The 72,089-nt window shown below is 33.6% G+C and overlaps 6 protein-coding genes across 6 annotated transcripts; 4 read left to right on the top strand and 2 right to left on the bottom strand.

Annotated features, from left to right (window-relative positions):
- Nucleotides 1–17,376: 17,376 nt before the first annotated feature.
- Nucleotides 17,377–19,616, top strand: LOC143575814 (uncharacterized). The gene is made up of 5 exons (XM_077060086.1): nucleotides 17,377–17,602; nucleotides 17,679–17,764; nucleotides 17,859–18,503; nucleotides 18,588–18,717; nucleotides 18,984–19,616. Exons 1-5 carry the CDS (start codon nucleotides 17,518–17,520, stop codon nucleotides 19,562–19,564), a joined length of 1,527 nt encoding a protein of 508 aa, XP_076916201.1. The 5' UTR covers nucleotides 17,377–17,517; the 3' UTR covers nucleotides 19,565–19,616.
- A 1,612-nt stretch (nucleotides 19,617–21,228) lies between these two features.
- Nucleotides 21,229–31,572, top strand: LOC143576058 (DNA-directed RNA polymerase III subunit 1-like). The gene is made up of 23 exons (XM_077060254.1): nucleotides 21,229–21,446; nucleotides 22,594–22,743; nucleotides 23,836–24,013; nucleotides 24,101–24,285; nucleotides 24,470–24,582; nucleotides 24,765–24,864; nucleotides 24,965–25,189; nucleotides 25,564–25,712; nucleotides 25,786–25,927; nucleotides 26,011–26,151; nucleotides 26,487–26,675; nucleotides 26,762–26,978; nucleotides 27,156–27,249; nucleotides 27,932–28,166; nucleotides 28,254–28,445; nucleotides 28,535–28,633; nucleotides 28,717–29,347; nucleotides 29,436–29,587; nucleotides 29,682–29,837; nucleotides 29,909–30,022; nucleotides 30,843–30,916; nucleotides 31,022–31,429; nucleotides 31,500–31,572. Exons 1-23 carry the CDS (start codon nucleotides 21,231–21,233, stop codon nucleotides 31,546–31,548), a joined length of 4,209 nt encoding a protein of 1,402 aa, XP_076916369.1. The 5' UTR covers nucleotides 21,229–21,230; the 3' UTR covers nucleotides 31,549–31,572.
- Nucleotides 31,573–32,331: 759 nt separating this feature from the next.
- Nucleotides 32,332–34,055, bottom strand: LOC143575992 (uncharacterized). The gene is made up of 3 exons (XM_077060213.1): nucleotides 33,590–34,055; nucleotides 32,820–32,890; nucleotides 32,332–32,731 (listed from the first exon to the last, which is right to left on the bottom strand). Exons 1-3 carry the CDS (start codon nucleotides 33,665–33,667, stop codon nucleotides 32,332–32,334), a joined length of 549 nt encoding a protein of 182 aa, XP_076916328.1. The 5' UTR covers nucleotides 33,668–34,055.
- Nucleotides 33,709–37,446, bottom strand: LOC143575981 (putative F-box protein PP2-B12). The gene is made up of 4 exons (XM_077060208.1): nucleotides 36,423–37,446; nucleotides 34,430–34,579; nucleotides 34,188–34,294; nucleotides 33,709–34,105 (listed from the first exon to the last, which is right to left on the bottom strand). The coding sequence occupies exons 1-4, from the start codon at nucleotides 36,897–36,899 to the stop codon at nucleotides 33,709–33,711; spliced, it is 1,131 nt and encodes a 376-aa protein (XP_076916323.1). The 5' UTR covers nucleotides 36,900–37,446.
- Nucleotides 37,447–65,030: 27,584 nt separating this feature from the next.
- Nucleotides 65,031–66,233, top strand: LOC143575803 (metallothionein-like protein type 2). The gene is made up of 3 exons (XM_077060080.1): nucleotides 65,031–65,118; nucleotides 65,208–65,282; nucleotides 65,979–66,233. The coding sequence occupies exons 1-3, from the start codon at nucleotides 65,054–65,056 to the stop codon at nucleotides 66,067–66,069; spliced, it is 231 nt and encodes a 76-aa protein (XP_076916195.1). The 5' UTR covers nucleotides 65,031–65,053; the 3' UTR covers nucleotides 66,070–66,233.
- A 2,783-nt stretch (nucleotides 66,234–69,016) lies between these two features.
- On the top strand, nucleotides 69,017–71,680 carry LOC143575793 (pentatricopeptide repeat-containing protein At1g07590, mitochondrial-like). The gene is made up of 2 exons (XM_077060072.1): nucleotides 69,017–69,376; nucleotides 70,282–71,680. The coding sequence occupies exons 1-2, from the start codon at nucleotides 69,017–69,019 to the stop codon at nucleotides 71,527–71,529; spliced, it is 1,608 nt and encodes a 535-aa protein (XP_076916187.1). The 3' UTR covers nucleotides 71,530–71,680.
- The last annotated feature ends 409 nt before the right edge of the window (nucleotides 71,681–72,089 follow it).

Raw genomic sequence — 72,089 nt, 5'->3', positions numbered from 1 at the left:
ACCCTCCAATTGTTCCTCTCGGCAACCTGCGCCAATTAAAAACCAATTTGAATTAATATAGTGATCCGAAATAAAGCACCCTTTATCCAATTCCTAGTTGTAGATTTTAGGAGATTTGTTCTTTAAGGGAACACTTCCCAACCTTCCAAAATTTAGTTTTGTTCCCATTCCCAACTTCTTTCTTCAACAAATCAACAGAAATAATCTCATTTTCATCAAGAAATTTGGCAGAATTGACAATTCTAGCACAAGTCCCACTAGCGTTACCCAATTGAGAACCAGTGATGACTCCCGCCCCTTTCCCATGGATAGCCGAAGTAACCCTCACCCACAACGCATTGGGATTTTTAACAAATCTCTACCTCCATTTCTGTAACAACGCAAGGTTAAAACCTTGAAGACAGCCATGACCTTTCTCTTCAATAACCAACTCCCATTCAACCCGACGGATTTCGAAATTAATGGAATGAAATATAAGCAAGATTATTATCTTGTGATGAGATATATTCAAACGAGGCTATTTTTGTGATTTTTTTTCCTATCCGAAAAACCCTGAATGGAAAATGTTCAACGTAGCGTAAGAATTAGCAAGGAATGATGTTAAATGACTTTTGGTATCCTGGAACGCCATTGGGCTATAGTTCAAAATCAACGACTAGTTAGCCCAATAAATTTTGGAAAATAGTGTACATTTGCGACAACAATATAATTTAAAAGGCGAAGATCAGATGTTATATCCTTCTCACGAAAACGAACTTCCAATCGTCCATGAAGATCTACAAGTGAATGAAAAAAGCATAAATGGAATTGCGTAGCCTACAAACACACTACAATATATGAGTGTATCTCATGGAGCATGTTGCACAAATCCATATACAGAATCTTGACAATCAATTTTAGTTTCGTGTTATTTTTTAGCTTTATTCATATTATCTTTTTATTACTTCTATGGACTCATATTTTATTATTTTTAATTTTAGTAATAATATCTGTTTTTCTTAATTATAATGAATCATTATCTATGAAATTAAGCTTTTATAATTTAAATACCTTTTTTTAAAGAAAGTTTGGGATCGAAGGAGGGGATGACAATGACGGGTATCGTAAGGATTAAAGATCGGTTGGGGATGGAACGAGAAGAAAGTGAAAAACACTTATATGTTAATGTAAATGAAAGCACAAGTCAAAGATAAGAATGATTTAATTCGTTTAAATGACACTTGTTCTTTATTGAATTACAAAGTATGAAGCGTGTTTCATGTGAATAAAGGATGTTCGATACATACTTTTGAGACATTTAGTGAGAAACGATTCAATAGAAAGCAAAACAATATATTAGGATTAAAGATGTTATTTATATAATTTCCTATTTAATATCATAATTGATAGTTATTATTAATATTATTTTGTTAGTCAATTATTATTAATATTAATTTAATATCAATTAATATTATTAATTGATAGTTATTATTTTGTTAGTCAAAATATTCCACATATCCAATCATAATATATCAGAGGATAATGTCAAAGCCAATATCATTTAAATATTTGTAAGTGGAGACCTTCTAGGCCCACCCTCTCCACAAACCTAACCACACATAGCACCTTCGTTCAAGTCTTCAACACCTTCATGTTCACCTTCTCTTATGCATTATTTTATTTAACAAATGGTTCAATCCAATTAAAGAAACATTCGGATTTGTTTTAGTGCTTAAATCCAATTTAAAACTTATCAAAATATGATTGAGCTTGACAAAAGCTTCTAGATCATATACAATGACAGCCAACTCATATCATATTATTATATTATATGTTGTTTTGCTAATTGAGAGTTTTTCTTAGTGTAGTTGTTTAACTTTAATAACTACATTAATATTAGAGTTAATTACAACGATGGCCTTATCATTAAAAACATGATATTTAGATGTTAACATTAGAGTTAACTACACCAATGGCATTATCATGTTATTTGACAAAAATAACAATTTTCTTTTGTATAACTTTGAAAAGTGATGAGTTTGGGGTATATAGGATTGGTTTATACCCATAGTCTTCTAAAAATAGGAAGCCGTATGAATGGTGTTAAACGAACTTCAATTGAGCTCAAGCTAGCGGCATTGAAACCCTCTCATCAAACTTTGCGATATTAGATTTTAGGTTTTCGCTTTCTACCTTGTAGATTTTAGAATTTTTGTTCAGATTATTGTGTTTTTTTATTTATCATCATGTTTTTTGTTTAATTTCGTCATTGTGTCTTCCTCAACATTGTATCTTTTTTCTCGACATTGCGTTATATCGCTCAGCATTGTGTTATATTTTGTTTATCATTTTTGTGACCAACTGTGTCTGTGTACTCTTTCTAGATTCAGGAATTTGTGAAGAATAACTTAACCCTATAGCTATAATACAACATATTTTGGTGTTGCACTTTTAAAAGTTATGTATGCTCTTATAAAATGATTATTTCGTATTTACAAACCAAATTGACCATTTACATAATTTAATCCTTACATACAGGCAATGACGAACCCATGAAATTTTATCACAGAGGATAGGTCCGCCTCTGCATACTGAACCCAAGCTCCCAATTCCGGCAATCTCCTCATGCAGTCCTGCAAATCACCAATTGCCCTCTTTTCATGCATCAACCACGTAACCAAAAGGTTCATAATTCCCATAATGATTAAACGACTTACTTACGTTCATTTACGAGAATGGGATTATCACCCATGGAAATCACAAAATCGCGTACCCGTGATTTCCCATGGAAATTGAGTTACACGCATCGGTTGGTTGGGAGTAGTGGCGAAGTTTGGACAAAAAGGCCAGCCGATTTCCCATGGAAATTGAGTTACACGCATCGGTTGGTTGGGAGTAGTGGCGAAGCTTGGACAAAAAGGCCAGCCGCGCCCGCGGGGGGGGGGGGGGGGATCACACATAAAAAAATTCATAAACAGAGGAGGTCTGACTCAAATTTTCATGCGGAAACGGGTAAATTTACACTACGGAGCAAAAAACGAAGGGGGTCGTGGACCATCTGGCCCTAAAGAAGCCTCGTCCCTTGTTAAGATATGCATAAATAGGGTCCTCGCTTGTTCAACCTATCAAATCTGGTTAGTGGGAAGATTCGTCATAAGAGATGCATAAGAGAGGCAAAGTTTCGTCATGGTCAACTATAGCAGACTGTTAGATCGAGCACTCGATGGATTGCAAATTGTTGCATAAGGAGATGGCCATAGAAATGTGAAGGTGACCAATTCTTATTTATTTTATATATATAACATTATTAGGCTCAAGTTAAATGTAAATAAATATTTGATTTTATGGTGTAACTTAAAAAAAATAATTCTCCCATTATACCTCCATAAACAATAAAATATAATATATAAGTAATTAGAAATTCAATGGTATTGGTCCGTACGAGTTCTTAGTATTTACAATTAAGTTGATCATTTCGAAGGAAAATTGCACATTTGCACGTGTGCGAATACTTAACTGTGACCTTTTCATCAAACATTTTAACTAGCTTTGCCCTTTAACAAAAGAAAATGTTATTTCTTAACTATGTTTGAAAAAATAGTTAGTTAGAGTAGTTATATGTATATGGGTTGTGGTATAATTTTATTGAAGCTATATTAGATTTTTGTCGTGCAAAGGTCAATGTTGAGAAGCTTTCATAGGCCAACATTGAGAAGCTTTCATGTGGATAAAATGGGTCGGATTTCCTTGACTCGTGTTATTATCGACTCCTTGGGTGAATCTGGGCCGGGTTATAACCGGTGTACTTATATTTTAGTTTCACTACGCATTGTCTGTTGGGCCAACTTCAATTTCGCATTGGGCTGCAGAATAATTGAATCGAGGCTTGAGTTTAGAATATAAATTTAGTCATTTGGTTAGTTGTATACTTTCTTGTTTTCAATAAGTAAAAATGCTTGGGTAGATGTGTTCTGCCAACTTGCAAGTTATAAGCATAATTTCTTACACAAAGGTATACTCCTTAAAAAGAGGAGTATACTGATTTAATACTGATTTCTTACACAAAGGCTTGAGTTTAGAATATCAACTTAACAAACCAACCATAATGCTTCTATTTAATACTGATTGATTCAATTGCTTCAATTTATCAATTTGGACATCCTTTTTGATGATTCGAGGACGTGTTACCATGTAGGTAGGGGTGAGCATTTCACGGGTCCAAACCGCCGGAACCGGGGAACAAAAACCAAGTCGCTAGATCCGAACCAAATTAGTGCATTGTACTTAAAACCCTATCTATATAGTGGACTTTCTAGCTTCAAAGGTTATATATAGTCCCACTGCAATATCCACTACAAGAAATTTGAGTTTTAGCGGCGACTAGAAGCATTAGCGGCGACACACGACGATGTCGTCGCTAATGCTCCAAATCGCCGCTAAAACCCACGATCCATGAGAAATTTAGAAATCAATTCCTAACCCTTGATAAGATCAAAATCCAATGGTTATGGCCGAAAGACAACCATTTCACATCCCATCTTTATAACCTTACTCTTCATCCTTCACACTCTTCACCTTTACAATTTTATCCATCTTCAAATCAAGTTGAAATCTTTTTCCACCGCCTTCATCCGCTGAAACTCCGCCACCATCGAAGCCGCAAACCGCTGAACCTCCACCACCGTCGACTCCGTCAACCACCTTCTTGAAGATTTGAGACCGTCATCGTCAACCCCATCTTCGATCTACTTCGACACCGTTACCGTCAACAACCCACTTGAAGCTCCAAGACCTTCAAGATCCAAGACTGCCAAGACCTTCAAGAATCAAGATACAAACTTCGTCAAGGACTGTAGTCTGTAACAACAAGCACCATTGTCACCATTAACCACCACTGAAATTTTATGTAACACAACTGGAAGTTAGAACCTCAAATATGTATGTTACACGTCACATCATCAAAACTTTACTATTATACTGAGCTTGTTATTGATAACACAACTGCAAGTTACAACTGACTGACAGTTATCAAATTAATAGTAGAAATTAATGTTGGTCATTGCCCGTAATTAGTTTAAATTAATAAAATGTATTTCTTTTATTATTTTGTGCTATATTTGGTGATAAAAACGAGGCCCAAACATACCTACAAAATAACTAAACTATCTAGTGACTGGTACTGCACCAATCTCTGGTACTAGTAAAGCTAATTTAGTTAGGCTGAGGGTTGTGGGGGCTTTAATGGGGGCTCCAACCAATAATATTATGACGTGTGGCATAGAGAGAAACTGGATAAGGGGGGTGTTGGAGCCCCCGTTGGAGCCCCTGGCCCTGGTGTGGAGGGGCTCCAGCAGGGGCTCTAGCGAATTTTTTTTTTATTTTTTTATAAATATATTTAAACAACGTATTATTAAAAAAACTCATAAATTATTAAAAAAAAACACACATTAATAAAAAAAACACATTAATATCTAAAAATAAAATAAAAATTAAAGTACTAAAAAAAAACATTATTCTTATTCTTCGGCTTGGTCTTCTTCGATCAACCTCTTTCGGATACGTTCCTTTTGCTTTTCCATTAGCATTTGATCGACCGGATTTAGGTTACTGAAGTCTCTAGTAAGAAAGTCCAAATCTCTCATTCGGCTTTTTTCCTTTTTTTCATAAGAGACCACCTCCATGGTTTTGTTGAATTTATTGAGGGATTCAACAAGATTGGCGATGTTTACGGCTTCCCCCTCAACCGGTTTTTTCCCCTTGGCGTCCCTTCCCAATGGCCGCCTCCTCGGCGGTGAAGACGTTTCCTCCTCCGCAATGTTTAGGTCGAATCCAACGCGGCAATCCAACCCGGTTGAAGTGCTATACGCTCCAGACGAACTAGTTTTAGTCCGTTTCGGCCCTACTTCCGCATCAACGTCCGGCGCCACCAGCTCAACCCACTTGGAACACCTTTTCAACCTATCCCACAACTTTAAATCGTCCCACGTCTTCACCATCTCATACCTCCGCAAACACTCCTGCTTCCACTCTTCGACCGTGAAATTGTAAACCGCCAAATCATCACTGTCACTTGGTCTCATACGACCGATGTTCCTGTTGAAAAGATTAGTAAACAAGCCGACAAATTTTCTGATTTCGGACCACCGACCCGAAATCATATCGGCGTTCCGCTCTGTACTCCCAACGAGCATGTAGAACGTCTCCCTAACCTTTGTCCAAAAAATCTTGCTCTTTTGGTAGTAGGCTGCAAAATGACTAAATAAATTAGATTTCCATTTAACTTTTTTATTTAACTTTTTTATTAAAAATCATTTTTAAAAACGTTAAAACAATTACCGCAACGCCGATCCTCAGAAATGACTATCCAAGCTCGACACAAGGCTTCCTTCTCATCCGATGACCACAGAGTGGCTTTCCGTTTCGTCCTCGGAGTCGAAGCCGGTCCTGACCCGTCCGTTGCAAGTTGTTTTTTCCGGTGGACGCGTCTTTTTGGTCCCGTAGCTTCACCGTGTGATTCTTGTGTCTCCGGAACAACAAAGTTAGGAGACGGTTGTGTGTTGGATGGTTAAAAGCCGGATGATTCTTGCGGCTCCGAATAAAACATCGGTTGGTGCGGTGACGACCATAAATCGTCGTCAATATAATCTGAATCAAGGTTTGGGTACCAATTTCCAGCCATTTTTTTAAAAAAAAGTTGAGAAGATGAATTGATTTTGGGTGAAGGTTTGAAGTTGTGGTATAAAAATGGGTGAAATGGAGTATTATACAGGAAAAAATTTTTTTTTTTTAATTTAATAAGAGCCCAACGGCTCTTTTTCTAAAACCAAGACAAGCTTTTCTCTCTCTTCTCCCGCTAACAGGCTCACGCCTGCATGGTTTTTCGCGTTAGCGCCCCGGTGGTGTGGTGTTAGCGCCTGGGGGCGCGAGCGGAGGGGCTCTAGCGCCCCCGTTAAGAAACCTGCGTATCTAGATTCATGGACCACTTCAACGTCGTTTTCATTTATTATTTATATTTTACATAAATTATGTTTTTATACTTATATAATACATATCACGCGTATTTTATATATATATAAACCAAACTTTTAAAATTTTTCTGGTTGCTCTTTAAATTCTCTCAAGCCACCAGATTGCTTTATTTGTAAATTGAGGCTTCTCATGCATTTGACCCGAATTTGCGGTATAGGTCTCACCAAACCTATATCTCTTAAACGGGTTATAGCATCTCATTATATTAAAAATTAAACTTACCAAATATTTAATATGAAAATCATATAAAATAAGGATATACTAAAATTAATATCCAATTAAAAAAATGATATTATTTATAATTAAGAAACAATTTCATAACAAAAAAATAAGCAGGTTATGGGCCACTAAATCCAGATATCTTTTAAACGGGTTATAACATATCTTTTTATTTGTGAAACCATTTTATCATCAAACTCTAAGTATAATGTTAACTTTCTTACAATAAAGAAAATTAAAATCCAAATAATAAATATTAACAAACGAAAACTATAAAACAAACCCCGTAATATGGGGGGATAAAACCTAGTTATCGGTATAGTTTGAAAATACTTGGTTAAATACATTATTTACAATTTACAATTTTTATTACATCCAGACTTAAAGTCTCATATATTAGAAAGACAACATCATCCAACATTTGTTTATTAATAAATTGGGCACGTTAACCAGTTTAAGTTATATGTTTTATTGTTTTAAAAAAGTGTTTTTAATATCTGATATTATTATATTTTTTTAACTCGTGTGTATAAATTTGATTTTATTACGTAACTTTTAAGCGTTCATTTTTTATTTTTCATTTTTTATATTTTAAATTTCTATGGGTTAAAAACTTGAAAACTATTTGACAGAGATTAACGTTAAAGAATATATTTATCATTTTGAGCATATAATCCACAAAAGTTCTTGCACGTCTTTTGATTATAAATAATTCTTAATTTGTATTAGAATATAATTATGCAATAAGACAAGGGGCTTGGTATTTATAAAATAACTTTATGAAACCGATATATAAAAGAAACGGAATTCAAAACATGAAGTTGAATTCACTGTTTGGTTTAGTTTCTATGTACTTTTTAAGGAGTCATGTCATTTTAAATATAACCAAATGTATAAAATATCGATATAAAAAATAATGTGTTTGAAATGTAACTTGAAAGAAGAAATACGTGAAAAGTTATATCATATGCGTGTTCGAACGAATTCTTTTACTCCCATACCTATGTATAAGCGAAGCTACGAATTTTAGTATCAATTGCTTAGAAAATTCAAACTTATGCATGTCTGTGACATAAAAACACACGCGTTGGATCTTAACTGTTGGGATCATGCAAGTTGGTCTTTTGCTCCATCCCGTAGTTTTTTTCTAATTACACTTCTCATAACTTTTATTAAATAGTTACTCATACTTGCTAGCTAGCTAATATTCTCAATTGTGTCTATGTTGTTCAAACAGGGAACTTTCATGGAGACAACCCCCCCCCCCCAAAAAAAAAAAAAAAAAAAAAACAAACAAACAAAAACATCATTTTTGTTTAATTTACCCGAGTTACGTAAACCGTGATGTTGTTAAGCAGCTTACTTACACACTAAAATAGCATCCAACTTATACTTATTTTGAATGATTGATAAACCCATTTCGTCAGTAGCAAATAATAATGACTAGAAAAGATCAAATGTGACGTTTTTGGAATATAGAATGTTAAAATTTTAAACTCGTTAACGAGGCCACGTTTCACATACATAAATTAACTTTGCTCTTTACGGGAAAAATGCAACTTTTTTAAACAAACACGTGTTCGTCCCACACTCAGTATAAATAAATTATTTAATATTGCCAAAAAGGCGAAAATAGTGGTCACACTAATATAAATGACAAATCTTACAATACTATTAAAGCAATACAAGGTTTCTATATGGCATTTAACTACCATATTCACATAGGCTTCCAACTTATTAATTTTCCATTTATATGATTTTCACATGCTAATTTGAACACTAATTTTAAACATTAACTCCTAAGTGGAAGAAAGTTTTAAAATAAATTGTTATAATCATTATTTATTAATTAATAAAGACAATTAATTATTTTCATTGTTATTTTTTGAAAATTTGAGACTTTGTTATTTTATTTTATTATTATTATTTTTTTTGGATTTTGGGAAATTATTTATGAACGTTTAGACTGGATGTTTGGATTGAAATGGTGGTTTAAGGCACGAGGTTTTGGATTATATTGTTACTTTATTAAAGGTGCGGTTTAATAAAAATTATAATTATACTCATTGTTATATTAATATTTTTAGTATTTTTTATGTTGAGTACTTAAATTTTTTATAATTTCAATAAAAGTAGTTTTTATAATGCACAACTTATGTTACAACATCTACATGTTTACGTTTCATAGTTTACAACATATGACTTAAGTATATTATGAAGTTTTAAGTGTATGTGTTTTGTGTTTCTTGGTATAAGTTAGAAATATATGGCATAACTTAAACTTATGTTTTAAATTGTTATTTTTCTCTATTTGTTTTTGTATGTTAGCAGGTTCTTTTAATTAAAGTAACAATGCGATACTTTATAATAATAATAATGCTAGATTACATGACGTTTACAATTCGTTAAAATGTATGTAACACACACACACACACATATATATATGAAGTTTTATATATTTTTCGTCCGTGTATAACATGGGATGTAAACTAGTACTATATTATAATTTTATATAGATATAAAATTACAATGCCTAATCAGTTGATTTTAGTGAATCTTCGAATTGGACCCCAAAAATAAATTACAGATCTATATATATGAGGTTGATACTTGATGAACGTCACTATGTTCATTTATGTTAATTCATACGTTTGATTATAGCGTTGTTATTTTGAAATAGTCATAGAGTTTAATGCATTAACATGTTGTGTCTTTAATCTTAGAATACTCATATCATTTTGTATTTAAAAAGAGTAAAGTGCCAAAATCGTCTTTGAGGTTTAGTCAATTATGCGACTTTCGTCCAAAAAATTTATTTTTTGCAACTGGACCATTGAGGTTTCATATTTCTTACCAATTACGTCCAAATCACTAACTCCGTTAGTTTGCATTGTTAAGTTAGGGGTGAAATGAACATTTACCTATTTATTTATTTGTAATAATAATAATAATAATCTATCTATTCTAATAAAGTAAAATAAATGAGGACACTTGTCATATTTTGGTTAATTCCCACAAATTTTTTCCCTCAAAAACTAATATACCATAATATATATAATAAATCAATAATTATTCACCTTCTTTTTACACTATATTTATATAATATCTATATATTTTTATAAATATTAACATATTATTTTACTATATATTTCAAAATACTTGGTGAATTTCAAAAATCAATAACAAATCATGTTTCTCAAATGAAAATTGTTTCGGGTTTTTTGTGGAAGTTAAATTTGATTTTACGGGTCAAAAGTTGGTAAATAGATTGTTTGGTACAAGTTAACTACATTTAGGTTAAAATTTGTTACGTGTCAAAAATAAAAATCTTGAATATTTTTAAAAGTTTGAGAATGCAAAATAGATTTATCTTTAAATGTGTTAGAAGTTCAAAGTGTTGACTTTAAAATGTCAAAAATATGAAAGTTAGAATTTTAAACATGATTCAGGCAAGTTTGTTTTTAAGGGCACTTTTGAAAGTGTCAAAAGTTTCAGTATTTGACAAATTGACTATTTTTCCTTCAACTATTAAAATTTAAGAAAAGATTGTGAACACATTCGACATGTCACCCCCATGCCTATCAATGCTTCTAACTTTTATCAAATTTGAAATATTTATGTCAACATTAATTTTTCCTTAAATAGTGATCAAAACGTTGTATGGGAAGCATGTCATGCAATACTATGCTCAAATGAAAAAAAATATTCACAAAATTGAATTGGTTAACATGCTATTTTTTATGTTGTCAAGAAGCCCTCTGAAATTATCAAAATCTTTTTTATGGTGTGGCTCAGAAAAGCATAGTTCTTGAAGAACATTCATTGCTACAATTTAATATCCTACTTTCCTTTGACGAGTGGTAAATTGATAAATATATCAATAAAGATGACGTCTCTTTTGTATTTAGACTAAGTGGTTAGAATTACAATCATATGAGAAGTCTATATTCGAAATTGGTTCATAAGCAAAATTTTTTCAATTATACATATATGACACCGAGAATGATTTTTTCAATAGAAAGAAGCATTCTCGGGTATGATTTTGCACGGACATTTTTTATTAAGTTCATTTAAAAAAATCACTTTGTGATATAAATAAAATCAATTTATGTACACATTGTACATATATAAGCATATATGTAAACATTTTTTTTTTCATATACGTCATGTAATTATTTGTTTTACTTATAATTTTATAATTTGAATTATCTCGTACGTTACACGGACTCTGAAACTATTAATAATATATTGTAAAGAATAAACCCAATTTTACCATAGCAACCATTGGTCTTCATCCCCCCACTCACCACCACCACTTCTCCGGCAGCCATCTACCGTCGCCTCCACCTCTCCACCCAAACCATCTTCCATCCGGCCATATAAACAAAAGATCCCCACCATCACACCACCACAAACCATGTCTCTCTCCCTCTCCACCGTCCGCCGCATTCTAATGGTTGCCGGGAAAAGGGCTTTTACCTTAATCACTGCTGCTGTTTGGCTTCTTCGTCACCGCCGCTACGACCCTATCAATTCCCCACAACTGCAATTGTTCAAGACCCAAATCGATCCAGCAACACTACCACAAATTGTTATTTTCTGGGTTCACACAACCCGCCACGATCAAACGATTCAGTGAACCCTAAAATCGAAATGCAAATGATAATAAGTCACCTGTAACTCCATTCGTAAGTTCAATGGCGACATTGTCGCCTCGTTCAGTGACTGGAAATGCGTCGGAGTTCTGGAAGCAGCCGAACGGAGTTGTTTTGCGATCGGGTTTGAAGTATCGAAGGAGAGCTGTTAAGAAGGTGTTCTTAGTGGTTTTGGTTTTTAGAGTACTATTTCAAATTAGGGCTCAAATTGTTGTGCTGCTACTTGGGTTTGCAGGTATTAAAGCAGGAAGAAATGTTTTATATTATCTGTTATTTATTATCTTTATATAACAAATAGGTTAAATACCCCTGAAAACTAACTAACGGGGTTAGTAATTTGGATGTAAATGACAATAAATAGCAGACCTCGATGGCCCAGTTGCAAAAAACAAACTTTTTAGACGAAAATCGTATAATTGATCAAACCTCATGGACGATTTTGGCACTTTACTCAATAAAAAATGTTAAGTTATTACACATCAAAATCCGTCTAAAATGCATATTATCTTTTATTTAAGTTAATTTAATTTAAATTGCATATGACATGAAGACAATATTCCTTTTGTTATAAAGTACCTTATCTTTCAGTTTTTATGTATGTATAGTATGCTATAAAAGTTACGTGGTTAAAAATAAAAGAAATTCACAAAAATCATCCTCTTTAAACTCGACGAGAGAAATATAACTGACCTACCACGATCGCTACCGCGAGCTAGCTATAACGTCATTATATGTCATCTCCTATTGAGAGAAATCTATAATCATAAAAAGCAAGTCTAGTATTTCTATTTTGAACGACTATTAACAATTTAGCAAGACATATGTAATATATAGAACAGTTATAATTTGTATAAATATACCCCGTTTATGGGGAACATTCTAATTGCTAATCCAACAATCTGTTGGTAATTCCGGAACGTATTCACAAGTCGGTGAATATTGAAGAACCTAAGTTGACAAGTCGATAAGTTGGTTTAGTTTTCCTAATTGTAATATGATTATTATGAAAATGTCTTGGTCACTAAATTATGGTTAGATTATAAATATAGGGCTTGGTTAAAGGCTTAATATATGGGATCAACAGAGAATTACTGTAACAAGTTTTTGAGTCGGTTTTCTGTTACAATAATAAAGTGTCTATTGATAATGTGCCTTGAAGTGACATCAGAGCTTGGTGTAATCGTGGTCCAAGCTCAAGGTACCCGGGGTTGATATCAAGATCTAGTCGTCGCATGGCAGCCTGTCACCGTCGTGAAGAGATCTAGGGCTGATCATTTTTGCCATTGAGAGATCTACATAATGGGGTCTAGGGTCAACTGATCAAAGATGCCAAGGAAGATCTACGGACTGCTAACCGATTGCTTCAAGAAGCCATGCCATATTTTGTTTATTAATTATGAGAACCACGAAACCAAAGTCGGATCATGCTTGCTACCCAAGTTAGTGACAAGAAAACCGTTTGATTTTCTTGGTTAATCGATTCAGATTTTGATTTCAAGTTGGAAATCAGATCTGAACCGTGTTACGAAGGACTGGATCAAGAACTGAAGATGATCAACGCTGATGAACAAGAAAAATCGAGTTATGGTTAGGGTTTTGAAATTGCGAGGATGATTATTCGTAGTTTTGAACTATATTCACAAGTCGGTGAATATGAAAGAACCTAAGCTGACAAGCAGGTCAATTTGGTTTAGTTTTCTAATTGTAATATGATTATTATGATAATGTATTGGTCACCAAGTTATGGTTAGTTTATAAACATTGGCTTGAGGCATCAGACGTGCGATAAACAAAGAATTATTATAATAAGTTTTTGAGTCGGTTTTCTCTTGCAATAATAAAGTTGATATTGATTCTGTGCCTGACAATCAAAATAACACTTCATGACCTCTTAGGTTGAAATGGAACTTTATTTCTAAATTAACGTAACGACCACAAAGAGCTTTGTTGAATAGCATTGTCGTTACTTTCCACTTGTATTCATTAAAATGCCCAATACTCCAGTACTTAGTATCTCCCACTACATTTCTGCACCACAAAATATGATCTTCTGGGTGGAAATCGAGTTAATCGACACAAAATATACAAGCTAACACAAGTAGACGTATTTCCATTTTGCTAATTGTGATGAGTTGACGTTAGTTTGCCTGCCTTTTTCATCTAATATAATCTTTGGCATGATTAAGAGTCCTAATTAAGATACTTTGTCTTTATAATGCAGAATAACATAACCTCACTTTCCGTTGGATGTCTAATTTAATCACTTTCCTGTTAATATATTTACATTTGACAATGATGTAGATATAGTTTAAACTAGCCTACTAAAATGAAAAAGAAGAGAACCTTCTGAGATGTATAATTGTATATCATTTTAAACTAGCCTACTAAAATGAAAAAGAAGAGAACCTTCTGAGATGTATAATTGTATATCATTTTTAGTTTTTGAAATAGATAAATGAATCACTGGAATTTTTATACTTAATTAAGTTGTAAATTGTAATCAATATACCAATTCTTACACTACCTTCTCACTGTACATTCTTCCCATAATTTGTTTTTAAGTTTGTTTCACAAACAAGTTATAAGCACGAGCTTTTTCAAATTTATTTTCATGAAGCGACAACGATCATGGCTCTCGGAAATGATTTGTATTTGATTTATCAAGTAATTACATAAACTAAGGTTTATTTGATCTAGATACTTACGTGATTGTAACTGTAAATATAGCATATCAATCATGTGTATAATTTTATATCACATTCACAACCAAAAACAATGTTAGTCCAAGTTTGTTATAAGGAAAAATAAAAGGTGAAGACAATTATCAAATTTTTTTTTAAAGTTTTATGGTCGTCCATATTATAACTTACTTTATGTTACCACTAAATATAATTAATAATTTAGTGGTCCTAGCATCAGGGCTGGCTACATTATGGTATGCACCGGTGCTAAGCCTACTCCGATGTTTCGCACCAAATACCAACTTTATCCCCCTACCTTTGCCTCTGTAAAACAATTCTTTCTTTTTGACAATTTCTCCTCTATTATTAAGTTGCTTTTGCAAAGTATTACCATAGCAAACAAACATATTGTTTCAAATACAATTACTTTTTGAATGAAATTTTAAACTAAAAGAATCTGAAATAGAATCATCCAAATTGTTTGGGAAAGCAATCGAGGTAAAAAGAAAATAAGCCACGTAAGGGGAAAAAAAGAACACATAAGAAAAACGATCGAAAGTAATGATTTCAAGTTATTTAAAATTCTATTTTTTTCTCAGTTTTGTTCAAAATTAATATGTTGAGAGACATTATGCGCGTAAAAACCTTTTGAGTGACTTTTTATAACAAAAAAAAAAAAAAGAAAGAAAGAAATTACGTTGAAGTTTTATGTTATTTACCATAATGTGTAATATTTTTAGGTTAAAAAGTTGATAAACCGTTCCACACTCTGTATGATCAACTAAAATCATGACCGTTAAATATTCTCCTAATTATAAAACAAATTTTAATATTGGGAGTCTTTTCATAGAATTCTAACACGTTGTTTTTAAACAGTTTCTAGAGAAAAAGTAGTCACATTTGCTACCTTTTCAGAATTAAAGTGACTTTTCAGTCAGAATAAAACCATTCTAAATATACTGATTTTTTTTGTTTTTCTTATGAAAATAAAATTAAACATAAAGCTAGTCATAATTAAAACTCCGTTCAAAAAGAAAAAATCTAGCCGCAACTAATAAAAGCTTTGCATATAATATTAGAAATTACTTTGTAAATATGTAATATTTTGGTGGATTAATGTATTTGTATATTTGTTTGTATTTCATTTGAACTCTTTGTATCTTATTATTAATTGAGATTTTGTATAAAAATTAAGTCAATATTATCCGTACTATCAAAAAGAGATCCTCGTTAGATGAATGATAAAAATTTCAGCAAAAGAAAACAATTATATATAAAAAAAATTCATCATGTTCTAGATGTGGTAATTTGCAAAATTTCTAAAATTTACGCATTGAATTGTATTTTAACATTTTTCATTCCCGTTTGACGTTTTCATAAAGTACTGTAGCATATGTATTAAATAGTATTAAGTTATTTTAATATCTTTGTACCATGTGTTACCAAATAATTATATTATAAGTGTTTGTAAATTCAAATTATTTTTTATACATAGATAAACTCATAAAAGATACAGTATAATAATAGCTTTTTATGTATTACGTATGCGACTTAAATAAACCGTTGATTTCAACTCAATTTAAAAACACGCGATGACAAAATTGTAAATTATATCAATTCCGTTTTCGTCGAATTAACCGTTTGCAATCACGTTAGTTGCATAATTGATTGTTGCAGACCAAACTCAGACCATTCGCCTTTCTAAATCGTCAACCAAAATCGAACATAAGCTCCATAATTGCTAACCAAAATAAAAAACAAAATCAAACTGAAATTCAAAATCGAGCGTATTGGGTAGTGAAATAGCGAACCTATTAAAGATTGAATCTGATAAAAGAGCTACGAGGATGAAGAAGAACGGAGCGTACTTGATTTGAGCGTTAATTTTGAGCGTAATCTTTAGAACCCTAATAAGAGCTTAATTGAGCGTATTCAAACAACTAATCTTAAGAATTGCACGAACGTTAATTCCTGAGTTCAATTCATAAAACAATTACGATGTAAATTAATTTATTCGTGGTTGGTGTACTTTTATAACACACAGTCTGCTTTCTAATATCATCGCAGCTCCATTTAAATTACATGCAGATGTTTCATCCTCAAAGCCCATCATATCACTTAAAAATAAAATGGTTTCCTCATTTAACTAATATGAATGTTTCAATCTAATAACCTGTGATATTTTTATGTGGGTAGAAATACGATATCTTTATTTTCGTCTTAGCAAATAGTTCTTTTTTTTTTTCATAAGAAATTGTGATGTGTTTCTATGGGTTTCGTGTATAGTTCTTTTTTTTTTCATAAGGAATTATGATGTGATTCTATGGGTTTCGTGCACACCCGTAGTCACATTAGTACCAAGCGACATGAGTAAAATGCTTATTATATGATCACCGTTTGTATGTGTAAATTTTTTATGATTAAAATTTGTGCAATTATTATTAAATCACGCACAAGTATAGTTTTTAATTATGAAAAATAATGGTAAGAAAATCAAACTGGTGGACCACAAATCATTCTTATTAATTCCCTCCATTTTTAGTTAATATTAATCCCTGGTTCCCGTGCGAATGCAACCATGGTGGAGTTGTTACTCATTTGAGATAGTAAATTAAACAACACAACACTCTCAGTTTCTTGTTAATTCACACATGGGTATCCTAAATTAATCAACATGTTATTATGTTAATAATAATAATATCCCACCTACACTCTCCTTTTGCCGTTTGTTGTTATCATTATTATTTAAGTGGCTGGAAACCAAGTGTTTATAATTATGGGTTGTCTTTTCTCTTGTTGGGTACTCACTGTCTCACCTATCTTTACTTTTCCTTTTGATTTCATCATTTGTTTGTAATTAATTAATGTTCAATTCAAAAGCTTATACTTTGGGCTCATGCAGGTACTTGGTTTTTGGAATAATAGCAATCAAGTTTGGTAATTGAACGGTTCGAATGGCGAAAGTGATGTGGGTTGAAGATGAACACGGTCGTCCACGGTGCATGTCTGGCTTATTTTGTGCTCTGAAACATGCCAAGTGTAAGCAAAACAAATGGTGGATTCATAATGTTTTGTTTTAAGTGTATGAAATAACTTAATGTTTGATTTTCTTTAGGTAACAAAAAGTACAAGAGGGTGTTGGATGATCAAGATCATTTTGAAGTTTTGAAACTATTTGATGCCAAAACAAGTCATATACTGGTATGCTATTATGTTATTGGATAAATTTTTTATAAAGTTTACTGATTCGATACAGAAAACAAAATGGTAAATGTTTTTGGATGATGTTTTTTAGGTGGATCATAGTAATAGGAAAAGGTCGTTAAAAGCGCGAATAAAGGCGTTAATTTCTGAAGATCAAGATTTTGTTTCGAGTCCAAAGTTGCAAAGGACTTATTCAATTCATCATTTGGAAACCAATGAATGGGTTCATCCAATTATTTTCTTTCCTGAAAATGTTATAGAAAGAACAGTGAGTTCTAATTGTTCTAAAACACATGCTAAGATTACAAATCCTGAGGTAAACGATTCTCGGGATATTTTGGACATGCTAGAAGTTGATAAAGAGTTATTCATCAGCACATTACGAGACGGTTCGTTATCTTCTGACACGAAACCAAAATTGATGCCTATGAAGCTCAAAGATAAACTGAATGAAAGTTGCACCATTTCGAAAGCCGGAAAGACAAAGAACTCAAATGACGATGTTAATGGTAAGAATATTATTTGTCTTAGAAGAATATCTTCACACAAAGAGTCTGCTACCGGGTTTCTTGATTTTAGTGTCAGTAAGGCCACTCTGCGTGCTTCTAGAAGCTTGAAGTTAACAGACAGAAGCGAAAATCAAGGTTCTTGTGACGTTTATTTGTTTAGAAGTTGTAGCCAAAATGAAAGAAATCTAGTTTCTTTATATACACAAAATTGCGAGTCCTTGAATGAAGTGATGGATAAAAGTGATACTTTTTTAGAAAACGAGCATTCGTCTAAGGCTAAATCTTCTGCATTTTGTGACAATGCACACGAGTTTAAAGTCGAGCAAATTAATTATCAGATTTCACGGGAAATTACTCAAGAAAGGCCTGCTTTAGTTTCTGAGCATTGTCCACAAGACGAAAAAGTTCAAATCACAAAAGGTAACTTAGTGTTGTGTGTGTGTGTAACCAAAAAATGGTTAATGGGTAATTCTGTAGCAGTGAAAATGGGTCGAAGCAGACAGACCCGAAACACATTTTCTTCAAAAATGTTGGTAAATAGTTAAGTGTGATAAATATGACCAAAAATTACATTATTTCTGTAGTAATCTGAATTTTTAAATAAAAGGAACTATGAGGTTTTATGCAATAAAGATAACATTATTCATCGATTTTTGACCTTTTTTATTTTGAGATAATCCTAAATTAAAGGTTTTAATGAATTTCAGGTTTTCAAAAATATGTTGAGAAGGAGATCAAGACTGTCAACAATAAGAAACAAATCGGATCGTCAGTTAAAGACGATGATTTCACTTATGTGAAGAAGATTCTCGAACGTTCAGGCTTCATCAAGATCGGTTTGCACCAAACATGGTATTCCTCGAATCAGCCATTAGACCCGTTTGTGTTTCAAGAAATAGAATCTCACTATTTCCATGATCCAGAACGGTTTGCAGAGGAGGTTAATGAATTATCTCACCGTTTACTAATCTTTGATTTGGTTGATGATGTTTTGCTTACTATGTATGAAAGATCATTTACATGCTACCCGAAAAAACCGTCATCTAGCTGCCACATTAGTCCTGTCCCAACTAGATCACTTGTTCTTGATCAAGTTTGGAACAATGTTAGCCGAATGCTCAACTTTAAACATGATACTAATGAATCTTTAAACGATATTGTGTCTCGAGATTTGAGAAGTGATGACGGTTGGATGAATTTGCAGTTGGATTATGAAAGTGTTGGACTTGATTTGGAAGATTTGATTCTTGATGAAGTTTTGGATGAAATAGTATATGAATTGCTTTGAGAAGGGAATATAGGAAAACAGGCTGATGGAAGGGGTAGATTGGTCATTTTTCTTATTTAGTTTAGGTTCATTGAGTTAGCTTCCATTTAGAATAAGATGATGCATGGAAGTGTATAGTTTGATGGCAGTAGAAGTTTTGGAGAAAAATGTCAAATAGGGTGTCCTTGTGGGTGTACTTTGTAAATGTTAGTTTTGGATGTATCATAAACTGTTATTTTTTTTGTATTATATTGTGATACCGCTCACTGCTTATTCGAAGAATAATCACATGTCATCGTCGATCATCATAACTGTAAACCTCCGATCAATAAATTTTGCAAGTATGCCTCTATCAGCCGCCAACACATGCCCCCGTGCCATGTTTGATTCTGAAGCCACACATCACCCGACCCGAAATCAATGTATTAATTATAGCTTACATGATGCTTTCCATTCACCGATTCGACTTGTTAAGTGTTCCCGTTTGTGTCACCGGATCCGTTAGTAACTCAACAAACCTAAGTTGTCTTGTGTCATGCTTGTTTCTATATTATAAAAAAAAGAAGGTTACGTATATTATTTTTGTTATTTTATCAGGCATTTGGCAATCAAAGGAATGTCCAAGCATACCTACAAAGAGAACGCTAGCGGGCTTATAGCCTAGCGCTATCAAGGTGTGTGAGAAGATGTTTCCGCATAAATGGTTAGCGTTCTAGTCTTATGTAAACAAATGTATAGATTTAGAAGTAGTTTAGAGAGTGTGTAAGTTAACAGGGAAAAAATAAAAGTTAAATTATTCTAGTGAATGATAGTTCACTCGAGCACTAAACAATCACTATGAAACTTAAAATAATAAATTATAAAGTATATCTTTAGTTGATGTATGTTTAACATAAATTCTGTTTATACTGTGTTTATATATATTCATGAGATATTATATTGTAGTATTATATACAATGGAATGCGACACAATACCAAAACAATTAGGTTTAATTAACCAGCATGGCTCTTTAAATAAACAAGTGGTATTAGGGTTAATATGTTTAATAAATAAATTGATTTGTTAACCAGTTTAATTTATACACAAATTAGATTTTAATAAAATAAAATTATAGATAACATCATTTATGTTTATATAAAACTGCATGTTTCATTATTTATCTTTAAAAATCACGCTTAATATCATTCATATTAATGATAACAGTTTATGTCTTTTACACTAACAGCTGTTAAAAGTTTTAGTTACTTTTTGAAGATGACAATTCTACCCTCATCTATACATACCAACTATTTAATTTTCATAATTATAATTATCTTTGCTATGCTTAATATCAATTTTGCTTACTATTTTGATCAAATTTACGTAAAACAACATAGAACACACGTCAAATAACATTCATTTATTTATTTAACATTTCGACGTCTTAGTCTAGTTTTTCCTTATTTCATGTTTTAACATATCGTAAATCAATCCGTGATGTGCGAGTTAACGCCCTCAACACGTGTGTACGTTCCAACGTTTTCACGGTCTGTTTTGGTACGGTTTAACATATATTACATAGGCCAAGCCCGGCAACCTCCAAAACCCTGGGCCACACTCACGAACAAAACCGCATATGCCATCTTCATTCGATCTCATTCATTCCCACTGTTCTCAAAACCCTAAACCCTAACCACCACCACAATGATGAACAAAGGTCTAGTACAGGACACCTCGATCTCATTCACCAAGCAACCGTACATCGAAGATACTGGTCCACGAAAAATCAAGCGAATCGATTTCTCGTTGTTTTCTGAAGCGGATATACTGAAAATGGGGGAAGCTCAAGTGTACCGTGCCCAATGTTACGGCAGTGAGGATGGCAGAAGCACTGTTGCTAGTGGCTTGTTGGATTCACGCATGGTAATGTTGCTCTACTTTATTATTATTATTATTATTGTTGTTGTTGTTGCTTGTGAGGTCATGTTATTGTATTGTTGCTGTGGATTATTAGGGTTTAGGCAGTGTTTGGGATTAATTTTGCAAACTGGTTATCTTATTATTGGCGGTTTTGAGTCTCCGGATCAGTGTTGTAGGACTCGTTAGTCGTACCCTGACTAGTGATTAATCGGATTGGAATTTTATATGTAATTTTTCAAAATTATACCGACTAGTGATTGTTCTGGAGACACTGGGGTCTCGCTGGAAGCAGCCTCTCTATCCCTAGGGATAGAGGTAAGGTTTGCGTATTAATAGCTTTTGCTATTTGTGCAATTTACTAGGTATGATTGTTGTTGTTGTTGTTGTGTGTGTGTATATTTATTTTGCGAAAGCACATATATTTAACTCGAAACGACATATATTTACCTTGTATGAAATACATTTAGGTAACTTCGCAAGATACATATATGTACATCAGGAATGTAAATATTTTTTTATTTATTTTTTTTGGTTTTGGCAAAGACTAATAACGAGGTTTTAAGTTAAAGGTGGTTTTTGTTGGACCAATTTTGGCCAGTTTTAACTGGTGCCGATTAGGTGAAATCTTATCGGTAGCCCCCTGATTTATCTTTTACAACATTGTTTTGGATGGAGCTGATCAATTTAAAGTAGATTATCTAAATGGTTTTCAACATTCTCAATCTTTTCAATCCAAAGCATAATCAATCTGTCTAAACACTTTTAATAGTGTTATGACTCATGAAACATGCTTAAGCAATAATTTGGTGTTTTACACACCAATTTATCAAAGTTTTGTTTTAGATTGTTCTTGACTCATTTCAATTTCTCAACCACATTCATGAGTTATTCATGTTAAATTTTGAAATTAAACACTTGTAACAAGTGCTATACATAATTTGCATCCTTGTTTTTTTTGAGTCATATGACTATATCAGTGCTTTTGGTTGAAAATTGAGCTGGATAATAAGTTGTACAATATCTCTTTGCTTTCTAAATTATGCTACATTTTTTTTGTTTTGCTTGGTTGAATGCATTAACTAATTTCTTATTTTCATTAAGTAGTTTTTTTAGTTAATTGAGTTTGAAAGGCATGTATTTGGTATTTCAGGGTCCTCCAAACAAGTCTGCCATATGTGAGACATGCCATGGTGATTTTGCTAACTGTCCTGGTCACTTTGGTTACCTGAAACTCACGTTGCCAGTGTTTAACGTTGGGTATTTATCTTATATTGTGGAAATTTTGAAGTGCATATGCAAGGTATGTACCTTTGGTTTATGTTCACTGGAAATTGTTGTTTGATATTGATCTTGATCAGTTTTGTAAACATCCCAACGAAAACGAACGAGACATGCTCGTGCTCGTTAACTTCGACTGAGCAAACTATCGAATACAAACAGTTAAGCGAAGGGGGTCTTGTTGTTTGTGTTCTTCGTTAAGATAGTTGGTGTGTTTGTGCTCATTTATATTTGTTTGTTAATAGTATTAACGAACGGTTCACGAGTATAAACGGATGGACATAATTGAACATAGATGAACGAACATAACGAGTGGACACCAACTAATTAAATGTGAACATCAATCTGTTGGGCTTAAAATTTAAAAAGCTAAACCAAATCAGTGGGTCTAAAAACTTACTGAATATATAAACAAATGAACTTTAATGAATGCAAAAGAACGAAGGTAAGAGAATTCACAGCCCATCCACCATTCATAACCTCATTCTTACATTTTAAGAAAAATGACTGAAAAACATGAAAAACACCTCTACATCCCATCCCACATATCCATCATCATCCCCCATATTTTTATGGGAAAACAAACTAATCCCCCAAATTTGCTTTTAACTATTCTTCCCCATATATATTTTTTAATGCTTTTTATTGGTGGATGAGTGGATGAAAGAGAGAGTATAATAAAAATAATTATTAAAAAGGTATTATTTAATTGCATGGAGATAATATTGGGAATGGAATGTAGGATGTAGGAGTTTTCTAAATAGTGATAAACAAATATAGAAAAATGTGATTTTTGGTTAAATTATAGGGTTAGAGATGGGGGATGGGATCTGAATGCTCTAAACGAGTGTAAATGAACGAATGAGTATTCATGTTTGTTTGTTTAACTAAATGATATTTAATAAACGAACTTCCTGCTAAGCAGTTCCCGAACGGTTCATTGAACTCTCGGTTCATTTACAGGCCAAATCTTGATAAACAAACATTATTTGGTTGGATTTCTGCGTTTCCAAACTATTGTATTACACATATATATATATATATCAAAGTTGTAGTTTTTACATTTTACATGTGACTTTTGTTTTTATAATTCTCATGTGTTTTTCTTTTTCAGTTTTGTTCTCGTATATTGTTGTCTGAGGAAGAACGTTTAGGATTTTTAAAGAAAATGAGAAATCCAACAACGAATCATTTGATGAAGAATGAAACTTATAAAAAGGTAGTTAAAAGGTGCACCGCAATGGCAAGTAGCAAGAAGGCGGTAACATGCTCCAGATGTGGTTATATAAATGGTTAAAAGCTTACCCTATTTTTTGTAATTTTTTTAAATTTTCTGTCACTTTATTGTTTCACTAATTGTTTTTAATGAAAAATTACAGGTATAGTCAAAAGAGCTGTTGGAACAGTGGGAGTCATACATGATCGTACCAAGGTTCAAGATAATACCTCAAAGGAATCAGATGATACTATATCTAACATGAAGGAGAAGAAGACACCTGCCCATTTATTTTCAATGTTAAACCCTGACAAAGTTCTTAAACTTTTTAAGAAGATGCTCGATGTGGTATAGTTAACTTCCGCTTCATTGTAGAGTTAACTTTATCATGTCATGAACTTTATAAATCAACTAAAACTAGTGTTTGAATATAAGTTAGTACATGATATTGTAACATTATATATCATTAACTTTTGACATATTTTCGTTGGCCATTACTTGTGAATAATTTAATTTTCTCATTGTCTTACAGGATTGTGATTTGCTTTATCTTGCTGATAGACCTGAGAAACTCATTATATCGGCCATTCCTGTTCCTCCACTACCTATTCGTCCATCTGTCAAAATTGATGGCACATCAACAAGGTTAACTTCAGTTCCAAATTTCTTATTTTGTTCTCTTGCTAATTGCTAATGCATATTATACTAAAAGAACTATATACTAAAATGAAACGGTTAACGTATTAATTACCATGTCTTATTGCTGATACATGATCATGAAAACTAAGGGTTCAAATGTCTTACAAGTTGTATATTCTATCTTGCAGCAATGAAAATGATGTTACCCTGAAATTGGGAGATATTATAAGATTTAATGCTGCAGCTAATAGTGTGTTAACTGACCCAAATTGTTCTATCAAACAGCTGGTATGGTTTTCTTGTAATTCTATATGGTTTTTTCAACTTAAAAATAACAAAACCCTTGTAATTTTATACTCTGATGTATTTTATAATGATGATCTTATAGGTTTCTTGGGAGCATCTGCAATTTTCAGTTGCACAGTATATAAACAGTGACATTCGTTTACCACCATCATTTACCATGATCCAAAACTCTTCCAAGCCAACTGCTGGTCTATTTCAACGTTTGAAAGGAAAACAAGGACGTATACGTGGGAATCTATCCGGGAAACGTGTCGAGTATACCGGCCGGACTGTTATTTCTCCCGACCCGAATCTAAAGATTACAGAGGTATGTAAATTTCACACCTTTATATGAGAACGGGTCGGTTCGGGTCACATAGGTTTGATAATGGTCAAACTGGTATGCTATAAAAAAGGTCTCTTAATATGGAACGGGACGTCAATGTGGTAAATAGGTCAGAAGTAATATTATATTTAACGGGTGTATGTCAATTCATACGTCCCATATGACCTGTTTTGACTGCCATAGATATGATGAGTGAATTGTGACCACTGACGAGTCATATGGCCATCATACGACCAGTAGTCCAGTATGATGTGGCAGACATGGTGTGATACGGACCCATATAACATGCTAGTCACTTGTGATCTTGAATGCTTTTATGAGACTTGATTTCTTGTGATGAGATATTATTGATCCAGGTGGCGATTCCTATCTTAATGGCTCGGGTTTTGACTTACCCTGAGCGTGTTTCACATCACAATATAGAGAGACTCAGGCATGCGGTGCGTAATGGTGCCTCAAAATACCCTGGTGCAAAGTTTATCAGAAAGCCAGATGACACCTTGCTGTAAGTGCTTTGACCCGTTTTACCTGTTCCTTTTTAGATTTGACACATTTGACCTGTTAGTGTACTGGGACAGGTCGTTGAGTATTAATGCTAGAAAGCGTTTGGCTGATGAGATGAAATTTGGTGACGTAGTTCACCGACACTTAATAGATGGCGATGTTGTCCTTTTCAACAGACAACCAAGTTTGCATCGCATGTCGATCATGAGTCACAGAGTGAGTTCGATGAATCTTATATTTATTAAAAGCTGTGATTTTTTTTAACTGTCATTAATCTTTTTGTTATTTGGTGTATGTAGGCAAGAATTATGCCTTGGAGGACATTGAGATTCAATGAATCTGTTTGTAATCCATACAATGCTGACTTTGATGGTGATGAGATGAATATGCATGTTCCACAAACCGAAGAGGCCCGAACAGAAGCTCTAATGCTAATGGGGGTAATCATCTACAAACTTTTTAAATTACCTATTTGCCCTTTGATTTTCTTAATATCATATTAAATCTTGCGAATACCAATTAACACTTCATATCTGTGAACTATGTTCAAAGCATAGTTGTCTTCATATCTGATTTTGTTTTGTTTACTATGAGGTGTAAAGTGGGAATCTGTTGCTGTACTTTTGGCTTTTGAAACATTAAGTATGATAAAATTAGATTTGTAGCGTAATTTTAAACTTTTAGAAGGATATATATGAATTTTGATACGACGCATTATTATTAATGTTATTGTTATATATATTGCCACTTGATTTTTCTTTGTTAAATTCTGCAGGTGCAAAACAATTTATGCACACCAAAAAACGGGGAGATTTTGGTTGCATCCACCCAAGATTTTTTGACATCTTCATTCCTTATAACAAGAAAAGACACATTTTATGATCGTGCTTCATTTTCACTCATGTGTTGTTATATGGGTGATGCAATGGATACACTTGATTTACCAACTCCTGCTGTTATTAAGGCAAGATTTAATAGAAACCATTCTAAATTTCATTTGCACCTATGTTGTTTAATTCATAACTGTTTATTTTACTATTTGTTTTTCAGCCAATTGAGCTTTGGACTGGCAAACAGTTATTTAGTGTATTGTTGAGACCACATGCAGATATGAAAGTTTATTTGAATCTGACTCTTACTGAAAAGAGTTACAGAAAACCGAGTGGAAAAGGAGTCAAACCTTATGAGACAATGTGCCCGAATGATGGATATGTCTGCATTTACAACAGTGAACTTATAAGTGGCCAGCTTGGAAAGGCTACTTTAGGTTTGTTTTCAGTCTTTTTCAATGTTGTAACGGTTCAAAACAGACTTTTTGGTACATCTTAAAATGGGTTGGGTTTTTTTAGCATCAACATTGAGCGGATCAAGTATATGATTACAGAAAAAACATTACTTAAACAAAAAGAGAGTACTTTACTCACATTTTATTTGGCTGCTATAGGGAATGGAAACAAGGATGGACTTTACTCGGTTCTTCTTAGGGACTACAATTCACATGCTGCAGCTTCTTGTATGAACCGCTTAGCAAAACTAAGGTATGCTTTTATACACACACACACATGCAATAGATTAGAAACCCGTGTATTATACATGTTGAGTAAAGGAAGTGATAAAATAGTTAGTAATGAAGATTAGGAATTATAAGACGATATTTTGAGATATTTAGGTATGAAGATTATATTTGGGTCATAGAATTGTGCCACGTGGCACTGCATTTACGTATTTATAAAGTATATAGATACAGAAAAATGTTATGTTATTTTATACGTTTTAAAGTTTTTATATAAAAGTTAATTGATTATCTTAAACCTTGAATTGTCCTAAGACAATTATTTTACTCCGCTCATAAAGTCATATGAATTATATTATGTTTTCTAGATGTTTAAAAACAATTAGATACCATGCATATACCAAAGTTAGAAATTATATGATAGGAGAATAGTAGAGGGCTTAATGTTAATTACTTTATTTAATTTAGTTATTAAAGTCTAATACCTATAAGCAAAAATCCATGCATTTAGGAAGAAAACGAAAAAAAAGCGGTAAAAAACAATGTTGGGGTCACAAATTTGTGCCAAGTGGCACTACGCTTATTTATTTATCAAGTATAAAGATAAAGATATGTAATACATATACATTTATATATTTGTTTGTATATATATGTATGTAAATTACTGATGGAGTGATATATGGATGGATGATATTATTTTGACGCAGTGCTCGATGGATAGGAAATCATGGATTCTCAATTGGAATTGATGATGTTCAACCTGGAGATAACTTGAATGAGAATACACTTAGAATTATTTCTGAAGGAAATAATAAATGTGAAAATTTCATAGTTGATTTTAATAAAGGGAAGCTCAAGTTGCAACCTGGTTGTAATGCTGCTCAGACCCTTGAAGCTGAGATAACAGGTGTTCTAAATAAAATCAGAGATGAAACTGGGAAGGTGATACATCGTTTTCCTGCTTAATAATTTATTAACGTTTAAAGACTTTATCTAGAAGTGATGGAAATGATTATTCGTTTTTATAAGGTTTGTATGGATAAACTGCATTGGAGGAACAGCCCCTTGATTATGTCTCAGTGTGGGTCGAAGGGATCTCCTATCAATATTAGTCAAATGGTTGCATGTGTTGGTCAACAGTCAGTTGGAGGTCAACGTGCTCCAAATGGATTTATTGACCGAAGTCTTCCACATTTTCCAAGACAGTCAAAAACTCCTGCTGTATGTTTTTGCTCTCATGGTCAGGGGTCATGTATTAACTATTAACTGTAAATTTATCTAATAGTTTCTTTCTTTTTTTCTGAATGCAGGCGAAAGGGTTTGTAGCGAATTCGTTTTATAGCGGTTTAAGGGCTACCGAGTTTTTCTTCCACACAATGGGAGGACGAGAAGGGCTTGTGGATACAGCGGTAAACTTCTAGTCTTTAAACAAATAATTATTGTTCAGAAATCATGTAGTTTTCTAAAGGTTTGTCTATTTATATGATGACAGGTTAAGACAGCTGACACTGGTTATATGTCGCGAAGACTGATAAAGGGATTGGAAGACTTATCTGTTTACTATGACAACACAGTACGGGATTCCAGTGCTTGTATTGTTCAGTTTACATACGGTGGTGACGGGCGGGACCCGTCTCAGATGGAAGGAAAAGCTGGATTTCCTCTCAATTTTGACCGCTTATTAATGAAAGTCAAGGCTACATGTCCAGCTGGCCAACATAGAGGCATTTCCGCTTCAGAGATTCGTGAAGCGGTTGATGAACGTCTTTCAATGCATGATATGACTCCAGAAGGTGGTTGCTCTGAGGACTTCAGGAAGAACTTAAAACAGTTTATTTACAAATATGCTACAAACTTAGAAATGACTAAACGAGCACTTCTACCGCATGGTGATGAACAGTTAGATGATGAAGAATCTGGTATTATTGAAAAGGTTGCTCAAAGTATATGCGGCATAACTTCTCAGCAGCTGCAGGTATTCTTAAATATGTGCATATATCGTTATCATCAAAAAAAGGTTGATGCTGGAACAAATATTGGTGCAATTGGTGCTCAAAGTATTGGTGAACCGGGGACACAAATGACCTTAAAAACCTTTCATTTTGCTGGAGTTGCAAGCATGAGTATCCTTTTGTTATTATTGTTATCATTATTGTTGTTTTTCGTTTAATCATAATATCTAGAGTTATGTACTACTTAACTCTTTGCCAGATGTCACACTTGGTGTTCCTCGTATCAAGGAAATTATAAACGCAGCCAAGAAAATTAGCACACCTGTCATTACAGCAAAACTCAGAACTAATGATAACATAGCATTTGCTAAGTTGGTCAAAGGTCAAATGGAGAGAACTCTTTTGGGCCAGGTTTGATATATTTTTTATAATTTAAAGATGCTTTTATCAAGGTTTTAGTATAAAAGGTTTTAATAACAATTTGAGTTGGATTATTTTAATGTAGGTTGCAAAGAGTATAAAGCTTATACTGGGATCAAGATCTGCTTCTATTGTTATTAGCCTTGACAATTCAACAATTCAAGCTTTACAACTCTCTATAGATGCATATACTGTGAAGGAATCAATACTAAAAACTCCTAAAATGAAACTGAAAGAACATGTAAGAATTATTTATATATTTACCATGAAATTGTTTTATATACTTACAGAAATGACTGGTTTTGTGTGCAGCATATTAGGGTTTTGAAGGCTAGGAAACTTGAAATTAGTCCCGCGTCTGATAGGGATAAACTATATTTTGAACTTCATTCGCTCAGAAAAAAGCTTCCAACAGTTGTTGTTAAGGTAAGAGGTTCGAAAAGGATTTAAGGTTTTAGTCCGGTAGCTGTAAACGAGTTGAACCGAGTCTAGCCTGCGTGAACTCGAAATTAAACGAGGAAGCTCGCCTCAGCTCGGGCATGAGCTCGAAATTAAACGAGCCAACGGGCCTAGCGGAGCTGCTCGGTTTAAAAAATGAGCCGGCTCGGTTTAGGTCGTTTGAAATCAAGTTTTTTAGCTAGCTTTATTCGAGTGGGGTACGAGCTAATAACCATTTTAGTTCAAATGTTTAAATTACTTCTTTTAATCCATTACTTTCATTTTCGTATCAAATTTAATACAGTACTAAGTCCGTCATATAAAAGGGCATTTTGGTCTTTTGTTATGGGATACAACCATTAATGGACATGGTACAAGTTTTTATTCAAAAATACAAATAACAAAAATATATATAAAAACTATAAACAACCCCTGGCCAACTTCATCGTCCCCAAACCTTGTTTGTCACCACCTTCTGGCTAGGTAGGTAACATATAAGAGAGAGAAAGTAGAGAGAGAGAGAGAGAGAGAGAGAGTATAGTGGGTTACACTAGGGTATATTTGTATCATCTGCATTAATATGTGTACTTGGGATAAAAAGACTAGAATGCCCCTTTATTTATCTGCGTTAAATGTGGAGTGGATGTACACAAATAAAATTAATTGGCTAAAAAAGCCAAAAAAAGACTATTGAACTTAAATGGTTGTTCGGGTCAAACAACAGGGACTAAAATCGTATATAAAGTGTTTTTATACTCGGTGTGTCAAATATGATTACAAATATCTAACGGGTTCATATGATTGACAGGGCATTGGTACTATTGAACGAGCTGTAATAAACAAAAAGAAAGAGCAGGACAAGTTTAATTTGCTTGTTGAAGGGTATGCTTGTCTTTAGTTACACAATAATAATAATAATAATAATAATAATAATAATAATAATAATGATAATGATAATGATAATGATAATAAAACTCTTATTTTCAGAACGGGTCTGCAAGCAGTTATGGGGATTGAAGGAATTAATGGACATGAAACGACAACTAATCATATATTCGAAGTAAACAGTACACTCGGGATTGAAGCTGCAAGAAGGTCGATTATTAAAGAGATCCAATACACTATGGAAAGTCACGGAATGAGTATAGATATCAGACATATGATGCTTTTAGCTGATGTCATGACGTATAAGGGTGAAGTTTTGGGGATGACTCGATTTGGGGTTCAGAAAATGAAAGACAGCGTGCTGATGTTGGCTTCGTTTGAGAAAACAACGGATCATCTTTTTAATGCTTCGGTGAATGGTCGAGTAGATAAGATTGAAGGTGTTAGTGAACGTATTATCATGGGTGTACCCATGTCGACAGGCACAGGAATCATTGGAGTTAAACAAAGGTATCGTTTTTTCCATAAATAATTCGTTTATCAAATATGTTTATATTTATACGATATTTGATGGTGGCAGGGTTCCTCAATATGATCTGTGCAAGGGATCAAATGTCATCATATCTTGAGCATTAAAGTCGTCATTTTAAGTTGGATCTATAAATAGATTATCATGTTGAAGAAACAAACTTGTCTTTTAAGTTTACTATTGTAGAATACGGTTCACTTCATATATCACAAGGTACTTTCTCAAAAGTTTTTTCGTGGATTATATATATGTATATATATTTTTATTAGTTCAGTGGCTTCGTCATATTTGCCATTTAACAAGTTTTCTTTTCAAATATATAATTCCGTTGTCATACTAGTTTCATTATAAAATGAACATAACACAGCATAAATTAATTAAAATAGGTTCAAGTATATTAACCCCAAAAAAATACATTCACAATATTAGAAACGAAAAGTTTAATCAACCTTGGAAAATGACCGTTTATGATGAGTAAATGTTTTTGTTCTTATTATAAAGAGAACCCCATGGGATATTATAGTAGTAAAGTGGTGTACACCTTAACTAAATGCATGTGCGGTGATTTTAAGAGTAGAGTGGGGTAAAAAGAAAATCTGAATGTTCTATTGAAGATGAACTTTAGTTGGTTCCAGTGAACACTTGAATTGTAATTTGTAATCATACAATCACATGATAGGTTATTAGTTATCCAATTTTGGGATAGCTAAAGGGTTGTATAATTTGGGATTGTCAAGTAAAACATGGAGAAGCTAATTGCATTTGAAACAATAGCAGGAAAACACTATATGTGCACCAGAACATGGTTGGAAATATGAAAACTAAAAAATAATGCTTAAGAAGAAAGAAAATATAGGTGAGATGGTCTTATATGAAGTTAGATTTAATGAAACTCAATGTTGCGTAAAATAAGTCCAGTCATAGTTCCTTGGTAAGTTACAAGTTTCAAGTTAACAAAAATATGATCATTTTTGAACACATAATTTAAGTTGTATTTCCATACAATAACCTCCATCCATCCATCTGTCCTCTCCTTTGGAACCCAATCAGTATTATGTAAATTCCATGGTTTTTGGGGTCTAAAATAAAAAACTTTGGTTTCTTTTGTTCTCCAATGGAATTGATCACGCACTACTACCGGACCATGCAACCCGCAATGCTTATCTGAAAGCTTGAATACAAGGTAGCACACGTTTTCCTTATTTGACGACAACATTTCACTTTTAATCTTGCACTTGATGTGAAATACTTGTTCTCGTAGAAACTCAATGGTCCACTTGAATCTGCGTATGTATGATCAATAGTTTACTCACTGACTCTCAGTTTTTTAATAAACTTGTATAAGTCAGGAAGTTGGTTCAAAAAGCAAACCTGGATTCGATTGCCAATTTAGAAGAGTTGTGCACAACCTCTCTTGCACGAAGCATCTCATCTTCCTTTATCTGTAACACAATGGAAAAATATCTGAATAACTAAAACAAAGAAATGTCTAAATAATTTGAACAAAGGGGAACCCCTGTATATACAAGTACGAAGGAAATCTTAGTTAACCTATGTTCGGCCCATGGCCGATAAAGTAATCAAATCTAACAACTGCTATATATAATTAACACTCCTCGTCCAGTTGAAGCATATATGTTAATCATGCCTAATTAGCTTCAAACAAAATCTATTTGTGGTTTTTGTAGAGGTTTGGTAAACAAAATCTATTAGCTACAAACAAGTTGACATTCCATTTTCACATGCACCGACTCAGAACACCCGCAATACATTAAATATCTAGCCCCAATTAACTATCCAGTAGTTAAGCTTCCCAACCAATCACCTATATCGTTCTAGATTCTTCGTCTGCTCGAGCCCTCTAGAAGGGGCTTCTATATAGAAAGCATGTCCATGAATCATAAACTAATAACATCTAATAACTCGTACATACAATTAACTCTCTTTGTTTGGATTAATTTGACTTAACCTGAACCAAGTAATGTGAGGTTTATTTACCTTCATGTTACTTTGAGAGAACAGTAAATGTTTGATCAAGGGTTAAGAGTTTATGTTCAAAATAAGAATGAATGTGTTAGTTATACAATAGAGATTATTCTTAAAATAAAGGGACATATTCGCTATCATCATAGTTTTTGTACCTCAGTCGTCTTCGATTCTGATTCGGTGACTTGCTGGACTTTCTTTAGGTTGTTGGTATCTTCATGTTTCACCTGCATAGATTATGTAAGACCATATTATAAACTTGTAATTAGGTTATCTAAAATCGTAACACAAAGAATATATTCAAACTTGCATTTCGAATTTCTTGAAATCGAATGCCTTCAATGTAGACAGAACGCCTTCCACAATAGGATCTTGAAAAGCTTTCTAGTAAAACCTCAAAATCAGTGTCTTTCTTGTGACACAAGAATTCAAACAACTCAATCATCATCCATCCGTCTTCTCTCCATGTTGTGAAATATGCGCACAAGCTTTCGTTCCCCATTTTGTACTTTAGGTTTACATACATGGGTTTAGCATGAGATTTTCTTGAACTGGAGAATCTAAAGATGAGATAAACCTTGTAATTCGCACTTGGGCGCAAAAACAGAGTTCTTATCTTAATATGAACATTCAAATTGGAACTATCAAATATCTTCGATACTTTCGAAAACCTGCACATGTTAGTCATAAGTTAAGTGAATGATATATTTTCTTACAAAACTCATGGAGAAAGTGATACAATTAGTTACGTACCTTGACCCCTTAACGGGCCGAAACTTATGTAACGAAGGGTTTTTGTATGAAAACTTTCTTGCTGATATAATTTCATTCCCTTCCCCATTATCGCCAATTGAAAAGAACTACATACAAAGCAAAATGAATCAAACTCAAAAGTAATCATATGTATATGCCTGTACTATTTGCTGAGAAATGCTATAAACTGATGAACACTAAATTTGGTGACTATAATATTTTTTTTTTAGGATATTATTTGCATTTAAAGGATTCCTCAAGTTAATGCCATCTTGAAAGAGGATTCCTTCATGGAGCTGGTAGTAGAGTTCCTCTTTATTTCTCCCAAAGTACTCTGGGATAATTTCTTTGTAGTTTATAGGCAGTTTGGGCTCCCAGGCTTCAAAATCCTCCTATTTATCAATTAAACAATTAAGATATTATATTGGTCTGCATTTTCTTTTCAGTTTGATATCGTGAGCCATTTTTTTAACTTTGAATTGAAAAAAAAGGTTTCTAAAGAAACGAAATTGCATGCATGTCCCAAGATATGTTATATTCACGTTTGAAGAAAATTTATCATATAACCATTAAATGTTAGGAACCTTTGTTTTTTCCAGTATTTGACATAGCATTTTAAATTCTTTCATTTAATTATTTTTTGTTTCTACAAAAAAATAACCTAATGCAACATTTTTGCAACATTGTCTTTACAAAAAAAGTGAATTAGAGGAAGTTGCATTAATGCAACTCTTTTCCAAAAAGTTACATTTTAAAAGGGTTGCATTTGAAAAAAAATATATACTATTCAATAAAAAGGTTGCATTAGGTCTAATGCAACTTTATCTAATGCAGTAGGCATGCCAATGGGTCGGGTTTGGAATTTTATCGGGTTACTCAGGTAAATGGGGCTATGTTATATCAGATATATAACAAATTCCATACCCGTCCCAAATCGGTGAAAAGTAATTGCAAACTTGTCTCATACCTTAATGGGACGTCCCAAATGTTTCAGGTATTCCCATAGAGTTCGGATTTCATTGACATCTCTATTATGCAACTTATTATATATATATATATAGGGGTAGGTTATTGTACAATAACGACTTATCTACATTACGTACACGACCTTCTAGAACGTTAGATTACAAAACACGCGGTGGCGGTTTTGTAAATAACCAAAAACAAGTTTGTGATCAAATTCATCAATTACAAATCGATTCTGATCTAAATTCTGAACTCCCCACTCTATCTCATCCAATTTCTAAACCCTAATCAGAACTTAAAAGTATGAAATCTCAAAAGTCAAAAACCAAAATCAAAATAGAACGTCGTTGAACATCAAGAGTCTTCAAATTGATCAAAAATTGATGATTTAATCAATCGAATTGATGTGTAGGATGTTTTAGAATTATCAATCGATTATGAAATTGCATAATAATACACTCATTTGAGCTCCGATTAGGTTTAAAAGCTCAGGACAAAATTGTAAGACACTCAGTTAAAATGACCAAAAGGAATTGCAAACTTAAAACGTTCAGAACAAAAAGAAATTTATAACAAAAACCTAGGCAGTTCAGTACAAATCTTAAAACATTTAGAAGAAAAATCTAAGAAATTCAGAACAAAAAACTAAAAAGTTCAGAAGAAACTTAAAACGCTCAGAACAAAATCTAAGAAATTCAGATGAAAAAACTAAGTTCAGAACAAAACTTAAAACGTTCAAAACAAATATCTAAGAAGTTCAGAACAAAAATGTAAGAAATTCAGAACAAAAACTTTAAACATTCAGCACAAACCTTTAAACGTTCACAAGATCAGATCTGAAATTAAGCTTTCTATAACATGAAATTGGACATTGAAAACACTTCATATAATCTCGTAATCATCAAATAATCATCAATCGACCATCAATTTGATCATCGTTTTCATCACATGAACAAATCTTAAACGTGCTTAGACTTTTATCAGTTGAAATCAATTTCATTTTTCAAATCAATTGAAGTGTCTGCAATGGAGTCAGTGACAATAATTGAAGGTCGTAACGGTTAATTGGATAGAAACGAATTGAAAGAAATTACAATATTGCCACCGCGTGTTTTTGAAATTGATGGTGTAGAAAGTCGCGTACGTAATGTACGATAAGAGATTATTGTATTAGATCTTTAACTATACATACACACATATATATGTGTACATATATATTCTCTAATTCATATTTAAGTATCCTTACAATAGTCTATTACGCAAACTTACTTGGATCATCAAGGCCTGCTTAAGTACTCTTATAACCTTGTATCGGCTTGGGTAGTTAGTCAAATTTCCCTGTAAACATTCAATAGCAGTGGCTTGGTATATAGCCAATGATTGAGGATCAGTTTGATCCTTGATACCATCAAATATCATGTCATCAAAGTTTTTGTGTACATAGTAGTGTGCATCCACTAAATAGGCTAACGACTGAGAGTAATCCTTGCATCCCTCTGCCCACGCCAATCTCCCGTACAACATCTCAACTAAAATCACACCCAATGAGTATACATCCAAATGTATGTTGTAGTGATCTGGATTTTGTTTTTCTAGGTCAACATATCCATCAATGTTTGAAATTTTAGCATTCCAATTACCATCAAGTAGAATGCTACCACTTCTAATGTCTCCCCCTTTCACATTTCCACCATGAAGACGAATCACTCCCCTTGTAACACCGATGGCAATCTTGAGATGTTTCATCCACGTTAGACTAGGATCACCCAAATGTTTATCGAGACTTCCATTAGAGGCATGCTCATAAACAATGATCTTTTCATTCTCTTAATCACAATAGCCTTCAATACCAATGATGTTAATGCTATTATTCTCGAAAAGATTAACAACCTCCGTCAAAAACAGAATATGTGCTTGATCAGAATTTTTATCCCATCGCTTTGCAATAAAGAGGTGATCATGCCCATTAGCATGTTCAATCTTTCCTTTATAAAGTTTCCAAAATCTTCCTTTTCCTATGCAATTGCTGAAGTTTTGTGTGCCCAACTTTATAGGTTCAAGTGGGACAGAAAGTTCCTGTAAATGATCATGACACTTAATTAACTAGCTATATGAGCTAAATAATAAAATTTTTATCTAAAAATCTGTTAAATTAGTATCCAAGCGCCATCAATCACCAATTAAATATAAAAAATGTAAAAGTATATATGAATAAGCACTTTGACTCTTATAATAATCTGCATTCCACTTATTTACTATAATAAACTAAGAGATCTATTTTTAGAAATAAAAGTAACTAGTAGTATTGTTATGACCAGGGTTTGTACATGTAATTTTTAAACGACCTAGTTTTACATTCAGAAAGGGCTCAAAGCAAGAGCTAATTAATCAAATATAAGCATGAAAACTTACATGGAAGCGCAATATCTTTTCAAGTTTCATTACTACCGTAGCTGCATTTGGCCGACGGTTTTTATCATGGTCCAAGCATTCAATTGCAATATCTTCAAAATTGTTATCAAATTTTCACCGAATTTGTTCCTTTATACTCTTGAATATCATCTCATCAAGGTTCCGGTTTTCATAGTAGTGTCTAACAGCTAAATGGCCTAACAACTGAGAGTGATCCTCACACCCCTCAACCCACGCCGATCTTCCGCACAACATCTCAACTAAAATCACACCTAATGAGTAAATACCTGACTCTTTTGTTCCCCAATATTTGTTTTCTGGATCAAGGTATGCCAATGAGTTGCAATCATCATTATAGACATGTTCAGCCTTTTCGTACGTACCTTCGCGACGTGGCATCGCAAAACTAAATATTTTAGCATTCCAATCACCATCAAGTAGAATGTTACAACTTTTAATGTCTCCATGTTCTATATTGTTATCATGAAGAAATTTTAAACCTTTGGCAATATCGATGCATATCTTGAGGCGCTTCATCCATGTAAGACTAGGATCACCCAAATGTTTATTGAGTATACCATTAGAGGCATATTCATAAATGATGATGTTTTCTTTCCCTTCATTGCAATAGCCTACAAGACCAATGATGTTCTCATGTTTATACCGGGAAAGAATATAAAGCTCTGTAGAAAACTGAATAATTCTTTGACTAGACTTCATATCCCATCGCTTTGCAACAATGGTGGTACGCTCATTAGCATGTTCAACTTCTCCTTTATAAAGCTTCCAAAATCTCCCTCCTCCCATACAATTGCAATCATTGAAGTCTAAAATTATCCAAAATTATACAATTTTGTATACAATTGTATACAAAATTATACAATTGCAATCATCCAAAATTATGTTTAGTTGGTCAATAAAGGAATTTGATATGGAAAATATTCTTTCAATCAATAATTTTTTTAACCAGTTTTATTTCTTCAGTTATTGGTTTCTAGAAACAGAAATCAAAACTAATAAACACAACTTATTGATGATGAGTTTAAAGATAGACTATCAATTTGATTATTAAATTTTATTTGCATATGTGTAATTAACTGCTTAGATGTGTTTAAACATGTAAAAAAAATAAAATACAAGAGTTGTAACTTGATATTTTCTATTGTTTTCTTCCGGCCCATATTAACCCGAGTTGCTTATCGGGCTAAACCATTTACTTTAGAGCATTCATATCTCTTCCCCTATCTTCAAACCTAAAATTACACTAAAAATCATTACACTTTCTCTCTCCTTTTCAAGTAAATAATTTTTCTTATACCTTTGTCATTACCTTTTCTCTTTCATTGACTCACAAACACTTTAAAAAATTGATAAAAAATCATAGTGGGTGAACAGTTTATTTTCAAATATACAGAAAAGCGCTGCATTTTTCTTTCCTCTACTCACAACACCCTAAACTACTCCTCAAATTATAAAAACTATGCTCACATATTATTGTGGATTAGATGAGAATGCTCTTACGCATTCTTGTTTTCAAACTTACTGTATAAAATATAAATTTTGGTATCAATAAAAACATATAAAATGTTCCATTTATACCCTATGTTTTGACGACTAATGTAACCATAAACAATACGTTAAACGATTAGCAAACAACTCGCTAGCTAGTTATACATGTGTAGGAGAGTTTGCTAAGCCCAAGCTCACTAAATTTGAGTATGACTAGTTTAACTTGAAAGAGCTCGAGCTCGTTTTATTGAGCTCAATATCTAAAGCTTTATCTTGGCTCGTGTGTATTCTTTCTTTTTATTTTTGAACCGCCAACGAATCCTCCAAATGGGCTACTGGCTAAATTCACCACATCGGGATACACTCGCATTCCGATCTGGGGAAAACCCACACCTAAGGCTAACGCCCGTGAACATTCGCCCGAAGGCACGACAGTGCGGTTAGATAAAGCCCGTTCAGTTCAAGGATCCAACTATTGAACACCATCTACTCGCCGAGTCTCCCATCATCGCCTGGTGCGCCGAAACTAAATGCTCGTGTAGGCTTGTAAGCTAGTCAAGCTCGGTATATGAGCTTTTATCAAACCAATCTCGAGTAGCTCACGGGAGCTCATTTACTCACTACCAAAGATCAAGAGTAAAGATAGAAAGGAAGTTAGATTTATAAAAGAGATACTTACTTGAAAGCTTAACGCTTTCTCAAGTTCTTTGATGACGACTCCCATTGTTGGGCGCTCAAGTTGAGTTTTCGCCAAACAGTGATATGCGACTTTTGTAAATGTCTCGAAAGAATCTTGATCGACCCCTCCCCCGATTAGCATTAGAGTGTTTTCATCAATTTCCTTTATTTTTGGATCGATCAAATCATTCAAAGTTCCCTCGTTGAAGCGTTGTCGTGCAATTGATGGAAGCCTGTGCTGACCGTAAGTTTTATCACATGCCAATTTTCCACACATGATTTCAAACAGAACTACCCCGAAAGAGTAAACGTCCGATTTAGTTTTCAACCTACCGGTACTAAGATATTCTGGATCCAAGTATACATCTGTCCCAGCAATATTATTGGTAATGAGGGTGCTACCTTGCTGATTTGTAGGGTGTAACTTGGAAAGCCCAAAGTCGGCTATCTTTGCCACCCAGTTTTCGTCCAATAAAATGTTATCACTCTTTATATCTCGATGTATAATGCTTTGTCTGTCCTTTGTACTTGTGTGGAGATACTTTAATCCATGAGCAATATCAATACATATTTGTATACGTTGAGCCCAAGTAAGATTGGCCTTTTGACCAGTCTTTTCCAAATAATCAGCAAGACTTCCATTAGAAACAAACTCGTAAACGAGAATCATCTCCTCTCCCTCGTCACAAAATCCTATAAGAGAAACTATATTTGGGTGCTTAACATTGCTAAGCATTTCAATTTCTGCCAAGAAACCTTGTTCTCCTTGCGTGTCGTTTCTACTATAGATGCGTTTAACAGCCACCGTGCTATGTTTCCTTGGCAATTTGTCTTCATTTTGACCTTCGATCTCTGACAAATTTATTTCATCAATATTGAGTTTTGCTCTATACACCTTCCCGTAGGCGCCCGACCCAATACAGCATGACTCAGAAAAATTATTGGTTGCCAACTCTATATCTCTCAATCGAAATCTCAAGTTATCCAAACTTTTATCCTACAAAAACAAACTATTTTGTCATGTAATTATTACAGTTTGTAAAAAAAGCTTGTTTTTTTGTCACTTAATTGATACACACAACTTTAATAATACTACTACCTTCAAGTGCTGGGATAACAAGGAACCTTCAGCTCCCGGATCATCCTATAATAAGAATGATTATCACAATAATTAGAAATTCAATTAGCAAATGTATAGGCTATAATCTATTTATCAATTAATAGATGAAAGGTAGAAAAGCAGAGTCAGAGGATTACATGTTTGTGTTGAAGTTTCAATGCTTCCTCAAGTTTTAAGAGAACTTGCTTCATGTTTTGACGTTGTGATCGTTGCTCTTTAATGCAATAATATGCTGTTTCGGCGAACATGTTTAATGATTGTAAGTTCATTTGTTTTCTTAGATCCGGATCGATCAAATCATCTAGTGTTCCCTCTTCATAATGTGATCTCGCCAATGGAACCAAATGAAAATTATCATTGGTTTGGAAGGATGCTTCTCTCCCAAACAAGACTTCAAACAACACGACACCAAAAGAAAAGATGTCTGACTTATGAGTCAAACCAGCTGTGTTTTCGTATTCTGGATCTATATAATGTGATGAACCACAATACTTAGCAGTGAGGTGAAGAGTATTCATTTTGGATGCAAGAGCATATCTAAAATCATGTAACTTGGGTTCCCACTTGTGATCCAGTAAAATTTTAGAGCTTTTGATGTTACCATGTATGATATAGAAATTAGGGATATGAGAAATATGGTAGTCTTCTATATCATAATGAAGGTATTTCAAGGCATGTGCCCTGCTTGCGGTGCGCGCATATAATGTATATATGTGTGAACCCTCGGGTGGGCAAAAGTAAAATTGCACTAATTTTGACGTTATTTTACTAATTTTGTGAAAATAACGTTAAAAGTGATGGAAGGTTAATCAGGCATCATGTGGTGGCGTTGATAGCCGAAAGACAAGGGTACATGCACCAATCAGCCGGCGTCCCGATGATTGAGTGCTATGTGTCTTATGTAATATGTCCAAGGCTTGATGCAAAACTACTATCGAGCCGGGGGTCTCACCGGAAGCAGCCTCTCTATCCCCATGGGGTAGAGGTAAGGCTGTCTACATCTTACCCTCCTCAGACCCTACCATAGCTTTGCTATTGGTGGGATATACTGAGTACGATGATGATGATGATGATGATGATGATGATGAAGGTATTTCAAGGCATGCGAAATACTGACACATATATGCAATCTTAGCCTCCAAGTAAGGGTTGGACTATTTAGATGTTTTTCTAGACTTCCATTAGCCGCATGCTTCTCTATAATAAATTTAGCATCTCGAGTGGAGACTATTTTATAAATAGGGGCAATATTTTTATGCCTAAGCATATTATATATACCAAGCTCGTTGTAAAATATATCTTCATGTGGATATCTGCGTGCCACGATATTTACAAAGCCCCCTGATTGGAAGAGTTTTCCTTTGTAAACCTTAAAAGAGGAACCTATAGAAAGGAGATTTTTATCTGCAAAGTTGCTGGTGGCTAATTCTAGATCTAGAAGTGGGATCTCTAAGAACTCCATATAGTCACTCATACTCATGCCAAATGGGATTTCTGTTGAAGATGAGGAAGACATGTTTTGATCAAAGTATAATCAAACACCAAAATACTAGCACGCAGATGAAATGGATCAGGTAGGAAAAAATGTCAAAGGAAGTATAACATATTATTAATCATGTTTGGCAATCACAATCGGTCTTGCTAGAAATGGGAGGGTTTGGGTAATATTTGTTTTGTTTTTGGGTTCATTTGGTTTGCCTCAATTTCACGAATCACAACTCAACTCGTTTAAACCTGCTAAGTAAGAAGCGGTCACAATAGGTGAATGACGGGCGGTCAAGTAATCAGTTACTACCAGAATTCAACCACCACCTATCTGTTGCGCCCACTGTCATGACCATAAAAAAAACAATCAAAATCAAACACAAATATAAATCAAGAATTTATCATGTACAACCTAATTATATATCATGAATTGGTTAAAACTGTTTAAAAAAGTATCAGTCTTAGACATGTGCATTGATGGATACAGTTCAGCTTTATAACTAACCAGGCAACCAGCTTAAGACGCGTGTACTACACGGATAATTGATGAAAAAAGTAATATTTAATAATCAAATGAAATACAAAAATCAATAAACTTATCATACAAAGTAAAAGACAATTTATTTAGTTACTTTCGTTCTTCAAATTAGTCTTTAATATATATCAATTGAAAAATAATGGTAACGAATGATTTTAGGAACATAGTTGGTTTTAAATAGTGAGGATTGATGTGGGAGTGACAAATGACAAAAGCATCATTTTATTATAGTGTATAATTCTTTGTTGGTCGCTAATCTAATTAGCTTTAATTCGATTTCTGTATGCAATAAGTAGCAAGGATTAAGGAATAAGGTTGAGGGGTATATATAAGAGGTCCGGAGTCATATATCACATGGATGCAAGCTTATCAATTAGTTATTTTAAACAGGGAGACTCACACATCCTCTTAGTTCTAATTCTACACACCATAACTACCAACTAGGCCTGTAAACGAACCGAGCGAGCACGAACAAGGGCATGTTCATGTTCTTTCAATTAACTTTAAACGGACACAAACACGAACACTTAATCGAACACATATTTTGTGTTCATGTTTGTTTATTTAAAAATTGAACATGCTCATGTTTGTTTGTTTAAAATCTAAATGAACAGTTCACGAACATACATGAACATAACTAAATAAAGATAAACAGAGATAAAGGAACATATATGAACAAATGTAAATGAACACAAACAAGCATGAACTAACATATAAGAACACATTTAAATGAACAGGTATAAAACCATTAAGTAGATACCTCTTCCAGATAATGTTTTATTATTTGTTATTAATATGTAAACGAACATAAATAAATGAACTTTCAGGAACATAAATGAACGAACGAAGCATTTGTTCATGTTCGTTCGTTTAACTAAGCAAAAACAAATGTTTTGTTTGTGTTCGTTCGAACATAAACGAACTTCCCGTCGAACAATTACGAACAGTTCACCGGGTGATCAGTTCGTTTACAGGCCTACTACCAACACACATAATTATTAATTAACAACCATTATTTTCCATAACTTGTCTGATTGTCTCCTAACTTGAAATTAATAGATAGGGAATGCAATGTAGGTTAAACCCGGTAGGATTAAGCTCGTTAGAGTTATGCATTAGGATTAGCCACTACAATAGATCTAGTCTATGATGACATATAGCTACGACGAAGTTGTAGGCATAGATCGACCTACAGCAGCGACACATTTGTTGTAGTTGGATAAGCAAACGTTGAATGAATTGGAGAATCACCAATAGTATTTTCTTGTATTTTAAAAGGAACGTTTTTGTCATATTGTATAATTTTATAAAAGAAAGGGGATAACGGGATATATGTAATTTAAGTTTTAGATTGGGTATATATGTAATTATTAGCTTTTAAAACAAGATGAGAAATGTAATTCTCCAACTTCTAAAACCAACCATTTCTTTCCCAACTTTTGTCCTGACCAGTTTGATTGACCGGTCGGTCCAGCCTTCAAAACACTATGATAATTAGGTGATCGTTAGACTATCCACTGTGGGCGTCTTGAGGGGAGATTTGGGGAGGAACACCGCAGAGAAGGGCAATGTGGGGATGGAGGTGGGCCATCCAACTTCTCTCTCTCTCTCACACACTCACACACATACACACACATACATCTATATGTATATATATAATGGGGCAACAAACCATAGCGGGAGTTATGGAGAGGGGGCTTCGAAGCCCCATTTCCTATGTGGGGATCACGTGGAGGGGCTATGTTGCCCCTCCATAGCGAACAGCCTTAGTCATTTCATATTGCCATCAATAAGGTTCTTAATTAAAAAACTAAAATAGGAAAGATATTCACGCTCCTAATTGAACGTAATGTGGTTTTTTTGTGCGTTTTGAATGTGAATATATAGGAAAGGTATTCACATTCCAAACAGAAAGAAAAAAAAACCACATTGCCTTCAATATGACTAACAAAAGCTGGAGAAAGACAGTCAAAACTCTAGAAACCCAAACCACATTACTTGACAAAACTAAAGCTCATGAGCTTATTAATTAAACAATATAACTAACAAAATCAAAAGATTACAATAAAAACTTTTAATTGGAATTTTAGGAGGAAGTAAATTATAATTGGAAATTTTATATCCTAATGACCCCTTAGATTCCCAAACTAACGCGTTCCCTAAGTTGGTTCAATCTCATTAGGAATTTTATATCCTAATGACCACTTAACCATCAACGACTATAAACTTATCTTGTTTAAGCGTGATGGTTCAAACCCTAACATTGATCCTACTATTGTGTCTATTGTAGCAAGCTTGGATGGATTGGTATGTTTAGTCACAAAAAATGGACCTGCTAATCTAGCGTTCTGGAATCCATTGACGGGTGTCTACAAGAAGTTGCCGGCTGACCCCGACAATCCTTTTTCCTTTGTTAAATCTTATGATGCTATTGGTTTCTGTATTGACTCTTCCAATGATTACAAACTACTACATTTGGTTGATGGTGGTTATTTGTTAAGTCTCAGATCGATAATCAAACACAAGCTAAACAATAACTCTTGTTTATTAATCAGAAAATATAACTCAAAAGCTGATTACAACTCTATCAAACCCTAACTCGGTTTGACTCTTGATGAACCCTAACTTGGTTGCATCTAGATGAACCCTAACTCGGTTGCATCTCACACATTCTTTGATGTTTAACCATCACTCGGTTTATATAGACTAACCTAACTTGCTAGCCAAGACATTACCTATTATAGTTACATAACAGTTAAGAAACATAACCAACTATGACATATTTGTCAACATTGGTACCTCAAGTTTATTGACTTGTGAATTGGAGTTCGAAATTACTTCAAATAATCAATCTTAGGATTAACTTAAAAATTACGGATATTATGTATATATATTATTAATAGAATTAAAATACAGTCCAAGGATAGTCGAAACTAGTAAACACCACCGGTATGTTGTAGAGATCATGGGTAATATGGGTTAAGAGTTGACGAAAACGTTATTCAACCTCTACAATTGACTTTTGTTCAAATAAGATATTGTTTGATACGTAATTGTTCAAAATAAAAAAGTGAAAAAGTGTTAATGGCTCAACCCACTTGACATGTCATCGAACTTACCCATTTTGCCGCATCTAATTAAATTAATGCTTGTTTTGAAAAGCCATTGACTATGGTTTTTGGTTCTAGAGCGAAGAGGAAGGATCAAATACAAATAACTTATTTTATGAGAAGAACAATAATGTATTGATACATAAAAAATTAATAAATAAATAAAAAGGGCATTTTGGTATTTTTGTTTAAGTGTTCATTTAGGCAAGTCCTAATTTTATGCATTCCGATTTTTTTTATTACTTTTAATTTATGTAATCCATATTCTTTAAAAATTGATCTTCCAACATCAAACAAATCATAATTTTGATTGACTTGTGTGTTCTGTACCTGCATTTTCGAAGTTAGTTTACAAATATTAATTCATAATTTTGTTCTTCCATGTACTATTGAATATAGTTTTTATTTTTATTTTGAATTAGAATTTTTTTTACCCGGCACAATGCGCCGGGGCAGCTGACAAATCACCAGCGTCGAATACGGGCGTCGGTGAAACTCAAGCGTTACTACTGTGGGTCGATGTGAATTTGGTCGGTATCCGCTATGTTCATTACGGTATACATACCATTTGTAAAATTAGAGCGTTAAAACCCACAAAATTAATTCGTTAACTTAACGTATAAAAGCATTTTCATATAAGCACTTTCGTATTGTTAACGAGAATTATGGTGTTGGCAACATGTTCCATTGTGTTGGTAACCAGAACATTTATCTTTATTTTACATAAAAGCATTTTCGTATTGTTTACGAGAATTATGGTGTTGGTAACATATCCAGTTGTGTTGGTAACCTGAACATTTATGTTTAATTTAAATATTTTGTATTTTTAACGAGAATTATGGTATTTGTAACATATCTCATTGTGTTGGTAACTAGAAAATTTATGTTTATTTTACATATAAGCACTTCCGTATTGTTAACAAGATTTATCGTGTTGGTAGGATATTGCATTGTGTTTATAACAAAATTTTTTTGTTTATTTTACATATAAGAGCTTTCGTATTGATTTGTTAATGTTGGTTCGAATGGAAAGAACAACCTCGTATTAGCACATTTTTAAAACAATCCCATCTGTGTTGTTTATTAAGTAAAAGAAAAAACTTAATAACACTAAGTATCAATGTTAGTTACCACTAAATAATAGCGTGCAAATGTAGAAGAGCTCAATAACAATATATACACAATCTATAACACATTTTATAAAAATATTTGATCTTGTGCTATTATACATTCACAATGTGCTGCTATTAATATGACATTGTGCTATTATATAGTATTTTGTTATTTGATAATAAAATCGTGCTTTTCAACACTATATATCACAAAATTAAGGAAAATTTGATTATACGTACCTATTTTTGTTTACTACATGCTATTTTGATTTTTGCCAATCCATGATAATTTTTGTAATTAATTTGCCTTTAATTTTTGGTAACTGCCGAAATATGATCATGTGCTTTTTTTTGGAAATTAAAAGGGGTTTCTTTTTAGTAAACGTAATAACAAGACCATATTGCCCTTGCTTGTATTTAAAAGGTTATAGTTTCTAAACTAATTAGTAAATTAGATCTTGACCATTAATCTTGATTATGTATGGCCAGGATTTATTCTCACAATTCCTACACAAAACATGTTTTCTATCATATCCTCACTCCTACACTTGTTCCCGAGTTTAATAGATTGAAGAAAGGAAAGGAAATGAAGTTAATAAAAGAAAAGAAAGAGATGGAATAGAAAACATAGAAGTTACTATTGTGTTTCCGAGTTCAGAGGAAATGAAAATAAAATAAAGTTTTCATGTGTTTCCGAGTTGAAAAGAAAAGAAAGGAAACTTACAATTTTACAACTATACCCTTGTTCCTTATAAGTATTTACTTATCCTAAAATAAATAGGATGAGGATATCTTTGTAATTTGAATTGGGTTAATCTTGTTCAACTTTTCTTTCTCTCCAATTCTTTCCGATTTGGAAAGATTTAGATTAGGGTCAATTTTCCTTCCAAATTAATTCCTTTTTTTTGTTTCCCTCCTTAAAAAAACTCAGAAACACCCTTTTTTTCCTACTTCTCACTTTCTTTTCCTTTCCTTCACTAAATTGGACTCGGGAACAGAGTGCTAGAATGAAACATCTATATCTATACTATTTAATAAATAAAGGTTTTTTAATGTCACATGGCATCACACAAATAGTGTGTTACAAATTTCTCACCACTCTCTCTTATTAAATGCATTTCTCCTTTTTATTAATAGTTTTATGTATAACTTTTTTTCTTTTTAATCAATTATTTTATCTTTTTAATAGTTATTTTTTTGATTTAAAATCCATACTATTTAATAAATAAAGGTTTTTCAATGCCATATGGCATCACACAAATAGTGTCTTACAAAATTTTCCCACCTCTCTCTCTTATTAAATGCATTTCTCTTTTTTATTAATAGTTTTATATATAACTTTTTTTCTTTTTAATCAATTATTTTCTCTTTTTAATAGTTATTTTTTTTATTTAAAAAATTAATAAACACATAAATATATTATTTAATTTTATATAACTATGTTGTATTAGTTATTAACATTAAGCTTTTATAAGTAGCAATTTTCACGTTAAGTTAGATAAAATAATTAATTTCAAAATTCAAAGAGAGAAATTTTAACTTTATGTTTGTTTTGCAATGAAGATTAATAAAAGCTATGATCAGTCGCTTTAGATGGTTGATTTGATTTTGAGACAACATGTTTTAACGTACGGTAATTTATGTGTTTCATTATTTAAATTATGCTTTTACAATGACTCCATCTAATTTAGCACGTTAACTATGTCACTTAATTTCTGTGTGAACTTAGATGTCAACCTAAATTACATCTAACTCTTCAATTCAGTTACAAGCTTATTTATATCAACAACAAATTTCGTGTTTTATTATACAAATTATGGAAATTTAATTAATAATCAAAATAATTATTCTGTTTCCAAAGCAAATGATTAGTTCATTAACAGCTTGCTAATTCTATAATGTTATAAATAGCAAAGCGTAATGACATTTTTTTTATCAAATTAATTCACTAGCAACTTGGTAATTCTATAGTGTTATAAATAACAAAATGTGGTCATTATAATGGATGGGGAGGTAAATTTTCAACATTATTTTTATTTTTTTATATTCATCAATCACAACTTGATTAAACTTTTAGGGAATGAAGACGCAAGCAAGCCGGGTTTAAAACTTACTTTCCTAACTTTGAATCAGTATTTACTTAATAGGCATACACTTGCTAAAAATGTGCTAAAAATCAAGCATGTGTAGAATACCTAGAAAATATCATTTCGTTAGAAAACATCACTGATTTGCCGATTTATGATCAATGTATTAGTCACAAGAATTTTATTTATCTAATAATTGTAATATTTGTTTGAACCTTTTTGTTTAATAAGCAAATTTATCTATCATGACTTTTCGTTATTAATATTTTAAACGTTTTGGAGTTATAAACGTAGTACACGGGTATCTAACCTAGTAATTAATAAATGAATAATATTATGTTTTCATTAAGTATTATCTTTTTATAAATTAATAGTATTAATTTGTTATTAAATAAATAGATTGAATTGAAAAGTAAATGCAATTAATCAGACATGATCTTCTCCATCTTGAATAGTTGTCTTATTTACATCCTTGATATTGGTTTCCATATTCTTACCGAATTAGCTTAACTAAATTGTACAAAATTAAACGATAAAAATTCTTGGTTTTAGGAGGAAATCATTATAGTTGGAACTTATAATAAGTCCTAATAAACCTCTAGCTTCCTTGATTCCCTAATTAATTTATAATCCTATTAATAAAATTCCTTGGTGATATTCAATTGCAAATCTGGATCGCCAAGAAGATGATGGCTGGTGATAAGCTTCCACTTTGTTTAATAGAATCCAACATACTGCCCAGGCTTCCAGCTAAGACCGTTGGTCGTTGCATGAGCGTGTGCAAACAATGGAAGTCGTTTCTATCGACACCTATGTTTGCCAGGATGCACCTCCGACTATAAACTTCTCCTGCCTGACGTCAATCGGCTAGGCAGTTTCAGTACGCTTGATTGTAAACCCCTTAACGACGGTTTAACAACCATTCGTTCTATCCCAAAACCCTGATCCTGCAGGTGTTGGTCTTATTATTGTAGCAAGCTTGGATGGATTGGCATGTTTAGCCTCAAAGCATGTACCCGGTAAGCTAGTGTTTTGGAATCCATTGACGGGTTCCTTCAAGAGGTTGTCGGCTAACCCAACATTGCTTTTCCCTTTGATAATACTCATGATGCTGTCGGTTTCTATATGGACTCTTCTAATGATTACAAACTTCTTTATTTGGTTAATTGGGGTGGTTTGGGGGCTTATATCTATTCCAACAGATCAGATTCGTGGACAGAGATTGAGGTTTCGGCTGATTTTACCGCATGTCGGTCTCCTGCTACTTTCTACGGCCAATGCCTTTATTTCAGGGCAATAGCAACAGACATGCCTACATATATTAAAAGGCATAGTTTGATTATATGTTTTGATGTGAAGACGGAAAAATTTAGGAAAATACAATGTCCACCGATTCCAAGTGCTGCACAAGATTATTGTAGAAGTTTAGTCATTCTCAATCGATGTATTCACTTGTGTGTGTATTATACATTATTAAATATGAAGCAGAGCGATATGTGGAGGTTGGATGGTGATTGCCAGTGGGTGAAGGTAGTTGCTTTCTATGATGCGAAACATAATAAGTTGACAAGGCAATATATATGCTCGGCGAGTATTGACAATTGGCTTGCCGTAGTGGAGGAAAACGAAGTCTTTAATAAAATGGATGCGAAGGAATTCGCAACACACTGCTGGGATTTTTGTTTATCGAGTTGGATGGATACATCTGTTCAAACGATATACGTTGAGACTCTTGTGTCACCCAATCCATGATTTTGCTTTCCTCTAGTAAGTATGTTTTCATTTACGTTATCGTAGGATTCAAACTACTCGCTATTAACGTTTTTTCACATTCAATTTATTAAACAACTCATTATCTGTAAGTGTGAGGCTTTTTTAACTTAAATCTCAACTGTGTTCACCACTTTTATCAACCTGCTTGACCCATTGCCTGACCTACCCATTTTGCCACATCAAATGCTTGTTTTAAAAAGCTGTTGACTTATGATTTTTTGTTCTAGAGTGAAGCATATGTCATGTTGATCGTTGAACCAGAAGGGGTGATTGCAATATCTATCATATTGCGTCTTTTCCAAGAAGTTGAATAAGGTGTGGGTTTATGTTGTTAGAAAATATGGTGAATGGATATTTGGTGGTTTTATTATATGTGACTTTTTAAGTGATGAATTGAATTATGTCTCTTAACTAGAGTATTTATGTTACTTTATTAGAGGTTTAATGTCTAACATTAAGTCTCTAATTAATAAGAGACTTTTCATCCATGCATGGCTTAAAATACATGAGTTCTTATGTGTCTCATTTAGATTTGAGAAATATAATTCTTAGAGAAGAAAGAACACTTGAAAACCACATATGTGAGAACCTATAGAGGGGAATACTCTCTACTCGTTTCCCATCACCATCTTATTCTTCCCTATTTCTATTCAACAACACCGCTTTACCTAATGCAATCACGGGCGCGAGTGCCATCTCCGGCAGTACACACACTGTTCCGGTTGTTGTACCCTGGGAGATAGACGGCTCTTTAGTAGAGACTCGAAATCTATTTTAAGGAAGCGTATTGAATATGTGCCTCAACCACGCTCAATATACATTGTTTTATTCATCTTTTGTTGCAGTCAATGGAGTTAGCCATATCAAGGAAAAACTAAGACGAATGTGAATATACTCAACGAGTGAAAGACTCGAGCCAAGAAGTTTCTATTGAAGTTCTCACCAAAGACATTGACATAAATCTTTATATTAATATAAATTGTTTTTTATTTTATTTTCTTTTTGGTTGTGTATACGTATTGTACTACGGTTTTTTCTCTTGTATAGCGAGAGTATCGTTATACTTATTTTATTTTTATTATTTTTAAATAATATTGTGACCCATGTCCTACAATCTTAAAACAGATTTCGTGAGATTGTTGCGACAATCTTTAAACCTTATTTATAAGGATTTTGGGTTTACGAAAGAATTGATATAATAGGTTTTTGAATTTTTTTTTCATGAAACTTTAGAAATAATTTTGGGAAACAATATCATGTGTAGTACAAAATCGTTTTGGATATTTTAAAAGATTGGAGTACAATCTTATATTTAAAAAATATTGTGTTACAAAACGAAATGTTTGATTCGACCGTTTGGTTTAGAAACGATTTTTGTAATCGTGAGTATTCTAACAACAACGTTAGAAACAGTTTTTGGATAACCATTGAGGTTTTATATCTAACATGCGTGTTAGAAATGATTATTTTTATAAAATAATATGTTTAAGAAGCTTGTCTAAACACCTCGTTTTCACATGTTTAAGTATCTAACATGCGTGTAAGATGCGATTTATTATATATATAAACATATGTGTTTAAAACGTTTTGTGTAAACGTTAATGTTCTAACGGGCATGTTAGAAAATAGTTTAGTGACTACATGTGTATTTTGGTGAAATAGTGCATAAAATGTTCCACGAGTGTCGGTTCATATTCCTCCCATTAAGTTATTAATAATTCACACATTAACTTGGTGTTAATTGAGTGACTTTTGGGTTATACACAAGGAAAACCAATGGTTTAAAGGTTTTTATCTCAAGTTTCATTTTTCATGTATAAATATTTTTTCCTACAACGTACGCATTATAATTGTTTAAGTTCTAACACGTTTGTTAGAAATTGTTTATTTTATAAACCATATTGAAAGGAAATGTTTTATGTGAACATTTAATTTCTAACGTATGCGTTATAAACAAGTAGAAATGGTTTCTTTTATAGATTCTATCATTGGAAAACGTTATATGTAAACGTTCAGTTTTATAATGTGCGTTATAACATGTTTTTTTTAACATATGTGCTGGAAACCATTTTAGTACAAGGGTCTTAAACCTAAACCATATAAAATTGTTTGATGTTTTAGGTCTTAACTATGTTTTTTATAAACCCTTGTTATTATTAATACATTATATTGCAAAAGTAAGAAAGTGTTTTAAAATGATTTTAAACAAAGTTTTGTATATTTTAGATAATTCAAAAATGGTTTGCTGCTCTTGCTAAAAGTTGAATATGTTTATTTAAGATAATGCGCTCAAGGATGCTCTATAGTGGAAAACAACTTCGTGTTGTGTGAACAAAAATTGACTGTTCAAGTTTCGTTATAGTAATTGTAACAGCTTTGATGTTGTTTTGAACATATTTGTTCAAGAGTATAGTTTCAAAAATAGAATGAGGATATAAGGATACGTGTGCATGGAGTTCTATTTGAGGGAGTACCTCAATACATAACATAAATGATATCATTGAGATGATTTCAATCGAATGATGAAAGTGTTGAAAATAATAACACTTCGAGATTTGATGTCTAAACGTCGTCTGTTTAACCATTGATCGAATTTTTTATTAAAAAGTGTTTTACACTTTATATTGTAGTTTCGGTTGTATTATTATTTTGTGTTCAATATCGTAGGATAACACATGCAGTTTCATAATCAAATACAACAATATTTATCGTGACGAATAAAATTATTTTATAGATTTTTTTAAAAAAAAAAATTATGTTAAAAAAAAAGGATAATTTTAAATTGATAGTTCAAAAAGAATCTTGCATAAGTGATGTTCGGTTTATTTGTACATATTTAATTGTGTTAACGTACTTGTTTTACGTGTTTAGTTTAGGAACTTTGGTACTTCATACGTGTTTGTTGTGTTTCAGGTCACATGTACTTAACGCGTTTAATTTGGACCTGTACGAGTATGGAATGAAGACTCGGGATGTCCAGCACGCTTACCGAGGCAATCATGTGAAGTTGCTGAGAAAGGAGACCCATCGCGTAGCGCGATGGGTGTTGAAGGTGGGGTATTGCGCTACGCAATGCCCTGTAAATGATTGCATTGACTTTTGGTCCATCGCGTAGCGCAATGGACCAGGAGAGGAGGCCATCGCGCTACGCGATGGTCCCTAGAATCGTGAAAGTTAGGGTTTTGTTTTATATCACATTTGGACGACCCTAGACGGCATTCTTGACCTTCCAGGCGATTTACAGAGCAGAAGAGCAAGTCTCGATCATCCCCAATCATCTCTAAGTGTCCTACATGGCCTACCAGATCATAACCGAGGCCCGAGAGATGCCGATGCGCGGCTAGTTTCTTCGAGTCATACCCGGGATGTATAGTTTGTAATCTTTCAGTTTATTTCTCATGTACTAGAACAACTAATTGTAATTGTTTTGATGTTAATCTATGAGTATTGATGTTTAGTATGTTCGTATAATCATTCGGTTTAGGTTTATTTCGATCAGAACGATTAGTTTGTCGATTGCTATAATAATTGCTCATAGGATTGTTTAACCTGTTAATTGCAATAAAGCATACGTTTGCCCTTAGTTGAGTCACACTGGCAGGGACCGTTTGATAACCAGTGCCGTGTGTTAGCGAGCGTGGATGCCTAAGGTTTAACTGGTTAGTCAGTCTGTAGTTGACACAAGATAGTTAATCTGTTAAGTTGCATGAGATTGCTGTTTGATTGCTTACTTGGATTCCCGGGTGTGATTTGCTTTGTTGATTGATTGAATCTTTGGTTATTTGTTTAGCTATTATAAAACCAAACTGTTTGCTAGTGTGATCAGCACTTTAATTGAATTACTTCATAATGTTAGGAATCATTTTCACTACACACTGACCACATACTCCTGGTGGATACGATACCTGACTTACCCTAGCTGCTTAGGTTAATTAGGTTTTTGCATGACTCAAACGACGGTCATCAATAAGAAACAATTTGTGAGTTGTTGCGTTGACTAAAGTCTAAGACGACACATCAAATGTATAACAACATCATGAGAGGGTCATGAAATAACATGGTGAGTGTATTAAGATGAAATACATAAGAATGTGATATTTACCTCCTTGGAAATCAGTAAATGTGAATTAATATATGTTGATGACGTATTTAACTCCTTGGAGATTCGCTAAATGTGAACTAAAACATAATATACGTTAATGAGATATTTATATCATTGGATATTCATCTTTGAAAATTCACCGAGTATGAATCATAAGAGATCTATTATGTTATTATTGTAATTGAATTTAAGTAAATCTTAAGAGATTTCTTATAATATGCTTACAAAAGTGATGAATATATAGTTGTTGTTTCTATTCTCATCCATTTTGTTTGAACTATGTGAAAGTTTGTCTTTCAGTTTGAGAGAGTATCTCAATAAATTGTTTCAAAAGACAACAATGAAATGTATAAATCACTTTATGCAAATATTAATTCCAAGAGTTTGAGTGTCAATCTAGTTGACTTTATCTCAACATAATAGTGATTGTAGACGAGTAACGTTCATTTTGTTGGTAATAAATGTATTCATCAAAATGATTTGGATTAAGGCTTATGTTCAAAGTCCATATAAGTCAATGGTGAAGCCTTAAAGATTCTTTGAAAAAGAGTTATGTTCCTTAAATGAATGAAAAAGTTATGTATGTTCTATATACAATAACTTGTGAGACTTTGCTGAATATTAAGGTTTGGAATTGTGAATAAGTCTAATAATTTTGTCTAAACAAAGGGTGGAGTGTTTCAAAGTGATATTGTAATGGCTGTAAAGGATCAGAATGATGCATCTTCTGTTCACATGCTAAAGTATTGTAGTCTAAAGCATGCTAGACTAATACTTGCTAATTATTGTCCTTTGTGAAGACTAATTATTGTGAAACATTCACAACACAAGAATGAATTTGTGTATAGACAAACTTAAAGAGGGTTTTCATTCAATCTAAAGAAATGATATAACTTATGAGGATCGTCAGAAGACCTCAACTTTTTAGGTATGTTCTAGATGGTGGTTGATAATCCTTCTAGATTTGTGATGGTTTATTAACAACCTTATAACAAATTTAGCTTAAACTTTATCAAGTGGTGGAAGCTAACACTAAGGCATGTGTTAGTTTATTAGTTAGTAAACATTGAAGAACTCATTGTTACAAAGACGTTGTCTTGTTCAAATCATGAGTGTCAAATTATGGTCATAAGTAAAGTTAAGTAAGCTATGTTAAAATGCAAGAAATGTGGGGAAGCCATTTAAGAAACAACCCTTTTGGGGTATGTAGAAATGGTAATTGAGATGATTTCTCATACTTGTATAGAAAGGAAGAACCTTTCTTTACCCCATCCAAAAGTTGGATGATCTTATCCAATAGCACTTAAATGCGGAGGTGTCTTGCATTTGAACTTGGAAGGTTTAGCAATGAGGATTATTGTAATTCAATCTAACATTGCGAACGCATGACTAAGTGGAGGACAAAAAGGTCGTAGTACATAATGGAGATGTGTTTGCCTTAATGATAAGTGTATTTTACAAAGACAAATATTATAACCAGATTCAGGTGGCCACTGAGGTTATAGTCTTAGAAAGTTGACGATAGGCAAAATTAACTTATAAATGAAGAACACATCATGAAAACTGATCTCAACTACGCAAGTTATCTGTAGTGACTAGACAAAGTCAACGATAATGTTATGGATCCACAAACCTGAGAGTTTAGTAGAGATCATGTTGTGGAATGAGACTAAAGCCCATGAAAAAGGGTATATAAAGGAAACCTAACTTAGTTGACTGGAGATCCCAAGATCTAAGTTCAATAGGACAACCTAATTATATATCCAAGGGTGGTCACTGTGGGGGCGTAACTTATGTATAAGTTGACACATAAGCTAATATATATATATCCTCCTAAATTATAAAGGGAGTCTAATTACTTCCTAATCCATTCCTATAACAACAGTGACATGTTGTGAGGCTAAGCATAATATATGGTAAAGATGTGTGTAAATCATTATAACCTTAATGCTTTTAATGATTTCTGGATAATCACCTATGTGAAAGAGAAGTGGGGTCGCTTCGAATGAAATTGTGGGGTGCAATTCCTAGAGCTTTCACAGAACCAGGCTAGTGTTCCAGGACTATAATGGACACAATAATGAGGAGATGTGTCCGGCTTGGGAGAGTATTGTGTGAAGTGTATTGTCATCTACACCAATGGGGGTTTGTTCAAGGACATCGCGTCTACTAACCGCTAGGAGGCTAAGTATACTAAACAAAGGAAGGTTCAAAGCTAACACCTACCTATCCTACAATACTCAATTGTCAAGGTTCAATTGGATATTTTGTGTGTTTTGATCAATCTCCATTCATGTGGGGGATTGTTAGAAAATATGGTGAGATATTTGGTGGTTTTATTATATGTGACTCTTTAAGTGATGAATTGAATTATGTTACTTTATTAGAGGTTTAATGTCTAACATTAAGTCTCTAATTAATAAGAGACTTTTCGTTCATACATGGCTTAAAATACATGAGTTCTTATGTGTCTCAATTAGATTTGAGAAATATAATTCTTAGAGAAGAAAGAACTCTTGAAGACCACATATGTGAGAACCTATAGAGGGGAATACTCTCTACTCGTTTCCCATCACCATCTTATTCTTCCCTATTTCTTTTCAACAACACCGCTTTACCTAATGCAATCACGGGCGCGAGTGCCATCTTCGGCAGTACACACACTGTTCCGGTTGTTGTACCCTGGGAGACAGACGACTCTTTAGTAGAGACCCGAAATCTATTTTAAGGGAAGCGTATTGAATACGTGCCTCAACCACGCTCAATATATATTGTTTTATTCATTTTTTGTTGCAGTCAATGGAGTTAGCCATATCAAGGAAAAACTAAGACGAATGTGAATATACTCAACGAGTGAAAGACTCGAGCCAAGAAGTTTCTGTTGAAGTTCTCACCAAAGACATCGACATAAATCTTTATATTAATATAAATTGTTTTTTATTTTAATTTCTTTTTGGTTGTGTACACGGTATTGTACTATGGTTTTTTCTCTTGTATAGCGAGAGTATCATTATAATTATTTTATTTTTATTATTTTTAAATAATATTGTGACCCATGTCCTACACATGTCTCGTGGTTGTCAACTGATATATTGATTATTTAGTTGATTACAGTTAAAAGAAAAAAAAAACACTAATAGATTAACCGCATGTGAATTATATATTATACACCCCAATCGACGGGCATATCCATGGGTACGAAGGATCCACGTATTCCTTAGAGAAGGAAAATATTGTGAGGTGATTCATGAGCGCATTTGGGTCATCATAGCAACGGACCCAACTTTCTCAGCTACAAGCCCAATAAGCTTCCACATTTACAAGCTACCCCAAACTCCAAGACCACTAACAATTTTTTTTTAATAGCGAATATTTTTAATCTCCTATCGTTTGTGGGACTTGAACCTAAGACTTTCTTCTCTTAAACACAAGTATTTTAGGCTTTGTCTTAACCAGTGAACCATCAACACATTACTCAAACCCAACTCATCAACTGTTATATTGATCGTATCATACATTTCCAAGAAGTTGAATAATGTTCTGCCTTTTCAAAGAGTGTGGGTTCATGCCCCGTGATTGTCGAATAATAAAGTTGTAATTTAGTAGTAGATTATAGAGTATTTAAGTAGTTGTTCAAAAATAAAACACTAGTAATGAATTAACCACATGTGGATTATATGTTATTTCAACATGAGAAAATAAATATAAATAGCAAAGAAAAGAAAGCCAAGTGGATTAACGATTATAGTAAGTAGCATTCATCGCGTGTAAACCAAACCAAATTCAAAACCTAGATCTAAACCAAAGACCAGAGCGACAGCTAGAGTCCATAAGAGCATCTTCAACGGGGTCTTGTACCCTTCGTCCAGATTGCGTGGCAAGGAACATACGAGGAGGTCTGCTTCTGCAGACATTCCACATGACGACCCATGGCCCCACTCTCACTCATAACACACTATTGGATGCTAAGCTTTTTGGGCCAGGATCAAAATTCGAACTTGGTCAGTGGGTGAGGCTTTTTAAGACAATTGCTGATTAAAAAAACATAATCAAAGTAAACTTTGAATCATTATTCCATCTTAGTTGATCAAATTCTATTATTCATCTAAGAATGATTTAAAAAGGAAAAGGATAATAGTCAAAGAACCTAATAAATATGTATTGCTAGATTATTGCCACTAGAAATGGTCGTAATTTGTAAGTTATGGTTAAATGATTAACTCACAAACCCACTAATCCTAGTCCTAAATCTACTTTTTTGTCCACCGATACATTGGATCATATTCATTCATTCCCGCGATCTCACGTAATTTAGGCATAATTTTAAAAACTAAGGGGTTGTTTGGTAGCCTCTTAATGATCCTACTAAGAGGCTATATCTGAATCGATCAGAGATAGATGTGTTTGGTTACACCTCTCGATGACTTATTGAGTCATTTAATGGTTAAGTTTCAGAGACATGTTGAATTATACACAGGCTACCTCTTAATCAATCAGACCTCTTATTAATTCAGATTTAGATTGTCAAACAACCCCTTAGTCGAGGGGGTGGTTTTCTTGCATTCGGCTCCACACCCTAATAGTAAAAGACAAATGATGTTAAAATTATATCTTTAAAATACAAGATAAACTAAAAATAATAATAATAGTATTGTCATTTGCAATAGGGAAAATTCTCAAAATAAGCATTTATGTAAACAAATTTCTAAGTTTAGGTAGCATTTGCAACAAATTTCAGAAATATGTATTATAAACTAGTCGTGACGAGTAGTTTGTAAAACTAATTAGAACTTGCCACGTGTCCTTAAACTAACCGTAATGAACATGTTCACTAATCATTTACTTGTCACGACTAAATAAGTTTCATGTCTCATAATCAACACCCAAAAGTAATTCATAAGTCATTTAGTCGCGACGAGTAGATTATAAGGTTAAACTAGTCGCGACGAGTTAACTACTAATAAACTACTCGTTTAGGAAATGTAAACCGGGTAAGCTAGTCGTCGCGACTAAAGGACTTGTGAATTACTCGTGGGCGTTGATTACGATGCATGAAACTTATTTAGTCTTGACGAGTAAATGATTAGTGAACGTGCTCATTACGGTTAGTTTAAGGACACGCGACAAGTTTTACTTGATTCTACAAACTACTCGTCACGACTAGTTTATAATGTCTATTTCTATAATTTTTTGCAAATGCTACATAAAACTGGAAATTTGTTTTCTTAAATGCTTATTTTGAGAATTTTCCCTTTGCAATATTGCTCCGAACCAATTTACGAACACGCAGTGAAAAAAAACAAAAAAAAAACAAATCTAGTAATTCGTCAAACACAATAAAGTAAAATAATAATAATAATAATAAATTTATAATTATCATCATAGTAATAATAACTCTTAGACCCAATTAATACCATTGGTGATTCAACCACGAATAAAAAGATATTATTTATATGTAAAAAAGATTATTTGTATCGTCACCATCACGTATCATAGTCAATAATAACGAGTCCATACTTCTATCGTGTAAATTATCTATTGTTTATAAAAAGTATTCTAGTTTTATGTCACTTTTTTGACGTTACGATCTGAGAACTTTTAGAAAATTTCAAAAATGAAACTCTTTATTACACTAATGTAAGGCACCAGTTTTAGATCAATGTGCTTTTCTCGTAGTGGTAGATTTATCTTTCATTATGTTCATATATGAATTAGGTCTAGAGCGTTAAAACGTTATAGATGGTTAACTTCTGTTTTAGAACGACTAACATAGTTAATTGAGATAGTTTAAACATTGTTAAAAAAAATAGTTATACGAGTCTCTTTAGGTAGCAATGACTATATTGTAATGATTTGGATGCCATATTCTAACTATTAATTTAAAATTTATTTGAACTAGTATAACACCATTTTCTTAGATAAAGTGGATATATTGTTTGTTTTTCTTTCTCTTTTTTGTTTTATAATTATCATGAATAAACTCCAAATGCTTAAAATTCAATTGGATAAAATACGAAGAAAAAAGTAGGTTGCTTTTCTAAAAAGTAAGGTCGACTCTCAACGACCATTCTTTTGTTCCAAAAGAGAATAACGCCCATAAACCCACCCTTGATGATAGTAAATGTGACAACAAGGCAATGTCGATACAATTGTACCTTATGCATGTTAATATGTACATTGAAATATTAAAAGTTAATTATTATTTGTTTGTACCTTGGATAGCAAAATCGATAATATCTCATTGATATTTAGGTAGCGTTTGTTATGCAAGAATGAGAGGTGGAACGGAATTGACCATTACGAAGGAATGAAGAAAAGTGTGTTTGGTTGGCTAAAGGAATGCAATCACCCATTACCTTGTCCATTCCATCACTCTAAAACACCCAAAATTCATTCCATCCACCCCTTTGTTTTTTTCCATTCCATCCCCTCTTTCACCATACTTATCTCCACCACCCTCCCACTATTACCAACGATCACCATCACCACCATCACTGCCACCCACCACCAACGCTACCTCTACCACTGCCTCACACCACCAGCCCCACCCCCACCGCCGTCGACCACCATCGTTGCTTCCGACCACTGTCGTCGTCGCCGACTACCGCCGCCACATTAACCATCCACAACCGCCACTGCCACCCACCATCACCGCAGCCTACCCACCACCACCACTAATACCCACCATCGTCCCTTCTGTTACAGCCAACCACCGCCACCGCCAACCACTGTCACTAACCATCGCCAACCACTATCACCAATTGCCTCCCACTCTCGGCACCGCCGCCCACCACCGCTCACCACCACTACCGCCACCACCATCACCACCACCGCTTACCTCCAATTTTATTTTATTCCTTTTTTTTTGCCTGACTAACAACATTAATTAATTACTCATTTCATTTTATTTATTCCTTTGTTCATTCCATTCCCTCATCTTTTTCATTCCCTCGTCCATTCTATTACCCCATACCAAACAAACCCATAGATTACGTGTCACACCCCAACCTAAGGCGGAAATGCCGGGGCGTGATCCGATTTCTCACAGCTCGAATATACTATCATGAATATAAATGACAATATCTATTTAATTATTTTATTTCAAATGTGCACACAATATTCAAATACAACAAACAATATAAGTACATGAATGTAAGCTCAAATAATGTTTTCTTGTTTATATCCTAAGGTCTTGTCTACGTGTCCAAACTTCAATCTTCAACACAAGCAACCTGCATATGCATCGAAAATGGAGTTTTGTCACCATAAAGTTGAGTGAGAATATCACAAGTTTTGGCATAACAATATAAATAAGCATAACGTGACAAGTGCGGTAAGCATAATCAAACCATAAACAAGTATGTAGACCGTTGCCAAGCGAATCGGGCGTTGGTCACCAGCAGAAACACCCGCTATATGATTGATTGAATAGTAATCCCAATATACGATTGATTGAATGGTAACACAAGTAAGCAAGTAGCACGTATGTTTGATTAAATCACTCACAATAACACGTAAGCATTTGTTTGAATATATATATAGTATGAAATACAGATACGTACGCATATGTCCCCAAAACGTTTAGAAAATTGAGTAAAATAGGAGAATGATAAAACTTACATTAGATTAATGAATAACGAATATAAATATGAATAAGCGAGCTAACGAATAAGCGAGTCGTCCACTACATGTCAAACGATATAAAAAATTCAGAATCTGATATTTTAGGATATGATCATATAAATAAAAACGAACTCATTTTCGCTGGAATCAATCCAAACGGACGTTTAGAATTCAATTTATGTTAAATTTAAGATTTAAGTGAGCTGGTACTGACCAGAATCTGAACAGCGAGTCGGAAGTCGGGTTTTGGTCAGTAGCCTTAAAATCATGTTACGAGAATAAAAGTCTTCTGGACTGAATGTTGAATCCGACCAGAAGTATGAGAAAACGGATAGTCAAAATTGTTGACTATTTTGCCCTTTAACGATTTTTAAACGATTTGACCAGTCAACACCCTTCAACCATCGAAATTGATTTAAGGTTATTGACCAGGGAATGTATATGAATGATTTTTGTGTTTACAACTTACCCGGAAAGTGAAAGAATCAAGAGATATGATGAGTCAAAGATCCATACGCAAACAAAGTCAAACGAACAAGCATTGTATCTTCAACGAATAAGCAAAAACCGAAGGGTTTGGTGATGGTCAGAGGTAGGTGACGGCTAGGAGGTCTCTCTAGGGTTAGGATACAGGTTTGTGGCAGAGAATTATGATGTGTTTATATAGAGATTACAAAAACGAACTATATTTGGAAGATTTGCTCGTTTAAGTAACAAAATACGATTTTAATGAGAATATCGATGTAATATATCAAAGATTTCATGATTGATCAGTAATTTAAGAATATGGACTTGTATTTTAGTTATAATCCTTTTCTTGGACCTTAATTTACCCGATTTATGCCAAAATAAGCGATTCGGATGCTAAAAACAAATTAGGAAACAAAATAAGCTATTTAATGAGAAAATCTAGTACAATAGCTAACAAAATTTGGCTTGGACACCAAGAAAACGAAATTGGACCAGCTATAACATTTCTTGGAGTTTAAGTTTCGTTAATTTAATCGAAAATAGGAAAAAATTGGCAAAACTAGTCCCTGTAGTTCCCAAAAATGCGATTCTTAGCCGTTTTAAGCAATTTTAAAGGTTTTTAAGGGCTATTTGGCATAGTTGAAAGTTATGAAATTATAAATAAGTTAAACCAAGTTAAATACCAATAAATACAAGTTTTAAATAGTTCGGAAGATCCAAATTACGTTCCCGAATCGATTTAAACTTTAACGAATACAAATACGAAACATCCGAAATGTTACATTATGACCTTTGTGTAACCTTTTTTAAACACTGTTAAAGACAAAATGTTTATTTACAAAAGATGTATGTATTATGTATATCAATAATAACTTTTTTTAACCGGCTCTCTGTTCATTCCTCTCGCCACATGTGATTATCAACCATTCAGTAAGTTTTTACTCATAAGGTCATTGGTCATACTCTCCTAGTCACCTCGCGTCCTTGTGGGGCTAGTGTGGCATGCGACCACCGCCACTAACACCACGACTTGCAAGGTTGATGCTTTCATTTGCGTGTGGAGAAGAAGCCACAACTATACGTATAACTAGTTTTTAACTCGGAGCGTTGCGCCAGGAAGGTCGGTAAAACTCATATGGTGGTAAAACCCAAGTGTTGAGCCGGTAAGTCGATGCGAATTTGATATGTGACGTACATTATTGTACTGGAATTAAAACCAAATATAAAACAAAAAAAATTATAAAAATTGAGGTCGACCAATGGGGTGGTGTCGGTCGGTAAAATTCGAGCGTTGGTAAAACCCAACTGTTGTCAATCCCCGGCGTTGAAACGGCGAGTCGACGGGAATTCGATCGGTTTCCATCACGTTCGTTATAATACCGAAACTGAAAAAAGTTGACGTTCGGTCGGTCTCCATTACGTATGCTATGATTATTGAACTAAAAACCCAAAAACAAAATTTGCGGTTCAGTTCGGTGCTGTCAAGTGGCCCAATAAGGCACTTGCGACACCAAACTTGTCATTTGTAATAGTATAATAATTTGTTTGTTTTTATCATCTTATTCATCACTTAATTTTATTTTTTTGTAATAAATTTTGTTTGTTAACTTTTAAAATAAAAGTAGTCAACATTTAAATATAAATATAAGCTTTGTTTCAAATGTTGTTGATTACACTAAATTTGATAATCTGATGACAATGACATGACAGTGGGAACAATTCCCTAAAGATACAATTACACGTGTACGGTCGATCATCACCATAAAACCCCTATTTATAGCACCACCCATAGTCCCCAATTACACCATCGAGCTTCGGCAAATTCATTCAAAAGCAAATCACAAATCCCTTCATTAATTCTCTCTTTTAATCACTCAACCATGTCTTGCTGCAGCGGAAAGTGTGGATGTGGCTCAAGCTGCAAATGCGGCAGCGGCTGCAACGGGTAAATTTCGTTTGAGTTTTCGTTTACTTTCGATACTTTGATTACCTCATTTCATTGAATTGAATTTGAATTTGAATTTGTGTTTGCAGATACGGAATGTACCCCGATGTTGAGGTTTCGGCCACCGTTGCCGTGATCGTTGACGGAGTTGCCCCCAAACAGATGTAAGCAGATCGGGTTAAAATTTTGGGTATCGGGTTTGAGTCCTAAATAAGTAAATATTATAAAAAATGGTTTTGGGCTTGACTCCCTTTCAATATAAAAAGTGCTAAATATTAAAACAACATAACTTGTAAACGTAAATAACTAAATAATAAATTATTTGGAAAAATTCGTAAACAAGTGAATTTAAAAAAGTCCAGTGATAAAAAAAAAAAGAAGAAGAAAAAAAGGTCCACCATAACCTTCAATTTTTGACGTCCAATACTTTGTTTGTTACACCATTTCTAATGTTGTAGATAAAAAGAACAATCAAATAAAATAAGTATTAAAATTGTGATACATAACGTGAACCACTATTAAAATAATAATAATAATAATAATAATAATAATAATAATAATAATAATAGTCCAATCCTTTCCACCAAGGAGTTTCACTCTTGAAGTAGCAATATTCCGAATTCGGGTTTTTCGAGTTAACATGTGACCCAAAATTTAGAACCAAGAACCGGCCTGAATTAAGGTTCAGAACGGGTGTTAGTTTAGGCCTGGTTTTGGTAAAAAGTGATAGGCCTAGATGTACGTAACTTTACAACCATTTATAGTTTAAATTCGTTTGATATGAACTTTGATTTTGCAGTGATTTAATTGAATTTGATGGTTATGACTTATGAGTGTGAATTCGATGAATATGTGTGTAGGTATGCCGAGGGTAGCTTTGTTGCTGAGGGTGGAAACTGCAACTGCAAATGTGGTGACAACTGCAAGTGTGGTAGCAACTGCACCTGCTAAGAATGTGATATTGGAAGACCAAACAATGAGCGGTGTTTTGAACTATGTGTTTTGTTTTATGTTTGTGTGTTGAATAAAAATGGAGCCACATGCAAATTGTGGGTTATCTCCATGGTTGTCTAATGTGTTCTGGATTATTAATGACACATGCTTTTGTTTGGGTATTATGATGTGAATATTGTTATCGTGTTCTTCGTGTTCGTTACGATTTCTATGTCAAGTAGTGTTGCTAATCCTAGGTGAATTAATTAGAAATTACCAGGTTCACTAGATGATATTATAAATCTTAATGAATTATAAAGTTGTAAGTAGAGGTGGGCATACAAACCGGTTAACCGAACCGAACCGAAAACTGAACCGTAACCAAACCAATTTGAACCCGATTTTGTGAAAACCGGTTTTGAGGACCTGTAAACCGCTGGGTTAGGACCGGTTGGTGTTTTTTAGGTGTAGCCAGGTTGAACCTGATGGGTTGGAACCGGTTCAAAAAAAACCGGTTTGACCCAGTTACAAACCGGTTTATAGATGTAAATTAGTGGTAGATATTTATGTGCATTCAATGTCTTTTAATATGATCATTTTCAATACAAAATCATTTAAAGATGCCTTAAATATAATAAATATTTTAATGATTCAACCAAATACATTCCATGTTTATCATAATATTATCATATAATATCATATAGAGACTATATTAGAATATTTTAAGTCAAAGTTCCAAATTTTAGAGTAAAACAATTAAGAATAACCAATATATCCGTTCAACACCAATATGGAAAACCGGTTCGAATTACAAATGCATTTAATTTAAAAATATAGAAACTAGTTTTTCTTTATGCATTTAATACATTAATTGGTGCAAGTCTCAAACAAATTAAGTCTGCAAGTGTCATTTCGAATTCCAACACAAGCAACATGCAAAACCGGTTTTAAACCGATTCATTAAAAACCGGTTGGGAACCAACCCGAACCGGTTAGACCAGTGTGTGACTTTCATTGCAGAGATCCGGTTCAGGTTCAAACCGGTTTGGACCAAAACTGGTTTTGACTTTTTTGACTGAAAACTGGTTCGGTTTAACTCGAAACCGGTTTAGGTCAAAAAACCGGTCTGTGCACCTCTAGTTGTAAGCTTATAGAGAAAATAAAAGGTGTAAATTTATATTGTTAAATGGAACATGAAAGGAAAATGTATAGTATTATGACAATAACATTCACATGCTTTGAGCAATGATGTCTACTGCCATCCACCATCTCTATGGTCGGGTCGCTTGTTCAATCAGGTTCCAAGTTTCCAACATAAATAGTTGGTTCAATCTCAAGAGCCCGTTAAGTGTTAAGCTGATGAAGAAGCCGGTTTTTTCGGTTTAATCGACCCAGGTTGATTTCAAAACCCTGATTAATTTACCAAGAATCTGTTTGAAATTAGACTCAAGAACACGAACATGAAATTTAATATAAACAAGATCAACTATTTTCCATTTATTATAATTTTTGACACACATATTCCATAGACCTCAATCGTACATTTATATCATTGTTGAAAATCATAAATAAACAATATTAAAATTAAACTCATACTAAAATCAAACTTTACAGTTTAACCCCTTAAATTTTCTTTATTAACCGTTTCAAGATTATCTTTCAACAGAATCCAAATATAAATACCAAATCCATTAAATCATTAATTGAACTAAAAGATCGGACATTTAATGAGCATATCTTTGTATTAATTATATATATATTATATATTTTAATGCTTGTACAGTGTACTGTTTTATTTGTTCACATGTAAATTGTAAATGGTTAGGTCACATATAATAGGAATTCACACAAAATGTTATGGTTTCAACCATTAAATCATGGGGCCGATGTGTTCATATGAAAATTGTGTGAATTCACCTTCACACATGAAGAAACTCGCACGCCATTCTTATATTTATATTAAAAAAATTAAATTATAATTAAAAAATACTAAAATATTAAATAACAACTACTAAAAAAATAAAAAGTTATAAAATGTACTATATAGGTTCGTTTATTATGGGTTTTAAAAAACATTGATTCTAGTTGAAATGATCGCTTCAGAAAAAACTTAATGTGTGCTCAATCGCTATGTATTTGAAGGAAGCTAGTGCCTAGTAACGACGGTGCAGGTTGATTCACGATGGTGTTGTGATTGTGGAGTTGACGATGGTGGTAGAGGTGGCAATGGTTATGATAAAGGCAGTGGCATGTTGGTGATTGACGACAATGTAGGTGGTCACACGATGTTGGAGCCAATCATGGCGGGGCAGTGCAAAGTGGTGAATATGGTGGAGTCGATGGAGGGGAGCTGAGGGGCAACAACGTGATGGTGAATTTAGTGGAGCGAATGGTGGTGGGGTGAAAGTCTTGGTGGTTGTGGTAGCGACAATGTTAGATACGATGTGCAATGGTGGAGTCAATGACGGTGAAGACGGCGTGATGGTGAATGTGACGCACCTATATACACAACGGGTTAAATGTGTAACTTTATAAAATTCTGGCTTAAAACAGGTCTAAATAGGCTACCGCAACACTAGTTATCAACACCACCTATAGCTCATTGACCCCACTGTCAACACCACTTACATTACCACTGCCGACATCACAGCCACCACAATCGCCACCAATATGGTGACCACCACAACAACCAAAAGTTACATCCCCACCACATTCACCGTCAAAAGCAAGACTCTCAGTAACTTTTCATTCAAACGTACGTAATTGTTTCTCTTGATCACGCTTGTTACCCTCCGGGCGCCCCTTCGCGCCCTTTTCGATTGACGTGATTATGGGCCTCAAGCCGCCAGCCCACTCGGTACAGATAATCCATAGACGATAACCCAATACTATGTTGGGCCATCGGGCCGTCTACTTAATAAATATATCATCCGATCTCTAATAACTAAACCCGGTTCCACAAGGCATGCAAGCGCCTGTCCCCTTATTCGAACGCCACTTCTTTCAAGCATTTCGTCGAACACTTGCCACCCAACACATCTTCCATCACAGAACCCATCAATTCTGCACACAAGCAGCTGATACATTCCAATCTCTCAAACACGAGGACGCACAAACAATTGAAGCATCCCAATCAACCACCAACGTTGAAGATAAAGAAGAACCCAAAAACTTATGTGGAAGGATCGAGAAGCTAGCCAAAGGAGTCCCTGTTGGCTTTGCATTCCAGAGCTTGATGGGCGATGGGTTTCCAATCGACAGAGGAGATATCTTTCACACCATCAATCGTTTACGCAAGCGGAAGTTGAATAAACGTGCACTTGAGGTAATGCACATATGGTGTTCGACTAAATGCCTGAAAGAATACACCCTAATTTTTTAGCTTGTTTTTCGCATCTTTCTAATCGAATAGCCTCTTCCATTTGACCACAAGTCTAAGAATTGTGTGATAATTCGAATTTCAAACATAAATGCTGACCAAATATTAAAGATTGAGCTTTATTCTCGTTAGGGGTGTGAATTTCTTACATGACACGAACCAAACACGAAATCCACAGGGTTGGGTGTGAGTTTGGTATAAAAGGGTCCGGGTCAGTTTCGGGTCGAACCATGAACTTGTTTAACTAAACGGGTCAGGTTCGGCTCAACCCATCGTGTTCGCGGGTTGATCTGTTGAACCCATTTTTTTATTCTTTAATAATGTTTTGTATGTAATAAATTAAATCGGTCCGGTATTTTATGTCATAATTTAAAATTAAAAAGGAAGTTGACATAAGATTTTATAAAATGTAATTGTTTTATATAAATTTGTAATTTTTTTGTTCTAAAATGTAAATTTCAGGTGTTAATTTGTGAAAAAAAATATGATATTAAAAAAAGTTCGGGCCATCCCGTGAATATGTGGGCTATGTTTTGGTTCACGTGTCTTACACGCTTTTCGGGTTTGAGTTGTGTTCAGGACCCCTAATTGTTTATTGCATATAAAGGGGGTTTTTGGGATTGCTTATTTTCACCAACTTGTAACTTATTAACTTTTTAAAAAGTAATTAGGTGTTTGGGATTGCTTATATTGTGAGAGGAAAAGTTTCATAAGTTACAATGTTGTAACTTATTAACTTAATGAAAAGTTATAAGAAGGTAAAATAAGGAATCCCAAACACCCCCGAAATTTGTAATTTTTGTTTTATTGCTTATGAATTTTGAGCTTGCATGCTTCTTAATCATATGCAGGTGATGGAATGGGTGATTAGAGAAAGACCATACATGCCAAAGCAACTTGATTACTCATTTTTATTAGAGTTCACTGCAAAGCTTCATGGAATCTCACAAGGTGAAAAACTCTTTTCTCACATTCCGTTAAAATTCCAAGATGAATTGCTCTATAACAATCTTGTAATCGCGTGTTTGGATAAAGCCATGATAAGATTATCATTAGCTTACATGAAAAAAATGAGGGAACTCGGTTACTCCATTTCATACATGGTGTTTAACCGTTTACTAATCCTGCATTCATCCCCAACCCGAAGAAAACAAATCCCCAAAATCCTCAGGCAGATGAGAGCCGATAAAGTGGCCCCACATGTCTCCACTTACAACATTCTGTTGAAAATGGAAGCTAACCAACACGACATCGAAGGGTTACTTAAAGTTTTCAGTGACATGAATCGATCAGATGTTGAGCCTAACGAGATAACTTATTGCATACTCGCCACTGCACACGCAGTAGCTAGGCTATACACCGCCTGCGAGACGTATGTCGAGGCTATCGAGAAGTCAATGACGGGGAATAACTGGTCAACACTAGATATTCTTGTTATATTATACGGGTATTTAAGAAAACCGAAGGATCTTGAAAGAATTTGGAGAATCGTGCAAGAACAACCGCGTGTTAAACATAAAAGCTATGTTCTTGCCATAGAAGCTTTTGGCAAGATTGGAGATGTAAACCGAGCTGAAGAACTTTGGTTAGAGTTAAAGTCAAAGGAAGAGTTAAAGTCAACCGACTATTTCAATTCATTGATATCTGTGTATTGTAGACACGGGCTTATTACCAAAGCAACTGGATTATATAAAGAAATGGAGAAACATGGATGCAAACCAAATTCTATAACTTTTAGACATCTTGCAGTTGGTTGTTTGAAATCAGGGTTAAAAATGGAAACTTTAAAGACATTAGATATGGGTACGGGTTTGACCACAAGCACGAGTGTGAAAAAGTCAACCCCATGGTTGGAAACGACATTCTTGTTGGTTGATCTTTTTGCAGAAAGTGGTGATGTGGAGAATGTAGAGAAGTTGTTTGATGAACTGAAGAAAGCAAGTTATGCTAGATATAGTTTTGTTTATAATGCTTTGATTAAGTGTTATCTGAAGGCGAAAGTATATGATCCGAATCTTTTGAAACGAATGATTCTTGGAGGGTCGAGGCCAGATTCTGAAACCTATAGTCTTTTGAAGGTTCTTGAACAGTTTCGGTGATAAATTGATTAATTAACGAGTTTTCTTGAAAACAAGATTTTATATTTATGTTTCAAGTTGGAAAATCTCCACTTTGTATTAGGTTTATGATTATGAATAGTTTTTGTTTTCTTTATTTTGTAGTATGGTCACGAAGTGCATCGGGCTCCAACTTGAAAGTTAAAACCAATGAACATAACTTAAATGTTGTTTTTACCCGGGGCCGTCTTAACGTAATTGGAGGCCTCAAGCTCGAATGTATATTAAGGCCTTTCTAAGAACCAACAAAAAATTATTTAAGTGTATTACATATCGTAGCTTAGCAAAAGAAAAATAAACAAAAATGGCAAGAAAAGAGATTGTAAAAAAGGTTAATAGATTAGGGTAAATTTAAGGAAAAAGTGTATATTCAACTTTTCAACAATAGACAAATTAGACTGAACATGCTATTGGTTCTCGAAGTCCTGAACTAGTTAATCTGTGCAATCAATCAATCAATCATGCCCAGTAAAATCCCATCGACAACAAAGCTATAAGTAGGGTCTGGGGAGGGTGGGATGTAGGCACACCGTACCTCTATC

This window comes from Bidens hawaiensis, unplaced genomic scaffold (assembly GCF_021521415.1).
Source record: "Bidens hawaiensis isolate Kalapana, Puna unplaced genomic scaffold, B.hawaiensis_p1.1 tig00001433_1, whole genome shotgun sequence".
Taxonomy (NCBI): Eukaryota; Viridiplantae; Streptophyta; class Magnoliopsida; order Asterales; family Asteraceae; genus Bidens; species Bidens hawaiensis.
This window is presented reverse-complemented; position numbering and strand designations above follow the sequence as displayed.

What these genes read in the sequence shown, in the direction of transcription:
- LOC143576058 (XM_077060254.1), top strand. Translation starts at nt 21,231, where the DNA reads ATGAACAAAGGTCTAGTACAGGACACCTCGATCTCATTCACCAAGCAA. An exon ending in CAGATGTGGTTATATAAATG is followed by an intron (nt 24,014 to 24,100) that starts GTTAAAAGCTTA and finishes GAAAAATTACAG; the next exon opens with GTATAGTCAAAAGAGCTGTT. An exon ending in GACAGTCAAAAACTCCTGCT is followed by an intron (nt 28,446 to 28,534) that starts GTATGTTTTTGC and finishes TTCTGAATGCAG; the next exon opens with GCGAAAGGGTTTGTAGCGAA.
- LOC143575793 (XM_077060072.1), top strand. Translation starts at nt 69,017, where the DNA reads ATGCAAGCGCCTGTCCCCTTATTCGAACGCCACTTCTTTCAAGCATTT. An exon ending in TGAATAAACGTGCACTTGAG is followed by an intron (nt 69,377 to 70,281) that starts GTAATGCACATA and finishes AATCATATGCAG; the next exon opens with GTGATGGAATGGGTGATTAG.
- LOC143575803 (XM_077060080.1), top strand. Translation starts at nt 65,054, where the DNA reads ATGTCTTGCTGCAGCGGAAAGTGTGGATGTGGCTCAAGCTGCAAATGC. An exon ending in TGCGGCAGCGGCTGCAACGG is followed by an intron (nt 65,119 to 65,207) that starts GTAAATTTCGTT and finishes TTGTGTTTGCAG; the next exon opens with ATACGGAATGTACCCCGATG. An exon ending in GGAGTTGCCCCCAAACAGAT is followed by an intron (nt 65,283 to 65,978) that starts GTAAGCAGATCG and finishes ATATGTGTGTAG; the next exon opens with GTATGCCGAGGGTAGCTTTG.
- LOC143575814 (XM_077060086.1), top strand. Translation starts at nt 17,518, where the DNA reads ATGGCGAAAGTGATGTGGGTTGAAGATGAACACGGTCGTCCACGGTGC. An exon ending in TGCTCTGAAACATGCCAAGT is followed by an intron (nt 17,603 to 17,678) that starts GTAAGCAAAACA and finishes GATTTTCTTTAG; the next exon opens with GTAACAAAAAGTACAAGAGG. An exon ending in TAACTTAGTGTTGTGTGTGT is followed by an intron (nt 18,718 to 18,983) that starts GTGTAACCAAAA and finishes AATGAATTTCAG; the next exon opens with GTTTTCAAAAATATGTTGAG.
- LOC143575981 (XM_077060208.1), bottom strand. Translation starts at nt 36,899, where the DNA reads ATGAAACATCTCAAGATTGCCATCGGTGTTACAAGGGGAGTGATTCGT. An exon ending in AGCAGGCCTTGATGATCCAA is followed by an intron (nt 34,580 to 36,422) that starts GTAAGTTTGCGT and finishes ATTGATAAATAG; the next exon opens with GAGGATTTTGAAGCCTGGGA. An exon ending in CGGCCCGTTAAGGGGTCAAG is followed by an intron (nt 34,106 to 34,187) that starts GTACGTAACTAA and finishes TAACATGTGCAG; the next exon opens with GTTTTCGAAAGTATCGAAGA.
- LOC143575992 (XM_077060213.1), bottom strand. Translation starts at nt 33,667, where the DNA reads ATGCAGGTGAAACATGAAGATACCAACAACCTAAAGAAAGTCCAGCAA. An exon ending in CAGAATCGAAGACGACTGAG is followed by an intron (nt 32,891 to 33,589) that starts GTACAAAAACTA and finishes ATTGTGTTACAG; the next exon opens with ATAAAGGAAGATGAGATGCT. An exon ending in AAATTGGCAATCGAATCCAG is followed by an intron (nt 32,732 to 32,819) that starts GTTTGCTTTTTG and finishes ATACATACGCAG; the next exon opens with ATTCAAGTGGACCATTGAGT.